Source organism: Notechis scutatus, chromosome Z (assembly GCF_049901735.1).
Source record: "Notechis scutatus isolate UNSWTSFEM ecotype Mainland chromosome Z, rNotScu1.2, whole genome shotgun sequence".
Classification (NCBI taxonomy): Eukaryota; Metazoa; Chordata; class Lepidosauria; order Squamata; family Elapidae; genus Notechis; species Notechis scutatus.
In genome coordinates this window covers 117,850,853-117,921,992 of record NC_142025.1, presented here as the reverse complement: position 1 = coordinate 117,921,992, position 71,140 = coordinate 117,850,853, and the positions used below count along the sequence as shown (strand labels likewise).

Sequence of the window (71,140 nt, the reverse complement as noted above, 5' to 3'; positions counted from 1 at the left end):
CTTTTGTTCTCAATCGTTCCCAGCATTAGGATCTTCTCCAGGGAGCCCTTCCTTCTCATGAGGTGGCCAAAGTATTTGAGTTTCATCTTCAAGATCTGGCCTTCTAAAGAGCAGTCAGGGTTGATCTCCTCTAGGACTGACCCAGGGATGGGATTCTACCGGTTAGGACTGGTTCAGGAGAACCGGATGTCAAATTTGCATCTGGTTCGCCAAACCAGTATTTGAAGCAACTGGCTGGCCCCGCCCACCTTGCCCCTTCCCCCCCGGGGGTCTCCATGTGGCCCATTTTCAACGGAGGTAAGTGGAGGGTCTGCGTGGAGGCTCTGGGAGGGGGGAAAACAGGACTTCCCCGGAAGTACGGAAACGGGCCTGTTTCCGGCTTCCAGAGGGCCTCGGGAGCCTGGGAGAGGCTGTTTTCGCCCTCCCAGAGGTCCGAGGGAAGCCTCCAGACTCTGGGGAAGGCAAGAAACAGCCTTCCCGGAAGTTCTGGTAGGCCACACGCACCATGGCCACACCCCACCGAGCAACTGGGCAGCAAACCGGTTGCTGGGACTTTTGAATCCCACCCCTGGGCTGACCAGTTTGGATTGCCTTGCAGTCCAAGGGTCTCACTGGAGTCTTCTCCAGCACCGTAGTTCAAAGGCCTCCATTCTTTGGCGCTCAGCCTTCCTTACAGTCCAACTTCCACAGCCACAGGTTGCAACTGGGAAAGCCCTTTATACCAGTGGTGGGATTCAAATATTTTTTACTACCGGTTCTGTGAGCGTGGCTTGATGGGCGTGGCAGGGGAAGGGATACTGTAAAATCTCCAGTCAGAGGTGGTATTTGCCGGTTCTCCAAACTACTACAAATTTCCACTACCGGTTCTCCAGAACTGGTCAGAACCTGCTGAAAACCACCTCTACTTTACACCAATGGTGTCATTTTGCCTGTCTTTTGGGGTGAGTCCATTGGCTTCTGCAAAATTGCTCTGAGACAGAATTTTGGTCAAGAGACTTCCGAGTCTTTGAGTTCTCTTCTGGGGAAACATTGCTTCTCCTCCGAGCATGCTGGGAAGGTTGGAAGATATATATATATATGTTTTTAGTTCCTTAAGGGGTGCTGCTCTCCAAGAGCCCCTGGGACCTGACCTTGATCGCCAACAGGCCTCCTCTTATCTCTGTTGGGTCTTCTTCTGGCGTTCGTAATGTTAGCTCCTGGAAGCTTTCCAGACCAGCAGAAAGGTTGCGCAAAGGCGTCCTGTTGCAGGACGCCTGAGAAGGTTGTGTGAGGAACGGGAAAAGGTGTACCTTCGCGGTCGAGAAACAGAGAAGTACCGCAACGATGATGAAAAGAAAAAGAAAAAAAAGTGGTGTGGTGAATGAATTTGGACCACTGATGGGGCCCTCTGCTCCAGGATCCAGCTGGAGAGCTGAAGGAGGATCGACCAACCCCTTTTTTCAGGGTCTGGGCTGGACTTTTTGTCTGTCCTTCTATTGGGATGCCTGGTTTCAAAGGTGGGTTCCGGGATGGGTCGGAAGAGTTTGCAGAGGGCAAGGAGAGAAGAGAAGGGCGCTTGTGGTTTGTGGTACACTTCTTTCTCCTTCCTGATGGTGTAACAGTCAGTTTCACAAGATGATGCAATAGGGGGTAGTGGCTTACCTTGAAGTTAGTTGGTTTCTACCTCTGTTTTGAAGAAGAAGGGAGAACCTCCAGACAACTGGGCCTTGATTGTCCAGGGAAGGCCAAGACCCAAAGCTGAGGACTCTGGTTTGGAGTGGAATATTCTCTTCGAGGCCTCTTGGTTGTGTCTGATGTGGTCACAAGATTTTGGGAGCACGGGAAAGGTTGGCCGCCTTCTCGCTTCACCACAACACCTCCATCCCTAAGTAGTTCTCCAGAGGTTGTCACATCAACCGCTGCCTTGCACAACTCGTGTGTGTGTGTGTGTGTGTGTGGTGGTGGTGGAGGGTCATGGAGAAAGTGACTAAGAATCTTTCAAGTTAGGGCTTCTGCTACTTGACCTTCTCTTTGATGGTTGGGTGGACATCCCTTAGGGCAGGCGTCTTCAAACTTGACAGCTTTAAGACTTGTGGACTTTTAACTCCCAGAATTCCTCCTCCAGTCATGATAGTTCAGGAATTCTGGGAGTTGAAGTCCACAAGTCTTAAACTTGCCAAGTTTGAAGACCCTTAGCTTATGGATTGCCTACCCAAACGTCTTTTGAATGATGAACCAGTCAACACAGACCCAAAAGATTGAGCTGGATCTTGGTGGAGGAACATCTGGAAGAACCCCATCCTGACGTCGGATGGCACCTATTCTATACACAGGTACAGAATAGGTGGCACCTGGCTCAACAGCAGGAACTGAGAGAGGGATCTTGGAGTCCTGGTGGACAATCGCTTAAATATGAGCCAGCTGTGTGCAGTAGCAGCCAAAAAAGCCAATGCAATCCTAGACTGCATTAACAGGGACAGTTTCAAGATCACGTGAAGTGTTAAGGCCATTTTATAAGGCCTTGGTAAGGCCACACGTGGAATATTGCATGCAGTTTTGGTCACCACGAGATGTTGAGAAAGAATGCAGAGAAGAGTTTAAGGGACTGGAGATGATTAAGGGACTGGAGGCTATGGGAAACGGGTATATCTAGTTTAACAAAAAGAAGGACTAGGGGTGACACGGGAGCAGTTTTTTAATATCTTAAGGGCTGCCCCGAAGAAGAAGGCAGGTCAAACTATTCTCCAAAGTACCTGAAGGCAGGACAAGAAACAATGGTTTGGAAACCAACCAAAGAGAGAAGCAACCTAGAACCAAGAAGAAATTTTCTGTCTGTGAGGGCAATTAACCAGTGGAATGCCTTTCCTTCAGAAGTTGTGGGTGTTCCATCACTGGAGTTTTTTAAGAAGGGCAGAGGTTAGACTAGAAAAAACCTCCAAAGTCCCTTCCCACTTTTCTGTTATTCTAAGACCTATGCAGATCGGGACATTGGGAAAACAAAACAGCCACTTCACAACCCACATGGCACAACGTAGGAGAACAAACCCTTCAGGACAAGATTCGGTGGTCCATCTGTGTTGGAAAGACGAAGGTCATATTCTGGATAGAGAAGATGTCTGGTTTGAAAGAGAGGTCAAAGAGGCCATCTATCTGAGCCTTCAACAGCCCTCCCTCAACAGAGGGGGAGGGGTAAGATGCCACGTTTATCTCCAGTTTACAAGGCAACCCTTTCAGCAGTTCCAAGAAAGTTTCACACCCATTTGCACAATTCATCTGACCCTGAGGGCACAGATTAAACCCCCAAGTGGCCTCAACGGCTCAAAGAGAGAATGCTAACAACCAGGTGGAACATAGAACAATAGAGTTGGAAGGGACCTCGGAGGTCTTCTAGTCCAACCCCCTGCTCAAGCAGGAGACCCTATAACATTTCAAACCTAATCCCACTTCCGGTTTGTCGGCTTCATGAGCGGCAGGGATTTATGGCTTCGCGATCCCTGCCGCGCTAGCCGCTTTTTGGGGCTCCACCCAGCCGGGTACGGAGCTAGGGCCACTTGCAGGGGCAGCTGAAGGTAGGGGGATCCGGAGAAGGGTTTGGGGGTGCTGCAGACCCTCCTGGCCGGCAGAACCCCTTTCCCAGGACGCAGCAGCGGTCCGTAATGGCCGCCACAAAGAAGCTGGCAGCCGGGTAAGAATGCGCAGGAGGAAGTGGAGAAAGTGATTGAGAGGAGAAAGTTTTTCTTGGTTCCTAGGACTCTAAGACATATTTAATAAAATTCCTGAAAAGTATGACTTTCTGAATAATACCTGCCAGAAGAGGAAAAAAAGCGGCTGCTGGAAGGTGCTGAAAGGATAGCTTTCCTCTTTTCCTACGGAATAAATAACTGGATATTAAGAAACCTATTTTTTTAGGTGGAAATTGGTTTTAAGCGATGAGTGGGAAGAGAGAGGATTAAAAAGAAAATATTTGTATGCTAAGATTTGTTGGAGCAGATGCCTTAAGGATTTGAAGACTAGAATATATTGTAACAAGACTTTAAACAGATTTGGACTTTCTTTCTCTTTGATTGATATCACCCCAGAAGGAGAAAGTGAGAACTCTGCCTTGGTTTGGACTGATTGATAACTTTGGGACTGTTTTATCTTTTTTATTTTCTTTGAATATTCTGGTTGTTGTAAGAAGAAAGAAGGAGAAAAGAAAAGAAAAGATTTATAATGGCTCTTTCTGTTGAGGAACTAAGAAATGGTGTGGAAGAAGCTTTCCTTTTCTTAGAAATGGCGCTTACTAATTATCAACAAAAAATTACAACAGATGAAGACAGCAGAGGAACAAGAAAGAAAGGAAGGAGCCATCTTTAATGAATCTCAGAATTTGATCCAGAAAAAAGGAAGAGAGAAAGAAAAGAAAAGAAGAGAAAAGAAGAAAACTAAAGGATTTAAGGACTTAAGATCTAAAAAAACATTTAAGAAAGGGAAAAATAAAGTGCAAAACCAATATGATGATTGTAAACAAAGGGGAAAAGAAATACGACAGAGAAGGGAAGCCGGTAAGGCAGAGGCTAGAAGAAGGGGGGGTAGAAAGGTTTGTTGGGAAAAGAAAGAAAGGGAAAAGGTGGAGAAAAGCTACAACGTTTTGAAATTAAATGGAAAAAAGGAATTTTTTATGGATAATGGATAAAGTATAATTTAAAAAAAAAAAAAAGATTTTGCAAGGTACATAAGATGAGATGGTAGTATTGCAATGGTTTAAGAGTTGATAAGAGATTAAAATGTTAAAATGTTTAAAAATGATTGGTTTTAAAACTTAATAATAGGAGAGGTTTAGAATATTGTTTTAATTAAAGAGTTTAATAAAATTATGGTATTGATGTTATTATAAAATTTTTATTATAGTATTTCTTTTTAATATTTGGATTTATTCTCTAATTATGCATTTAATTGTGTTGGATGTATTAGTTAGATAGAATGTACCAAGCAAAATCTGATTGGGTATTAGATATTATTTTAAAGATTAATTTGATTAACTTAGGGGGGGGAGATAGAAAGGCATCATACTCTGATTAATGATTTCAGGAGAAACTGATTTTCTTTTTTTTTCATAAGGGATGAGACAAAGGGATGATAAAAATGGACAAAAGATACAAATATAATGATTTAAACTAAGATGATTAATTAAGGTAGAATTAAGAAGTGTGAAATATGTGGAGAAGTTAATATAGAAGGCTTAGAATGGTAAATAAAATAAGTAATGATATGTAAGATGAGCATGAATATAATTGAAGTCCATGAAGAGAGAGACACCTGGGTCCAAGTTACTTTCCAAAAAGATATTTTTTTATGTTTTGTGTGTTGTGTGTATATGTCTTTTTTGGGGGAGAATTGGTAAAAACTTGTAGAAATATAGAATGAGAATAATGGTAACTAAGTCAGAAAGAAACAGATGAAATAATAATAATGATATTGAATAAGAGTAAAGAGAAGTAAAGAGAAATTGAATAAGAGGTTTTGGTATATTATATGGAAATGGTTTAAAACAGAATCATAATTTATCTGACTTGTTAAATTTACAAGGGAAAAAGGTTTAAACATGTAATGAATAATGATAATTTGTGTGTTTTAAAATTAATAAAACTTGTTTTAAAAAAAAAAAAAAAACATTTCAAACCTAATCCTACGTAGCTTTTTCTCTGGTAATATCACACTACTAACCAGAGCATACAAAACATTTGCTAGACCAATACTCGAATACAGTTCATCAGTCTGGAACCCACATTACGTATCTGATATTAGCACAATTGAGAAAGTCCAGAAATATTTCACAAGAAGAGTTCTCCACTCCTCTACTCGTTGTAGAATACCTTATGCCACCAGACTTGAAATTCTAGAACTAGAAAACCTTGAATTACGCTGCGTCTTCGGTCTGATTTAAGCATGGTATATAAAATCATACATTGCAATGTCCTACCTGTCAGTGAATACTTCAGCTTCAACCATAACAACACAAGAGCACACAATAGATACAAACTCAAAGTAAACCGCACCAAACTTGATTGCAGGAAATACGACTTCAGCAATAGAGTGGTCAATGTCTGGAATACTCTACCCGACTCTGTAGTTTCTTCCCCAAACCCCAAAAACTTTAACCTTAGACTGTCTACTATTGACCTCACCCCTTTCCTAAGAGGTCTGTAGGGGCGTGCATAAGCGCACCAACGTGCCTACCGTCCCTGTCCTATTGTTTCTCTTATTCTTCTTTTATTTTTCTTATATGTACCCATTTCATGTATTCATAACTATGTATACACTTATACTTATTATCTTGTAAACAATTGGCAAATCAAATAAATAAATAAATAAATAAATAAAATGATTGCCCAGTCTCTTTTTTGGAAGCCTTTAGTGGAGGCTGTGGAACCCACAGCTTCTGAAGGCAAGCTATTCCATGGGTTGATTGCTCTCAGTTAGGAAATTTCTCCTTAGTTCTACGTTGCTTCTCTCTTTGGTTAGTTTCCACCCGTTGCTCCTTGTCCTGCCTTCAGGAGCTTTGGAGAATAGTTTGATTCCCTCTTCTTTGTGGCAGCCCCTCAAATATTGGAAAATAGTTATTATGTCACCCCTATTCCGTCTCTTCATTAGATTAAAGATACCTACTTCTTGCAACCTTTCTTCATATGTTTTAGCCTCCAGTCTCCTAATCATCTTTGTGGCTCTTCTCTGCACTCTTTCTAGAGTCTCAACATTATTTTTATATTGTAGTGACCAAAACTGGATGTGATATATGTCTAAAAAAAGGCTTACAGATGAATAAAGATAATAGAATAACAATAGGAATGAATAAAAATAATGGAATAACAGAATTGGAAGGGACCTTGGAGGTCATTTAGTCCAACCCCCTATTCAAACTGAACACCTTATCCTTATACCATTTCAGACAAATGGTTCTCCAATCTCTTCTTAATTCTCCAGTGATGGAGCACCCACAACTTCCGAATTAAACACGGATTAATTGTTCTTTCATGAAATTTCTCCTTAGTTCTAGATTGAATCTCTCCTTGATCAGTTTCCAGCCATTGTTCCTTGTCTTGTTTTCTGGTGCTTTGGAAAATAGTTTGACCCCTTCCTCCTCTCTGGGGCAGCCCCTCAAATATTGGAAGGCTGCTATCATGTCTCCCCTGGTCCTTCTCTTCACTAGACTATCCAGGCCCAGTTCCTGCAACTGTTCATCGTATGTTTTAGCCTCCAGTCTCCTCATCATCCTGGTTGCTCTTCTCTACTTTTTCTAGAGACTCAACATCTCTTTTTATAGTGTGGTGACCAAAACTGGATGCAGTATTCTAGGTGTGGCCTTAATAAGGCTTTATAGAGTGGTATTAGTACCTCCCTTGATCTGGATTGTATCCCTCTGTTAACGCAATTTAGGATTGCGTCGGCTTTTTTTGACTGCAAGGAATATAAATCCTTCCATCCATCTCTCCCACCCTGCAGCTAGAGCTGATGAAGCTTCTTGAGTGAGAAATGAAACATCTTCAAGGAAAAACAAAGAAAGTCCAGTTGAGTTTTGGGGACGGGGGGAAGTACTTTGGAGATCTGTTATGTGAAGCTGTTTTCTGCCCCATGAATTGGACGCTGGCCATTTGTTTTGGATCAGTCCGTGTTTTGGTTCTCCAAGGACAGTAAAAATACTTCCCCTCTGCTTATCTTTCTTTTTTTCTTTCTCTTTATTTTTCTAAACAAGAGTAACTCGAAAGGCTTCAACTTGCTTTCAAGACTGCAGCCCAACCACTGGCTCAATTTTCTTAGAGTATAGGTAGTGTATAACTCAGCCCCACATTTTTGCCGCTGAGCGAGACATTTGGTTCAGGTGGATTTTGCCCCGTTTTTACGACCTCCATGGCTTCCGTTGTTAAGGGAATCACTGCAGTCGATAAGTTAGGGGCATGGTCGTTAAGTGAATCTGGCTTTCCCCGTTGACTTTGCTTGCCGGAAGGTCTCAAAAGGGGATCACGTGACCTTGGGGACGCTGCCACCGTCATAAATATGAGTCCGTTGCCAACCATCTGAATTTTGACCACGGGGATGCCGCAACGGTCATTAAGTGTGAAAAACGGCCATAAGACGCTTTTCTCGGTGCCGTTGTAACTTCGAATGGAATGGTTGTAAGTTGAGGACTGCCTGCACTTAAGATCCAGAATTCAACAGATTCCCTCGAGAGGAGATTGATTGACAAGTAGGTGATCTCAGTTCAAGAAGCTTTTAATGAATGAAAAGGATGGGGCCATGTTCCACTAGACGCCACCAGAAGGGACACGTGGATGAGATGGAAAAAATATATATTTATATTTGGCTTTCAGAAGGTAGATCCCGTTCCCTCATGAGCAGAGGTGGTATTCGGCCGGTTCAGACTGGTTCTGGCATACCGGTAGCTGAGATTTTGGCCAGTTTGGAGAACTAGAAAATACAACCTCGGGCTGGCCCCTCCCCCCCTCCCCCCCTTTCCTGTCCTATAGTCCAGTGGCCCCCAACCTTTTTTGAACCAGGGACCGGTTTCACGATTATTTATTCTTCCACGGACCGGTACCTGAGTAACGTGAGACTCCACCGCCATCTGGATGGCTCTTCGTTTGAAGCCGCCCCACCCTCTTCGACAAAACTAAGGCGCGAGCACCCAAACGCCGCTTTCCAACTGAAAACCCGCAAGCACTTTCCAACCGAAAACCCGGAAGCGCCGTCAAAACAAGATGGCGGCACCCAAGCTTTGCGGCCCGGTAAAAAATGATCCACGGACCGCTCCCGGTCCGGGGACCGGTGGTTGGGGACCCCTGCTATAGTCCCTTCTTTTTTACCTCACCTGATTTGCGCAGCAGAGCAGATCGCCGCACCTCAGCTGAGCTAAAAAAAAGCTCACCTGTTTTTTACAGCTCAACAGGGCGGTTTTTTAGTGTTGCGCGAGTGTGCAATGCGTTCTCTCATGATAGAACTGGTAGGACAAAATGTGGAATCCCAACACTGCTCATGAGAGTTGGGCTCACTGAAAATGGATTTTTTTACCTCCGCCAAATTGGCTTCAGATGTTGGAAGATGTGTCAGGAGAGTCATGTCCTGGGAAGATCTAAACCAGAATTTTTCAATTTGGAAGTGTGAAGAATTGTGGACTTCAACTCCCAGAATTCCCCAGCTGGCCATGGTGGCTGGGGAATTCTGGGAGTTGAAGTCCATAATTCTTCAAGCTACCAAGCTTGAGAAACGCAGACCTAAACCATCATTAGCTTGTTACAGCAATACCGTTTCCAGATCTGGTGATCAGCTGAGTCGAAAACCTTTAGGCTTTGTCTTGGCAAATGGGGAACATTCCCACCTTCTGGAAGTGTTTTTGTGTGTCTGTTTTCTGTCTACTTGTATGACTTGGTCCCTCGCAGATAGAAATCTACAGTGGAAACGAGAAAAGTTTGAATCTCTTTAGGACGGTGTTTCGCCAACTCAGTGACATTCGGATGTCTGGACTTCAACTCCCAGAATTCCCCAGTCTGTCCAGACATCTGAACATAGCCAAAATTGAGAAACGTAGAATCTGGAAATCAGGAGGAACTTCCTAATGGTGTGAGCCATCAGCTAAGGCAGGGGACTCCAACCGTGGCAACTTTAAGACTTGTGGACTTCAATTCCCAGAATTCCCCAGCCAGTCATGCTGGCTGTGGAATTCTTGGAGTTGAAGTCCACAAGTTGTCAACTTTGGAGATCTCTGGTTAGGGACAGGAGAGAAGAATGGTGCCCACCAAAGTAGGTCTGGGCCACAGATCTCACCAGAGCACTGTTGCCTCCTGCCCACACTCACACGCTCACAAACACACTTGCACACAATTTCCACACGGCCCCTGTGAGTTCCACACATCCTTTGCAACTCTCCACCTTACACCAATCCAGAGTGGAGCAAGGCGACCAAGGCTTAAAAAGAGGTCAGGGTTTGCCACCCAACTCACCCACTCACCCACAAGGGGACCCCCACATCCACCCAGATTTCAAATCCTTGCTTGCAAAATTCTGCAACATGGCTTGCAAGATCTTCCTGGGCGCGTTAAAATTCACCGCCATAAAATGTTTTACAGGTGGCACTTACCACCGGCAAGATTAGCAAGGCTGTTTAAAAATTTGTCTGCCAAATACTGGAAATGTAATCAGACACCAAGCACGTAGTATCATATGTAATGGACTTGTGTGAAAGCAAAGAATTACTGGATAAAAATGCATATATGGTTAGAAAAAAATGGTAAAGCTACATATAGATTATAAGCCAGAAATATTCCTGTTAGAGATAGTACCAGAAAAATACAGTATAATAAAGGGAATTTGTATTTAATATGGCATGTCTTGACAGCAGCAAGAATTGTATTTGCACAATATCGGAAAAATGAAAAAACTCAGAGAGAAGAAGATGTAATTAAAAAAATATTAGATTGCACAGAAATAAATAGACTGACATTAAAGATAAAAGAAAAGGAAGATACATAATATTTTCAAATATGGGATTTGTTTTATGACTGGTTGGATAATAGAAGTAGAAATTGGGAGCTGGGAACATATTATTATTATGTTGTTGTTATTATTATTTACTTTATTCATTAAACAGCGCCTGTAGGCCACACAAGGAATAATGGATAGAAACTGAACAAGGAGAGATTCAACCTGGAAATAAGGAGAAAACTTTCTGACAGTGAGAACAATCAACCAATGGAACAGAAGTTGCCCTCGGAAGTTGTGGGAGTGCCATCACTTGAGACTTTCAAGAAGAGATTGGGCTGCCATTTGTCAGAAATGGTGTAGGGTCTCCCGCTTGGGTGGAGGGTTGGACTAGATGACCTATAAGGTCCCTTCCAACTCTGATTATCTATTAACTGTTACATGAAACTCAGTCAACTGAGCATTTAAAATGTATCACAAATATTATTAACTGGCACTGATGGTTGATATGGGTTGCTGCCAACATCCTAGGTGTTGACCAGTGGTGGGATTCAAATTTTTTTACTACCGATTCTGTGGGTGTAGCTTAGTGGGCGTGACTTGGTGTGCATGGCAGGGGAAGGATACTGCAAAATCTCTATTCCTTCTCCCACCCACTAACCTGCTTTCCAGCTCCATTCTCCTGTGCAGGGCAACAAAAGAAGATACAATTGGTACACGGGAGGCGGAGAATAGATGGGGGCAGGGCTAGTCAGAGGTGGTATTTGCGGGTTCTCCAAACTACTCAAAATTTCCGCTACCAGTTCTTCAGAACTGGTCAGAACCTGCTGAATACCACCTCTGGTATCAACCAAGTATTTTCTTAAAATATGCAATGTTCTGAGTAGCACAGGTTTTTTTTTGCAGTTCTGCTGATGGTATTGCAGGAAGCTGCAATTTCTTGATGTACTGTGTAAAATTCTTGGACATGGTGCCAAGTGCCCCGGTGACAGTGGGTATCACTGTCACATGTTTCCTCCATAATCGGGTAGTTTCAATGGCCAGGTTGCATTATTTCATGATTTATTTTCCCTAGTTCTTTTTCTTCAACTCTGGTATCTCCTGCTACAGCGATATCAATAAATTGTACGCTTTGGTTCTTGATGACTGTGATATATGGTGTTTTGTGTTTTAAATGATGATCTGTCTGTATTCTATTATTATTATTATTATTATTATTATTATTATTATTATTATTATTATTATTATTATTATTATTATTAGTATTATTATTTGCACAGTCAGCCAGATGTTCAGACTGGGTTTGGCATTATTGTTCTACCTATCAAATCCTTACCAAGGACTTGGGATAGCAAATCTGGATGTTTGATGGTGTTACAGATATTGCCGCAGGATGGAAGCTGTTCCAAGTAAAGCTCCGTTCTGCAATTGACTGATGGCAAATTTGTCAATGCCTATGGTGTTCAAATGGTGCTCCACTTGTTTTGTGACTGCACCCAAAGCGCCTATTACTATTGGTACCACCCTTGCTTGCCTTTGCCCTTGTCGTTCTATTTTTATTTGTAGGTCTTCGCATTTTGTTATCTTCTCCAGTTCTTTCTCTTCTATTCTGCTGCCTCCAGGCACAGCCACATCCACTATCCAGACTTTTTTTGGTCTTTCTTATCAACAACTGGTAAGTTCAGGATGTTATGTGGCGGGTGCCTGTCTGGCTGGATTCTGAAGTCCCAGAGCAATTTAACTTTTTCATTTTCTATTACTTTTTCTATTTTATGGTCCCACCAGTTCTTGCTTACAGGCAAATGATATTTCTTGCAGATCTTCCGATGCACCATTGTTGCTATTTTGTCATGCCGCTGCTTGCAGTCAGCTTGTGCAATCCTCTTGCAGCAGCTTACCCGGTGGTCCACTGTTTCGTCAGATTATTATTATTATTATTTATTATTTATTATTTATTATTTATTATTATTATTATTATTATTATTATTATTATTATTATTATTATTATTATTATTATTATTATTATTATTGTCATTGTTGTCATCATTGTTATTATATGTTATATTATTATGTAAGGACATTACACTGTTCACAAAGCACATATGTACGTTCATTGAAAATGTATAAATAAACTAGTTTTTTAAAAAATTCACCACCAGAGATGGTTAAAGCCAAGCCAAAAAAAAAATCTTTTATTTACAAATTGCAAAAGCTTTGTCCTTCTAGATTGCAGTCACCCCACCCCTCCTTGGCACCTTGGACGCCAACTCCAGCCAGCTTCAGCTGCAACCCCCGAGGCCCTTGATCAAGCCAGCAGCTTCGGGCACCTGGCGGAAAATATCTCGCAGCGTCTCGGTTTCCTGCATCAGTTGTTCTACCCGGGTGCGCAGCCGCTCGTTCTCCCCCAGCAGTTCCACCATGCGCTGCTGCGTCTCCATCACTCTGCGCTTGGCCTTGTCGCGGCTCTTGCGCACCGCAATGTTGTTGCGTTCACGGCGCAGGCGGTACTCCAGGCTGTCCTTGTTCACCGATTTCTTTCCTTTGGGGTTGCCGCAAGGAGGGGACAGGCTGCAGGCCGGGCCCTGCGGGGGGGGGGGGAGAATAAGAGATTAGAGAAGTGTGGGTTGAACCCCACCTGAAGGCAGGGAGGAACAAGAAGCAAGGGATGGAAACTCATCAAGGAGAGGAGCAACCAGAAATGAATAGATTAACCCTCACAATAAAAGAGAAGGAACGAACGGAATATTATAAGATATGGGAACTATTTTATCAATGGCTAGAGAAGAAATATGAAAGCTAGAAATAGCTAATGGGTTAGTGAAATTTAGAAAATATGTTAATAGAATTAAACAAGCCAAGAAGAGGAGTATTGTAGTAATAGAGATATTATATGCATATCAATAAGATAAGAACAGAGAATTAATATTAAATGAACATGGATGTAAACTTTAGCTGTTATTGCACAAGATATTTGTACCCAGATGACACGCCGTTAAATGGAAGATGAATTGTATGTACTTTAAATAAAGTATATATATATATATATATATATATATATATATATATATATATATATATATATATATATATATATATATATATATAATTTTTTTAAAAAAGGAGATGAGCAACCGACAATGAATTTCCCAAGAGTTTGAACAATTAATCTGTGGAACGGCTCGCCACCAGCAATACGTGGGTGCTCCATCCCTGGAGATTTTAAAGACTTTTAAGAAGAGATTGGACAACGATTGGTCTGGATTGGTACAGGGGTTCCTGCCTGACCAGGGGGTTGGACTAGAAGACCTCCAAGGTCCCTTCCAACTTCGTTATTCAGGGAGGGGAAGTGAGGCTCCCTGTGAAGGAATGTACAGTTGATCCAACCACAAGAGATAGGAAAGGAACAAGAAAGCTGTTAAGGAGAGACGTGCAGAAAAGATTCCTCGTCCCGAGGAAGAAGAAGAGGTGAGAAGGAAACTCAAGAAAACCATACCTTGATTTTATTTAGCCTACAAAAATTGGAGAGGCTTTCAGATTCTTGCTTCTCTGCCTTCTTAGATTAAAATCTTCCTGAAATCCTCCCCTTGCCTGTTGTTGAGTTAGTTTAACTCAAAGGGCAGTTAGTTTAACTCAAATGCAGCTGAAAAAAAATGCAGCTGTCCAAGTTTCTGACCTGGCCTTTGCATTAAACATTAATGAATTAATTAATTAATTAAAAGTAAAATAAAAAAGTAAAAAAGGATGAAAGAAAAAAAAACCTAATAATTTAAATAAATAGATTAATTAATTAATAACAAAAACAAGCAATAACTTAAAGGACAGACTCAAAGGACCACTGGTTTTTTTTTTTCCTGCTATCAGGTTTCTATTTTTTCTTGTTCACCTACCTGTTACAGCCCCCGTTCCCCACCCCATCCCATTTAATTGTGGTTCCCAGCCCCCCCCCAGCAGATTTTCTCCCCCCATCCTCCGGGGGGGGGGTTAAATTAAAGAAAACAAAGCGTATGGAAAAGGAAACCGTCGCTTCTTCCAGAAATTTGGAGAGGAGAATTTGGGGCTCCACCAAATACTTTTTGTTCAAACGAACGTTTCAGGAATACAAAACCATTTCTTTTTTTCTTTTCTTTTTTTTTTAAAAAAAACTCAGTTGGAAAAAGTTAAAGTTTTTTTTTTTTTTAAAGGGTGGATTTCAGATTTGATCCAGGGCCCAAAGCTGACAGACGCGTTCTGTGTGAAAGATGTTTGAATGGTTTCATTTCAAACGATGGTTATGTAGTCAGTAAAACCACGAGGAAATTAATTGCACTTTTAACCCTCTCCTCTCCGAAATAAATAAACAAACAAACAAACAAATCAATCAATCAATCAATCCCGGATTTCTCCAAATTTAGGAGAAGAGCTAAAAGAGTGGAAAGGATGAGAACACAGAACCAAGAATTCTAAGGACCCCAGAGATGGTCTAGTCCACCCCGCTGCTCAAGGCAGGAGATCTTACGCCACCCTGCTCAAATGGTTGTTTGGTCCATTTCTCAAAACCTCCAGAGTTGAAATGAGAAAGAGTACAGATGTAAAAAAAATAAATAAGAATCTGTTGAAAGTACATCTCCTAAACAGCAACTCAACCTAAATGGGAAAAAATATCTTGGTTCCAGGACTTAGGGATGCCTAGTTTAAGGAAAAGGAAGGACCAGGGGTGACATGATAGCAGTCTTCATATATTTGAGGGGCTGCCCCAAAGAAGAGGGAGTCAAGCTATTCTCCAAAGCACCTGAAGGCAGGACAAGAAGCAACGGATGGAAACTAACCAAGGAGAGAAGCAACCTGGAATTAAGGAGGAATTTCTTTAACAGCAAGAACAATTCATCAGTGGAACTGCTTGCCACCAGAAGTTGTGGGCACCCCAACACTGAGGTTTTGAAGAAGAGATTGGACTACCATTTGCTGCGCCTATCATCCCTGTCATTGTATTTTTATTCTTTTATTCTTGTTCTCATTTTTTGTTTGATAAATTCTAATAAATAAATATTCGTTATATATTATTATCAATCAGAGGGGCATTTTCTTCCTCTGACAGTTGCTGAAATTATATTTATCTCAGGCCAGCATAAAAGTCCCCCTGGTCCGAAGGCCACAATTTCACGTATGTGGGACTGAACTTCTTAATTCCTGTGGGAATGGTCGAGTTTCCTTCTATTGTCCTGGATTTTAGCGAGGGCCAATCGCCCTGCTCAGCCTTTTGGATGAAAAGCAGCCCTGCAAAACTTCCTATAAATATTTTCATAAGGTCTTTAGATCTTCTGCAAAAGGGTTTTGAATATTTTTCCTGAACACGAGCTCTCTCTCTCGCCTTGAAGCTTCACCGAGTTTGCAGCCCACTGTTTCCCCCCTTCCATCTGTATAAAATCACATCCGAAACTGCATCCTTCTGTGTGTTTGATCTACACAATCATTGCCTTTAGACTACGGCACAAAATATTTGACGGGTTTATTTATCTTCCGTCCTTGTGAGCACCTCCCGTGGCTCATTCCCAGGTTCCCAAAATGGAAAATCGTAACCACGGCTGAAGTAATAATTAATCCAGAAAAAAAGGGGAGGGGGAGGAATTGTGTTGGAAAATCCCATAATTGACCAACTTTTCCCTGCTGAAGGACCGATTCCACCTTTACAAACTTCAAAGCGCTTGCAGAAACAGCTCAGTTTGGGGGCTATACAAGGAGGGTTCTTCAAGTTGGGGTGCATTAGGGACCCTAACTCTAATTCCCCTTGGTCCCCCTATTTCCACAATTATATATACCCCATGTCTCATCTCATCTATAAGGTGGCCCTCAAAATAAATGAGAAAATCCCTCTTTTCATGGTTTTATCAGATGAGATTGGGTAAAGCTGTGTTCTTGAAGTTCTTGAGAAATTATAGAGAAGTTCCTGAGAATTTCATCTAAGACCTGAAGTTGGAGATATCCTTTTGATATCAGCCATCATGGGTCTCTTCACCTGCCATGATAAGCCATGATTGAGGTAATTATGGATTGTTAGACGCCACTGTCATGTCAAGCTTTGATCTACGGTGATCAAGACAAACTGTTGAGGTTCCACCATGATGCCAAAGTCCACCATCACGCCAAGCCACGAACAAGCCATCTTTGTGTGAGTGTTGTCAAGATTTGCTTCTAGGAGTTCTTCCTAGCATTTACCTGATCTTGTAAACTTAATGACTTGCACACACCACACCTCCAGTTTTCTTAATAGGTCTTCGTGTTACGTTTTTCTGCTTAATTTTGGCATGGCTGACCTATCTTTAGAAACCATAACAGAGCCGTGATGGTTTTATCTCAGTCATGGTTTCTGGGGCTCCTTTGATGAAGGGGAGAAAGACTGGGGAGCCCCACACAGAGAGAGAGAGCAGTGGGCAAATATTAAAAATAAGAATTTTGCAGGGTTGGAAGTCAAACCCAGGTTAAAATGAGACTGGATTTCTAAAATGGGGACATTACAAAATCTGGATTGTTAGGGAAAGAAATTAAAAACAGGGATTCTGAAAAAATAACCCAGACAGGTCAGGACTCAGGTCTCCTCAAAATGCCCTTTTTCTATTAAATATTTGCTTTTGCTACCCATTCTAGAAAAAGCTATCTCCTCTAAATTAACTCTTTAATCCGGTGTTTCTCAACCTTGAAAACTTTAAGATGGGTGGACTTCAATTCCCAGAATTCTGGGCGTTGAAGTCCACCTGTCTTAAAGTTTCCAGCATTGGTAAACACGAGTTTAATCTTTCTTGCCTCCATTCTTCCTTCTTCTCATGTCCAGTTATGGATCGTCAACAGCTTAGGATATAAGGTCTTCTTTCAATCCTTCTCCATGAAACCAGTGGTGTTGGGATATCAGTGGGTCAAACTTTGCAAGTGCAGAGAAGAGCAACCAAGATGATTAGGAGGCTGGAGGCTGAAGCACATGAAGAACGGTTGTTGGAATTGGGAATGTCTAGTTTAATGAAAATCAAAGACTAGAGGTGACACCATAGCAGTCTTCCCATATTTGAGGGGCTGCCACAAAGAAGAGGGAATTAAACTATTCTCCAAAGCTCCTGAAGGCAGGACAAGAAGCAACGGGTGGAAACTAATCAAGGAGAGAAGCAACTTAGAACTAAGGAGAAATTTCCTGACTGTTAGAGCAATTAACCAGTGGAATGGCTTGTCTTCAGAAATTATGGGTGCTCCAACCCTGGAGGTTTTTAAGAAGAGACTGGACAACGGTTTAGGGTCTCCTGCTTGAGCAAGGGGTTGGACTAGAAGACCTCCAAGGTCCCATCCAACTCTGTGTTTCTGTTCTGTTCTCCAGGGTAAAGAGGACCGTGGCTGTATAACTGAGTTTTAGACACTTTCTACTTGCAGTGATAATATTCTAGGTAGGAGGTCAACGGTAGGAACCAACATCAATCAGAATAGAGCTGGAAGGGATCTTGGAGGTCTTCTAGTCCAACCCCCTGCTCAAGCAGGAGACCCTATCCCATTTTGGACCAGTGACTGTCCAGTCTCTTCTTAAAAACCTCCAGTGATGAAGGGCCCACGACTTCTGGTGACAAGCTGTTCCACAGGTTAATTGTCCTCTCTGTTAGGGAGTTTCTCCTTAATTCTAGGTTGCTTCTCTCCTTGATGAGCTTCCATCCGTTGCTTCTCGTCCTCCTTTCAGGTGCTTTGGAGAATAACTTGACTGCCTCTTCTTTGGGGCAGCGCCTCAAATATTGGAACACTGGCAATCATGTCTCCCCTGCTCCATCCGCTGTTTCTTGTTGGTGGGTAGAATTCGGAGGTTTCCAGGCTAGAGGAGGGTAACAGGAAAGGTCTTCTCCATCCTTACCTTGAGCACTCTCAGAGCTTGTCCAGTCCGTAGTCCCGGTTGGGTGAGGGTCACCTGAGCACAGTGGGCAGCTGGCAAGTGCACCGCGCTGTAGGGGTGACGTGCGGCCCCTCGCCCAGCCTCTCCACCTCGTGGTTCTTCCTTGACAGCCACCGATCGTGGGTCAAAGGCAGGCAGGCCCTTGCGCTCCCCTCCGAAAGAGAGGAAGGGGTACGGGTCGGTGGGGAAGTAGCTTGGGAAGGAGGTCCCCTTGGCCAGCCTCTGCTGGTTGCCTTGCAGCAGCTCCGTAAGCAGCTGCTCATCCCCGATGTAGGAGGCCAACTCCGCTTCGCACAAAGGGGCCAAGTCACTGCCGGTGGGCCTGGCGGGAGCCATCTCTAGAGCTTGGTAGTGCCTCTCACCCTCAAAGTATCCTCCTTGGGACATCGTGGAATACCTAACACCAGTTCCTCTTTCTCCCCGACCTTATGAAGGCTGCAACCCACGTCTTTACGGGCGCCTTATCTCGAATGGACTTCTCCTCTTTCGAAGTCTCCTTGATTATCTGCCTCCTTCGTTGGAGGTCGTTATTTCTCTCTCTTCCTCCCGGATGAGTCTTCTTCTGGACCACGGAGGGCGGGATTGTCTCGTCTTTGTTCTCGTCTCAGTGGTCGCCAAGTCTCCAGGTGTCCAAGTGGGTGTTTTGGGGGATCTTCTTCTCCCAGTCTCTGCTGAATTCCTCTCTTCCTTTGCTTTTTACCTATCTCGCCTTGGTTCCCTCTTTTTTTTTTTTTCTCTCTCTCTCTACCCTGTTCCTCTCCTTGCCTGCCCCTTCCTTCCTCTTTCTACGTTGCTCGTAAAAAATAAAAAAATAAAAAGACCAATGCACCCAACAATGTCTCCTTCTCAACCTGGCCCACTGGAGGTTCTTCTCTTCCCAACCCGTCACCCAGAGAAGGCCCTGACACCTACCTTCGCCATCCCTGCTGCTCTTCCAGCACGAGGTGGCCCGTCCGGCTTCTTTCACCCACCCACCGACCCATTTCAGAACCGGCAGGTTCCCGTTTGTGTGGAGACCTCCAGATATTTCTCAACCTCCTTTCCCCCCCACCCCCAATCCTACCTTGGTTGAGTTGTGATCTCCGCAGTCGGCCCCGAAGGCACAATTTGCAAGACGTAAAGAAGCGGCCTACCCCAAAATAATGGCCTCTTTTTTGCTTTCATCCCAATGGCTGACAAATTCTCATTTTTGTCACGGAAAAGAGAGAGGTCCTTATTATTATTATTATAATTATAATTATAATTATTATAATTATTATAATTATTATAATTATTATTATAATTATTATAATTATTATAATTATTATAATTATAATTATTATTATTATTATTATTATTATTATTATTATTATTATTATTATTATTATTATTATTATTATTATTATTATTATTATTATTATTATTATTATTATTTAAAGGCCTGCCTGTGGTTATCTTGGTTTTCTCTTAAATTAGGAGCCCCCCAAAGTTTCCTAGAGGTGGAGGTCTCGCCTCACAATCAGGAGGCTGTGAGTTTGATCCTAGGTAGAGGCTCCTGCTCGAGCAAGGGGGTTGGACTAGATGTTCTCCAGGGTCCCCTCCAACTCTTGTTATTCTATGATTCTATGTTGAGACTCTAGAAAGAGTGCAGAGAAGAGCAACAAAGATGATTAGGGAACTGGAGGCTAAAACATACACTGAACGGTTGCAGGAACTGGGCCTGGCTAGTCTAGGGAAGAGAAGGACCAGGGGAGACATGATAGCAGTCTTCCAGTATTTGAGGGGCTGCCCCAGAGAGAAGGAAGGGGTCAAGCTATTCTCTGAAGCACCTGAGGGCAGGACAAGAAGCAACGGGTGGAAACTAATCAAGGAGAGAAGCAACTTAGAACTAAGGAGAAATTTCCTGATAGTTAGAACAATTAATCAGTGAAACAACTTTCCTCCAGAAGTTGTGAATGCTCCAACACTGGAAGTTTTAAAGAAGAGATTGGATAACCCACTATCTGAAGTGGTGTAGTTTCCTGTCTAAGCAGGGGGTTGGACTAGAAGACCTCCAAGGTCCCTTCCAACTCCATTATTGTATTTCTATTTCTAAATGATAATTAGCCTTTTTCCTGGAAAGGGTGGATATTTAGACCCAAAAGTCAGTAAGAAACAAGCTAAAAAGACCAGAAAACATGCAGAATTAGAATATACTAGTGTTTTTCAACTTGGCAAAGTTAAAATGGGTGGACTTCAACTCCCAGGATTCCCCAGCCTGCATAGGGAATTCTGGGAGTTGAAGTCCACCCATCTTAAAGTTGTTGATAAATGCTGTCATATGAAATTTGCAGAATGCAAAATTGGGAAAGGCACCCAAGTGTACATTTAGAAGAAAAGGAACAATGTAACAGTTTTTGTTTTATTGATTGATTATATATTTTTTTGTTTTTTTTTTAACCATTTAATAATTCTAGGTTATTGTTGCACAGAAGTATAACGCGGTTTCGTTTTGACAACACCTATTGTGGCTGGTAAATGATGGCTAGTGTGGTCTGGCTTATTCAAGAGATCCTGATTAAATGGTGGTTTAAGAGGATGGGGGAATGTAGTACCTTTGAGTCCCTGTAGAGGGCGCTACAAAGCCAAAAATACAGCTGTACGGCATCTTTTCCTGCCCCATAATAAAAAAAAGGAACATACCAGTATTGGAGAAGTGAGTCCTCAGCTTATGAACCACAACTGAGTCCCAATTGCTGAGACCGTTGTTAAGTGAGTTTTGCCCCATTTTACAGCCTTTCTTGCCACAGTTTCTAGTTGAATCACTTCAGTCATTAAATTAGTCAAGTGGTCGTGTGAAAACTATCTTGAGTTATTTTTTTCTGTGCCATTGTTACTCCGATCAGTCACTAAACAAATGGTTATAATTCAAGGGCTGCCTGTATTTCAGACAAACGCAAGCTCAGACTTTTTTTAAGTTCTCAATAGGGAGTTGGAGGTCTTGTTTGGTCCTTTAAGAGCTGGCAACAACCTCTATACAAAAGTACACTGGGTTGTGTGAAGAAGATAAGTAGGTAGTATCTTAGCACTTAGGGTCTTATGGGGATGAGGGAGTCTGAGGGAAGTGGAACTGATTAGAACCAAGTGACTTTAGAATGGAATGGAATGAGACGGGACGGAACAGAACAGAACAGAACAGAACAGAACAGAACAGAACATAGAGTGGAGTAGAATAAAGAATAGAATAAAGAATAGAATAAAGAATAGAATAGAATAGAATAGAATAGAATAGAATAGAATAGAATAGAATAGAATAGAATAGAATAGAATAGACAATTGAATAAAATAAAATAGAATAGGAGAATAGAATAGACAATAGAGAATAGAATAGAATAGAATAGAATAGAATAGAATAGAATAGAATAGGACAGTAAATAGAATAGAATAGACAATAGACCAGACTAGAGAATAGAGTTGAAAATAGAAAATAGAATAGAAAAATAGATAGTGAGAATAGAGAATAGAATAGAATAGAATAGAATAGAATAGAATAGAATAGAATAGAATAGGACAGTAAATAGAATAGAATAGACAATAGACCAGACTAGAGAATAGAGTTGAAAATAGAAAATAGAATAGAAAAATAGATAGTGAGAATAGAGAATAGAATAGAATAGAATAGAATAGAATAGGACAGTAAATAGAATAGAATAGACAATAGACCAGACTAGAGAATAGAGTTGAAAATAGAAAATAGAATAGAAAAATAGATAGTGAGAATAGAGAATAGAATAGAATAGAATAGAATAGAATAGAATAGAATAGAATAGAATAGAATAGAATAGGACAGTAAATAGAATAGAATAGACAATAGACCAGACTAGAGAATAGAGTTGAAAATAGAAAATAGAATAGAAAAATAGATAGTGGTAAATAGAATAGAGAATAGAATAGAATAATAGAATAGAATAGAATAGAATAGAATAGAATAGAATAGAATAGAATAGAATAGAATCTTTACTGTCACTTTAAATGTACACTAATCAGCATACATTAAAATGAAATTTTGTTGCATTGAGCTCTTAAAGATAGCTATTATGCATATTATACCCACATACACATACATACATGACACAGAGAAACATCACAGTCTAGCTCAAATGTATACACATACATGTGGGGGAGGGGAGAGAATCCTGTGAATTTAGAAGATGGATGGCCTAAGGAACTGAAGCTGTTAAAGAATCTGGTAGTCCTGCTATGGATACTTCGAAACCCCCTCCCACAGTGGAGCTACAGAAACAGACCGTGAAGTGGGTGTGTGGGGTCTCTAACGATGCTTTGAGCTCTAAGCAGATAAGCAGCATCGTGAGTAATGGGAAGCCATCTTCCTATAATCTTTTCAGCTGTCACATTCAGACTTCACGAACATCTGTAAGCGATTTTCTGGGTAAAGTTTGACATTCTTTAAAAATAAAAATTTCCCAGTCACTCCGAGTGGTCCTTGACGTACGACTACCATTGAGCCCCCAAATTTCTGTTGAGACATCCGATAAGTGAGTTTTGCCAAGTTTTACGACCTTTTTCGCCACGGTCGTTCAGTGGAGCCCTGCTGTTGTGAAGTGAGTCACACGGTTGTTGAGTGAATCTGGCTCCCCCCTCCCCCCCCGACATCAGAAGGTTGCAAAAGAGGATCGCGTGACCCCGGGGACCCTGCATCGTCATAAATGCGAGTCAGCTGCCGGGCATCCAAATTTTGATTGTGTGGCCGTTTGGACATAAATGTGGAAAAAAAGTGGTTATAAGCCACTTTTTTCAGTGCCATTGTAACTTCGGTCACTAAACGAATGGTTGTAAGTCAGGGATGTTCCCCACCCACCCAAGCCTGCAATTCTGGGTTGTTGTTTTTTAAAGGCCTCCCATCCAGGTGTCAGCCAGGCCTAACCCTGCTTAGCTGTCCTCAGGGCCAGTTCAGTGCTGCCCCCTGCTGTCGAGAAAAACAGGGCTCAATTCATGATATATCAAGGCTGGAGGTGAAAATAGTTTGCCCACACCTGAAATGTAACCCTGCTCAGAAGCTGCCCTTTCCCAAAGACCTCCCCCCCAAAAAGCCCCTTTGATGCTCACACACACACACCCCAGTGTGCTGAACCAGAGTGCCCTGTTCCATCCTACAAAATTGGTGATCTCTTGGTGATCTCCTTTTCAAATTCCAGCCAGGTTCCATTTGGCTTCCAATTCAGCCAGTTGAATGAACCTGAATCGAACTTGATGTCTGGGGTGTTCCAGAGAGGGGGCCAATCACTCAAGATGGTCAATTGTTTGAGAACTGAAGGATTTAATTAATCCTTTCTGGCTACCAGTTGGGGAACTAACCCATTCGATTTACCATTCTCTGTGTCTCTGTCTCTGTGTCTCTGTCTGTCTCTTTCTGTCTCTCTGTGTCTCTGTCTGTCTCTTTGTGTGTGTGTGTGTGTCTGTCTGTCTGTCTCTCTCTGTGTGTTTTTCTCTCTCTGTTTCTCTCTGTCTGTTTCTCACTCTCCCTCTGTCTCGATCTCTCTGTCTGTGTCTGTGTCTCTCTCTGTGTGTCTCTCCATCTCTCTCTCTCTTTGTTTCTTCTCTCTCTCTGTCTCTCTCTCTGCCTCTCTTTCTCTCTCTCTGATATTCTAACTCAAGGCTTCTCAACCATGACAACTTTTGAGATAGGTGGACTTCAACTCTCAGAATTAAACTTCAATTAACTTATGTTTCTTTCCGCGTGCCATCACCTGCTTAACATATAATTCTCACAGCTGACAAAATATAATAACTATATAATAAGTTATTGTTGACTAATGAGGATTCATATTAACAACCAAGGTGTGGCTGCAGTATTATTATTTATCCCTTTTATTACTTGATAGTTCCCCATTCTATTGGCTGAACACTTTATTATTGTTATTATTATATTATGTTGTTTTACCGGAGATCAGTTCCTTGGGTGTCTAACCACACTTGGCCAAATAAATAAAATATAATTCCTCAGCCAGCCTTGCATTTCTCCACAATGATAGCTTTCTGATAGGCAGACTTCAATCCCCAGAATTTTTCATCTGGCCTTGTGTTTCTCAAATATGACAGTTTTCTGATAAGTGGACTTCGACTCCCAGAATTCCCCAGCCAGGCCTGTGTTTCTCAATCATGGAAGCTTTCTGATGGGTGGACTTCAACTCCCAGAATTCCCAAGCCAGCATAGCATGTCTCAATTACAGCAGCTTTTTGATACAATTCTCCATCCAGCCTCGTATTTCTCAACCATGGCCGTTTTCTGATAGGTGGACTTCAACTCCCAGAATTCCCAAGCCAGCCTTGTGTTTCTCAATTCTGGGAATTGAACTCCACCCATTTTAAAGCCGCTAACGTTGGGAATAACACTGTTCTAACCTAACCCCAGTCCCGTCTCAACGCAACACAAGATCCTGTTATTTTCATCTCCACTTCCAGGGCACCCTGAGAGCTTGCGCTCTGCATCGTTGCCAAGGTGGCACGGAGCCCGAACTCAACTGCAGTTTCTCAACCCTGGCTGACTCGTCCCGGTGGGAACTTGGGCTATCTCCAGGGGTAGGCGCTTAGCTAGATGAGATGATGTTTCATCACCATAATAATAATAATAATTTAAAAAAAAAAAACACAGCCAGGAAGCCATCCGGATGGCGAGTGGCGTTCAATTTATTACATCAAAAAAAAAAACACCCCACCCCAGGAGGGGATGCCCCCCAAAAAAAACATAGGAGAGAAAAATGAAGAAAATACGAGGGCACCAACGGCACGAGAGAATTCTCCCAGGATAGCTGAGGTTCCACCACCAACCCCTTAAAATATTTATCCCCCTCCAAAAAAATAATAAAATATATATATATAAGGCAGCAACAAAAGATACTTTCCCAAAGTGTGGGACGAGAGGCAGGAATTGGGGCTCCAGCACTTAAGGGTGGCCCCATCCTCCTCCACCCTACCGGGAGGCACTGCAGGCAGGGATTGGAGAGGGGTATGTGTGTGGACCCCAGACCCTGCAGGAAGCTGAGGAAAGGAGTGTGTATATTGAGGGGGGTTGACCCCCAATGGGCCCAGCTCCGTCCAACGGGAGCAGGCGATCCATTTCTAGTGGCTAAAACCCAAAGGAGTCAATGTTTTGGCTATATATTCCTTCTGTTTGCTCAATTCTGGGACGTGGCGAGCTTCTCTGTACCACACATGGGCTCCAGCTGTTCTTTGGTCTCTTTGCTGAGGTCGTTCTCCACTTCCCCGGCGTCCATCTTGGGGTACACGACCACGCAGAGCTTCTGCCCCACCCGAGTGATCCCATCTGGAAGAGAGAAGAAGAACACGCCACGGGTAAGGAAAACAGCGGGAGTGCTTCCGGGGGGTGGGGGGGTGTCTCTGAGCTGGGTGGTTTTTCTGGCAGACGTTTCATGACCCAACTAGGGAACATCATCAGTGCTAGAAGGGAGGGAGGTTTGTGGAGTGAAAGGGAGGGAGGGAGGGAGGGAGGGAGGGAGGATGGGGTCCTGGGTGCTCTCTGAGCTTGGTAGTTTTTCTTGCAGACGTTTCATGACCCAGCTAGGGAACTTCATCAGTGCTAGAAAGAGAGGTTGTGGAGAGGAAGAGGAGAAAGGGGAGGAGGAGGAGGAGGAGGAGGAGGAGGAGGAGGACTGTGGGATCTTTGGTGCTCTCTTGAGCTTGGTTGTTTTCCTTGCAGACGTCTCATGACCCAACTATCTAACATCATCAGTGCTAGAAGGAAGTGAGGGGTTTGGCGAGAGGAGGAAAAGGAGGAGGGGAACTACGGGGTCCTTGGTGCTCTCTGAGCCTTGGTGGTTTCCTTGCAGACGTTTCATGACCCAATTAGAGAACATCATCAGTCTAGAAGGGAGGAAATTTTGAAGAGTGGAGGGAGAAGGAGGAAGACTGTAAGGTCTTTGGTGCTATCTCTCAGACCTTGGTTAATTTCTTATGACCCAACTAGGTAACCTCATCAGTGCTAAAAGGGAATGGGGCTTGCTTTTTGTTTATATTCTAGTGCCTCGCGTCCTGTCAATGTTGGTGGCCAAGCCACTGGAATAAACTGTTACCTAGTTGGGTCATGAGACGTCTGCAAGAAAGCTAGCAAGCTCGGAGGGCACCAAGGACACCCCCCCTCCCCCCATTCAACCCTGAGCAACAAATATTCTCGGCTAAAGGGAAAAGCCCCATCTTTGGCCTATCCCAGCCCCCCAAGACTCACCGACCAGGGTATTGAAGGACGGGGGCTTGTTCTCCCAATGGACACCCAGGAAGTAGACGGGTACCCCTGTCAACATGATGGCCAGGCCAATGCCGCAAACCAGTGGTTCCGACCACAAGCTAAAGACCAACAGAAAGGCCCAGAAGAGCAGGTAGATGATAGGGAAGAACAGGCTCACCTGTGGAGGAAGAGAAATGGGTTGAACCTAGACCGTAACATCATCATCACCTTCATTATTAACAACCCCATAATCCCTTGCGGGATAGAATCTGGGCAACTGAACGGAGCTAGCAGAGTGTTTTACTGGCCGGATGCCCTTCCTGTCGCCAATGCGGAGGTTTTTTTTTGTTCAGCATATATATTCTCATTATGCCCAGACAGAGTAATGTCTGCCTCTACCTGGGATCGAATTCACAGCCTCCTGAACCTCCTAGACCGTAATGCTAGGGGGGGAAAAAAAACTACTTCCTTAGGAAGGAGAGCACGAGCTCTCGACTAGCACTGCTGAGAGGAACAGATCCCCTATCCCAAATCTCACTTTCTCTGTGCAGGTAGTCCTCGACTTATGACCACAACAGAGCCCAAAACTTCTGTGGCTAAGCGAGGCAGGGGTTAGAGTGAGTTCCGCCCCATTTTGTGACCTTCCTTGCTCCCGTCCTGAAGTGATTCCGCTGCCATTGTTAAGCTAGTCGCACGGTTGTGGGTGTGTGTGTGAGTCTTGGCTTCCCCCTTGATTTGGCTTGTCAGAAAAAGGGGACACTGCAACCGTCCTGAGTACATGCCAGTTTCCAAGCATCTGAATTTGGATCACGTGACCATGTGAAAAATGGTCATAAGTCATTTTTTTTTGTTGCCGTGATAACTTCAATCAGTCACTAAATTAAAGATTGTAAATTGAGGACTGTATTCCACGGGTTTCCAGCATGCTCACCAGTATTCTGTGCAAGCCAAGACTTCTAATCTAGAGATGACCTTGAAAGCTCATGTAGCAGGAGAGAGAAACTGTCAGCCTTCAAGATTTTCTCCCTTTGCTTTGCATCTTTCGGCTGTCATAAGTAAGGGGGGGAGGAGGGGGAAATTATGGGAAGTGAGCTGGAGGTGTTACAAACTGAATTGTATAAACTGGGGGTGGGGGAGAATACATTCTTGCTTAGGTTTCTATTCCTTGGTTTCTCTTCTATGCTAGGCGCAGCTGCAAACCTTTATCAAAATATGCCAAGGTCAACGGACAGAAGCCTCAACACCACCTGGAGATGTCCACATGATGATATTCACAACTTTTAATTGGAAGAACCATTTGAACTATTGGGGGTGGGAACGTTGCCATCACTTTGTATATGTGATTTACGCGCCCATTTTCTCAGATTCAGAATTCTTTTGTTGCTACCACTTGACTTCCAATAAAAGATATCTTTTCTCTAATTAAAAGAGTCTAAGTATTTCTTTCTTGGATTTTGAATGGAGCACCAGCTGACAGAAACTTGGATAGGTAACAATCAGTGTGTTAAAATTAAAAATCCGATGTTTAGATTCTTTTACAATGCCGCTGTATGTCTATTTAGAAATATATTTCATGGCCTGCAATAAACCTTGTTTCCAGGTTACTGTTCTGGAGGGCTAAATCCTTTTTTAGTCCTTAGGCTTCAAAGGTTTTCTGAATTACAAAAATAATAATAAATTAAATTTTAAACCCCACCCTCCAAGCTAAACCTCACAATTTTGGTCTGAAGTCCACTTTTTCATACAAAACAAAGGCTGTCAAAACAAATTGGGAACATTTGAGGTCAACCCTTATCAATATGGCTCTGAAAAATCCTAAAATGTTTTCTGCTGCAGGGTATAAATGATTAACTTTTAGGTTTCCGCCTGACACTATAATAAGGAGGAGTTTTGATTTTCCATGTTTTGAGGAAATACAGCTTGAACTTACTGGCTTCCTTGTTTCTTAGGAATTATGGGTGGGGATTGTTTGTGGTTGTGATCTGGTTTAACATTTTTTGCATGCGAATTAAAGGAAAAATCCAAATTTGGTTTTATAATTTCGAGTGGAAGCAGATAGAAATTCTCTCAGGTGGTAGGAAGGGCGGTTGGTGGTGGTGGTGGAAATGAAGGAGCGGGATGTTTCAAAGGTTTTGTTGAGCTGGAAACAGTTAAGTTTCATTTCCCGTCAACAATTCTTGGTCTGCATGCGGATTCAGGCAATAAGGTGGGGAATGATCACACACATAAAGCAGTGAAACTGACCGGATTCGACACGGTGAAATTGACGGCATTTCAAACAGAGAAATTGACTGCACTTAAGACAGAGGAATTGACGGCACCCGAAGCGGAGAAAATAGCCACACAAATGAAGGCAAATGCACCTTTTAAGTTTCTGGGTGTTATCCTAAAAGAGGACCTGACCTGGGGTGCTCACATTGAAGCACTGGTCAAAAGGGCCCAGCAAAGATTTTATTTATATTTATATTTATATTTATATTTATATTATTTATTATTTTGTCAAGCATGCATTTGATAATATATATAAGTATAAACATGATTATTAATACATGAAATAGATACGAATAAAAGGGAACATTGAGGCAGGGATGGTAGGCATGCCAGTGCACTTATGCATGGCCCTTACAGACCTCTTAGGAATGGGGTGAGGTCAACAGTAGACAGTCTGAGGTTAAAGTGTTTGGGGTTAGTGGAAGAAACCACAGAGTCAGGTAGAGTATTCCAAACATTGACCATTCTGTTGCTGAAGTCGTATTTCCTGGAAATGTGTTTTGTGCAGTTTACTCTGAGTTTGTATCTATGGTGTGCCCATGTATTGTTGGGGTTGAAGCTGATGTAGGACATTGTACCTACCTGAAGCTTCTCGGGAAACCACAACTGAATGAAAAACTGCTGGTGATCTTCTACCACTGCACCATAGAGAATATCTTAACATATTGCACCTCTGTATGATTTGCCAATTGCACAGGGGCAGATAGGAAAGCACTCCAGAGGGTTAACGTCATTGCCCAGAAGATCATGGGTTGCCCTCTCCCCTCTTTGGAAGAGCTTTATAGTGCCTTTCTAATGATTGATTGGTGTATTGATGGCCAGCGATTGGCTGTTGTTTCCTTGTGCTGTCGGACTCCTCAGCTCCTAAGGACTTGATAAATGGCAGGGGATTGCCCCTGTGACTATGTAGGATGGGTGGGGAAGCTAACTAGATTGTAAGAACACAAAACTCATTGGTAGCCTCACATTGCAGGGAACAAGGACATACATTCAATTTCATAGCTACTAAGATTGTTGGCTGAGCAGGTCCAAAAATAGCCAGGGAAATAATTGAAGCCTGGGAAACAGTCAACAGGAGTGCTGATTTACTACCAGCTTATCAAGAACTTAGGAGTTGACAACACAAGGAAAACAACAGCCAATCGCCATCCATCCACACACCAATCAACCAATAGGAAGGCACCACCTAAATACGAAGCATAGAGTAGCTCAAAGCACATATTCCAGTAGAGATGGGCTTTATCATGAGTCCGAAAGCTAAAGACTAAAGGAAGACTAAATCTCCGATTCTGGTGACTGACCCAGATCTTGCAACATAGCCAGACGTGAAACGGAGAAATTGACTGCACTTAAAGTGGAGAAGTTGACTTTGCTCAAAGTGGAGAAGTTGACCATGCTCATAGTGGAGAAATGACCACTTTCGAAGCAAAGAACTTGACTGCGTTGGAAGCAGAGAAACTGACCGTGCTCAAAGCGGAGAAATTGACTACACTAGAAGCACTGAAGCATGCTAGAAAGCACCGTACTCAGCCTGCGTGGCAGGTGCCCATGCCAAAGAAATTAAGTGCAAAAATGATGACTGATCGAGAGATCAAAAACAGAGTCACGTCTCGGCTGGGTTCTTACCTTGATCGGGTATGAGCGATGGGGTTCGCGCCAGCGGAGCACGATCTGCCCGGCCACTGTCACTCCATAGAAGAGGTAGTTGATGAAACCAACATAATTGATCAGTGTATATATGTCACTTGTAACCAGCATAAGCAAGGTGGACAGGCACTGCCAGAGACAACATAAAAGAAAATGAGCCGACGGGTTTGCACTATTGACAACGTTGGACAATTCTCCCACAACAGCCAACCACATCTGTGTGTTTGTCAACCTCGGCAGCTTGAAGAGAGATGGACTTCAACTCCCAGAATCTCCCAGGCAGCTTGATCAGAGGCAGGGGGTTTGCCCCTGTGACTATGTAGGACAGGTGGGGAGGAAGCCGCCCGCCAGATTGCAAGGACACCAGTGAGTGATCAGGTGAGGAGACCCAAAATTCATTGGTAGCTTCACATGGCAATGAACAAAGGACATACATTCAATTTCGCAGCTATTCAGATTGTTGGCTGAGCAGGTACAAAAACAGCCTGGGAAATTATTGAAACCTGGGAAACGGAACCTTTGTCAGTCAACGGGAGTGCTGATTTACCACCAGCTTAACAAGTACTTGGGAACTTGACCAGGGGTGGGATTCAAAAATCCCAGCAACTGGTTCGCTGCCCGGTTGCTAGTTGGGCATGGCCATGGTGGGTGTGGCCTACCAGAACTTCCAGTTCAGCCATTTTTCATTTTCCCCAGGGTCTGGAGGCCCTCCGGAAGCCAGAAACAGGTCTGTTTCCTGACTTCCGGAACTTCCGGTTTGGCTGTTTTCCCCCCTCCCAGAGCCTCTGCGTGGATCCTGCACTTACCTGCATTCAAAATGGGTTGCGTGGGGAGTCCTGGGAGGGGAGGGGCGGGGCGGGCAGGGCCAGATGTAAATTTAACATCCAGTTCTCCCAAACCGGTCTGAGCCGGTAGAATCCCACCCCTGAATTTTACTGTCTGATGAATTCTGGGAGTTGAAGTCCACTCATCTTCAAGCCATCGAGGTAGACAAACACGGCATGTTCTCCTTGGATCCTACCCGCGCGGGATTTCCCCAAATCTCCCTGCCTTTATTTCTCCACTGATGACTCACAGTGAAAAGTAGAGCAGGTATCGGAGTGCACCTTCGGACGTGAATCATGGCCAAGACGCTGGGAAGATGCCCTTCGCGGGCGCCAGCGAAAAACAGCCTAGGGGAAGAAAGGAAAATAATATTGCAAAAGAAAACAATAGCAAGTGGAGACAGATATTATTGGTGTATTCTATAATCAGCACCGGAGATGCTCTGTTTTGAACACAGCTTACTCATGCCCTTCTTGGGTTGATATAATTTAAAGAAAACTGTCTTCCCTAGGCAGATCGAGGAGATAAAAATTACCCGAACAGCCAACATCAACAATTAAAGCATCGCCTCGGGGTGCTAAAATCAGAGATCCGATTCTCTTTCGTAACGCTGCTCTGAGCAATAAATCTCATTAGGGGAAAAAAGAATGAATACAGATAGTCCCTGACTTATGACCACAAGAGGAAAATTTGGTCGAAAAGCAGTGCAGTCATTAAGCAGATCAGCAGGGGACCAGATCTAATTTTACAATCATTTTTTTTATTGTGGTTATTAAGCAAATGGTTATATGAGTGACACTCGGGCTGGTTTTTAGGGAGTATCCTTGGATCCCAGGGCATCTCCAAAGGTCGTTCTAGATTAGATTAACAGAGTTGGAAGGGACCTTGTAGGTCATCTAGTCCAACCCCCCCCCCCCAAGCAGAGACCCTACACCATTTATGGCAAATGGTAGTCCAATATCGTCTTGAAAGCCTCCAGGGATGTAGCTCCCACAACTTCTGAAGGTAACTTCTGTTCCATGGGTTGATTGTTCTCACTGTCAGAAAATTTCTCCTGATTTCCAGATTGAATCAGTTTCCATCCATTATTCCTTGTCTGGCCTTCAGGTGCCTTGGAAAACAGCTTGACCACCTCCTCTCTGGGGCAGCCCCTCAAATATTGGAAGACTGCTATCCTGTCTCCCCTGGTCCTTCTCTTCCCTAGATTAGCCAGGCCCAGTTCCTGCTATTGTTCTTCATATGTTTTATCCTCCAGTCTCCTCATCGTCCTGGTTGCTCTTCTCTGCACTTTTTCTAGAGTCTCAACATTTTTTTATAGTGTGGTGACGAAAACTGGATGCAGTATTCTAGGTGTGGCCTTACTAAAGCTTTATAGAGTGGTATTAGTACCTCCCTTGAACTGGATTGTATCCCTCTGTTAATGCAATTTAGGATTGCACTTTTTTGGCTGCCGCCACAGCCTGCTAGCTCCTATTGGTTATCCACTAAGACTCCAAAATTCCTCTCCTAGTTACTGCTATTAAGTCTGGTTTCACCCAGTCTATATGTGTACTTTGGGTTTTTCTTGCCTAAGTGTATACTTGACTTTTCCCTACGTTGAATTTCAGTTTCTTAGAGAGGGCCCAGGGTTCTAGTCTGTGAGCCTATCTTCTAGGGCAGAGGTCTCCAAATTTGGCTGGTGGGAGAATTCTGGGAGTTGAAGTCCATAAGTCCTAAAATTGCCCAGCTTGGGGACCCCTGTTCTAGGTGTTAGCTATTCCTGCCAGCTTAGCATCGTCTGCAAATTGAACTGTGATCAAGGTTGGGAAATCCACCCTGTTGGTTGGGAGGCCAGGTCTACTCACCTGGAGGAAGTAAAGAGGGAGCCATTGACGCCTCCAAAGGTAGAGAGGGCAACAGAAATGGGCATGATCCAAGCCATCACTCCTAAGAGTTTCTCTCCAAACGTCTGCGGAGACAAAAATAACAAGGAGACGTTGGGGGATCAATTCACCAGGAACCAAAGAGGGATCTGAACGTTGTTTATGGAGACTCACCACCGCAACAGCGTTGGAGGCCAGAAGCTCCTGGGGAGACATGGCGGTGACGTAAGCCACGTTGGCGAAGACATAGACAAAGGTCACCAGGGGAATGGAGATAAAAATGGCTCGAGGCAGGTTCCTGTGGAGGACGGAAAAAGTTGAGGTGGCGGAAGGTGGAACGGAGACCCAGGCGGGCCTTCTCCATCTCTCACACCACCAGGAGAGGCTCTCACTCACTTGTAAGGGTCCACCAATTCTTCGGTGACGTAGTTGAGGAAGTTCCAGCCCCCGTAAGCGAATGACCCTTGTAAGAAGGCCAGAGCGACCCGCCCCACTTCTGGAGCTTGAAAGAACTCGAAGGCATTTTTGGGTTCCAGCCAAAAGTACTCTCCTACATCAAAGGACAAAAAACATCCTCAGCCATTATTGGGGTCTCTTCTGTTTAATCTCCCTTCCCAAAGCAGCTATATCTCCCACTCTCCTCCTTCCCTGTGGGCAGGAAATCAGCCCACCTTATAAATCAAGCCACCCCAAAATGGCGTCCATGATCCCCTGTTTACACCTTTGCGACCTCTTCACCCCCAATATGGCAGGAGAAATGCAGAATACAAGAGCTGGAAGGGACCTCGGAGGTCTTCTAGTCCAGCCCGCTGCTCAAGGAAGAGACTATACCAGAGGTCTCCAACCTTGGCCCCTTTATGACTTGTGGACTTCAACTCCCAGGATTCCTCAGCCAGTATTCTGGGAGTTGAAGTCCACAAGTCATAAAATGGCCAAGTTTGGAAACCGCCATTTTATAACCTGTGGACTTCAATGCCCAAGATTCCTCAGCCAGTATTCTTGGGAGTTGAAGTCCACAAGTCATAAAACTGCCAAGTTTGGAAACTGCCATTTTATAACCTGTGGACTTCAACACCCAAGATTCCTCAGCCAGCATTCTGGGAGTTGAAGTCCACAAGTTGTAAAGGGGTCAAGGTTGGGGACCCCTGCCCTGTACCATTCCAGATCAACTTCTGTTCAATCTCTTCAAAAAACCTCCATAAAAGCACACACAAAGTTTGGAAATAATACGTCCAGTTGGATCCGACTCGTCTCACCTTTGCAAATTTGCACAATTCCCATGATAATGATCAAGCCCAGAGCCAGCAGCTTCCCAGCGGTGAAGATATCCTGGACACGGGTTGCCCAGCGCACGCTGGCACAATTCACCCAGGTCAGCAGCACTGTGGAAAAGCAAGGAAGACCATGAAGAAGGAACCATCAATGACCTCATCTTCTCCCAACCCAACGTTTTTCAACCCAAACTATTTCCTATCCGTGAGTAAAACCAGGTCAGGAACAATGGGGAAATGTTCCTGATAACACTTTATTGAAATAAGATGCTGGCCTCTCTTGTAGACATTACAGATTAACAGAGTCGGAAGGGACCTTGCAGGTCATCTAGCCCAACCCCCGCCCAAGCAGGGGACCCTACGACATTTCTGACAGATGGCCGTCCTGTCTCTTCTTGAAAGCATCCAGGGATGAAGCTCCCACAACATCCGAAGGCAACTTCTGTTCCTATTTACTTTTGCTCTATTTACTTTTGTCCTATTTACTTTTGTATTGAATTTTGTTCTATTTCCTTTTGTACTTTCTGTTTCATGGGTTGATGGTTCTCACTGTCGGAAAATTTCTCCTTATTTCCAGGTTGAATTTCTCCTGGATCAGTTTCCATCCATTATTCCTTGTCTGGCCTTTGGGTGTTTTGGAAAACAGCTTGATCCCTTCCTCTCTGTGGCAGCCCCTCAAATATTGGAAGACTGCTATCCTGTCTCCCCTGGTCCTTCCCTTCCCTTGGCTAGCCATGCCCAGTTCCTGCAACCAACCGTTCATTGACCGTGGCAGCCTCTTGACTGACATTTGGATGCTTGACAACTGACTCGCATTTATGATGCTTTGCAGTGTCCCGGGGTCCCCTTTTGTGACTTTCCCATAAACAAACCATGTTGTTAATTTAACCACTGTAATGATTCACTTCACAAATTGTGGCAAGAAAGGCCTGAGGCTCATGATTGAATTAGGCGATCGCTGGAAGCCTGCCACGAGTTTTGTTCCATTTTACGATCTTTCTTTGCCACTGTTGTTAAGCGAATTGCCATGGTCGGTAAGTTAGTCACACGGTTGTTAAGTGAATCTGTCTCTCTCATGGACATCGCTCGTTAGAAGGTCGCAAAAGGGGATGACGTGACCCGGGACACTGCGGGCCGTCATAAATAGGAACCAGCGGCCAAACATCTGAATTTTGATCCCGTGATCATCAGAAAGGTCGTAACTGTGAAAAATGGCCCTATGTTTAACTTTGAACGCACACTAAACCAACTATCGTAAGTCAAGGACTACCTGTATAGTATACCATCCTGGCGAAATAGCTGTCCAATTGTCTTCTTAAAAAACCACAACTTCTTTTTATCTATCTATCTATCTATCTATCTATCTATCTATCTATCTATCTATCTATCTATCTATCTATTTTTAATTATTTTCATCAACATAGGTGCTTAATGAACACTGTGTCATCTGAGTCATTTTACTTATACAGTCTAATATTAATCATAATAAAGCTAATAATGCTAATGCTAATAATTGTAATGATACTATATTGTTTGCTTATATAATAATAATAATCTTTCATTATTTCCTTATACATAATAATAATATTTTGCCTTCTAATTTCTACTTGTTATCTAACCGCTGGTAAAACACAACCCATGTTAAAAATGATTCTGCTCCTTCCTTGCCATTTATTAGTGTCAATCTATCCATCTTTGCCCAGTCTAATATATTTTGGATTATCTTCTTGTCTGTAGGAGTATCCTCATTCTTCCAATGTTGTGCAAATATAATTCGCGCCACTGTATTTTCCCCAAAAATACAACCTACCCTGAAAGTCAGTCCTAGCTTGATTTTTACACCTGTGCTCGATATAAGCCCTACCTCCCAAAATAAGCCCTAATTAAGACTCCACCCACTCCAGAGTACACGGGTAAAAATTAAGCTAGGGTGGGGATGGATGGTGGTGGAGCTGCCCTGCTACTTACCTTTGGACAGTTGTAGCCAGGCCTCGCACATCCCGACACCTGCCTTGCCGTCCCGCTTCTTCTGCAGCCAGCAAGGCCGGCAAGTCTTTCCTGAAGGCCTCTGTAGCTGATAAGAAAGTTCTGGAACGATCCGGAGCTCTGTTATCAGCTGCAGAGGCCTTCAGGAAAGCCTTGCTGTCCACAGAAGAAGTTCCTAAAGGCTTCTGACAGCGAAAAGGAGGCCAGGGGTGACACACACAAGTGAGGTTAGTCAGTGGATGACATCCCCCGAAAATAAGACCTGGTGCCTTTTTGGGTGGCAAAAAATATATAAGACAGGGTCTTATTTTCGGGGAAACATGGGTAATATTAAATATGTATTCCCTTTGTTATAGTTTTCTGGTGTTATACCTAACCCACAACTTCTGGTAGCAGCCAGTTCCACGGGCCAATTTCGGGGAACAATTTCCCCTGAGGTCTAGCTGGCTTCACTCCTTGATGAGTTTCCACGTGTTTGCTTGGAGTTTAGTGACCCGCCGTTAAGGCTAGTAACCTGAGATTAAATCTCACCGTCAGCGGGACAAGGGAAGGAAAAATACAAGGCGCTTCAAAGGTGGCTGGGTGTCCCCGTTTTCTTCTGAGGGAACGAAAACTGAGAAAGCAGTGACCTATTTGGCCCAAGGCCACCAGCATGGAAAACACCCCATCCGCAGACAGGCTGACCTCTGGGTCCTGTTGTGCGCAAACAGGGACAGATCAACAGAAACTCGAACCTCTTGCGCCACCCCAGGGAACAAGGAAGACCAAGCAACAAACCACAGCTTGTTCTTTCTTGTCGCCTACCGACTACGCACAGAAGGGAGAGATTAGCCAGAGGTGGAATGCAGCAGCAGTTTCCCCATCTTTGGCAACCGCCGTTTTGGGGGCGTGAAGCTCAGCGTATAATTTTGGGGCTCCCAAACTGCCTCATGGGAATCTGACGTTCAGGCTGTCCTCAACTTACAGAGATTTGTTTAGTGACCGTCAGCACGGGACAGCGGCACTGGGAAGAAGGGACCGATGTCCGTTTTTCACACGGATCCCCATGGTCACATGATCAAAATTTGGAGGACGCTTGGGAGCTAACTCATATTTATGATGGGTGGTCATGGGATTGCCCCTTTTGCGACCTTCTGACAAGCACAGTCCATGGGGAAGCCAGATTCACTGAACAATTAGTTGTTACTGCAGAGATTCACTTAACAACTGTGGGAAGAAAGGTGGTAAAATTCGCTTAACGACTGTCTCGCTTAGCAACATAAATTTGGGGCTCAGTTGGGGTTGGAAGTCGAGAACTACTTGTATGCTCCCATATTTGGAAAACTAGTATTGTTCACATTTAGATACCTGAAGAGGGTAGACTTCAACTCCCAGAATCCCCTAGCCAACAAGTTTGGCTGAAGGATTCTGGGAGTTGAAGTCCACCCCTCTTCTGCCTTCATCCTATCCCAGCGATTAGAGGAAATCCAGAATATCTCAATGTTTCTCAATCTTAGCCCTTGAACAGGGGTCGACTTCAACTCCCAGAATCTTTAGGCCAGCCTGGGGGTATTTTGGGAGTTAAAGTCTATCCCTCTTCAAGGGCTGCAGGATTCTGGGAGTTGAAGTCCATCCCTCTTCAAGGGTTAAGATTGAGAAACACTGAGGGATAGGACGAAGGCAGAAGAGGTGTGGGCTTCAACGCCCAGAATCCCTCAGCAAGCCTGGTTGGTTAGGGGATTCTGGGAGTTGAAGTCCATCCCTCTTCAAGGGTTAAGATTGAGAAACACTGAGGGATAGGACGAAGGCAGAAGAGGTGTGGACTTCAACTCCCAGAATCCCTCAGCAAGCCTGGCTTGCTAGGGGATTCTGGGAGTTGAAGTCCATCCCTCTTCAAGGGCTAAGAGATTGAAAAACACTGAGATATTCTGGACTTCCTCCTAGCGCTGGGTCAGGATGAAGATGAAGCTCAATCGGTTGCATTGCCAAGTTTTTGTTTCTGCTTCTCTCGTTTTGCGAGGTTGGGCTTTATAAAACGTATGATGAGCTGCCCCAGAATTGTGTTTATAAGAAGGGCAGTTACCCGAGTCTCATAAATCAATCAACTTCTCTCTTCCTTGATTTTGTAACCGCCCCAGTTCACGGCAGGCAAAGGAAAATGGGGGTTGAAATCCACACATTCGAACCCCTTCTGCGAAGAGAGAAGCTATGATGTCATTGAGCGAATGATATCATTGGACTTGGTGACATCACTTCCTCTCCCTTTCTAAGCGGTAGAACTATAGCAATTTTAATAGTGGTGATTTTTCAGGCTTTTAAATCAAGATAATCATAATCAATGATAGGAATGGAACAGCTTGCCTTCATCCTCTTTCAAGAAGAGACTGGACTGCCATCTGTCAGAAATGGTGGAGGGTCTCCTGCTTGGGCAGAGGGTTGGACTAGATGACCTACAAGACCCCTTCCATCTCTGTTACTCTAAATGAATTTCTAATATACGGAAATACTCGGAAACTAGCCTCTAAGACGAGTATAAGTAATCCTCGACTTAGGGCTACAATTTCCACTGCGAAGCAAGAGAGTTGCTAATTGAGCTTTGTCCTGTTTTACGACCTCCTTGCTGCCGTTGTTAAGTAAATCCCTGAGTTGTTCAGCCGGTAACAAGGCTGTTAAGAAAATCTGTCTCTCCCATGGACTTCACTGGTCAGAAGGGTGCAAAAGGGGATCCCAGCTCTCTGGGATGCTGAAACCGTCGTAAGTCCAAGTCAGTTGCTAAGCATCCAAATTCTGATGACGTGACCATGGGGAGGCAACAATGGTCCTAAGTATGAAAAATGATCTTTTTTTGTTTTAAGGCCATTATAACTGTATCCTTTTTTTATCCCCTTCTTTTGTGCCTTTTTGCTTTTTGTCTTTATTTATTTTCTCTGAAGGCCCTAATAAAAAAAATAATATTTACTTTTAAAGCAGGAGCTCATAAATACGGTATCCTCTGAGCACAATATTGCAAAATGAAACAATTGCCAGAGGAGGAAACAAAACTACGTCTGAGCCAGCAGCCTTGGATCATATTGTTTCGCCAGAAAAAAAAAATATGTTATTTTTTTCTGGCTTCTAAGACCAAACAATTAATTCCTGCCACAAGCTGATGTCCGTATTAAAACAGGAAGCTTTGCTAAAGGGATAGAAGTAATCCTCGGCTTACGACCACAATGGAGCCCCAACGTTTCCGTTGTTAGGGGAGACAGTTATTAAGTGAGGTTTGTCCCAGGTTACGACCTTTCTCGCCATGATTGTTAAGTGAATCAGTGCAGTTGTGAAGTTATTGACACACTTGTGAAGTGAATTTCGCCATAAATTTTATCCGATCAGAGAAGGTCGCAAAAGGCGAACACACAATCCTGGGACGCTGCAACCGTCATACATATAAGTCAGTTGCCAAGCATCTGAATTTTGATCCTGTGACCAGGTAAATAAATCACTTTTTTTCCAATGGTTGTTGCAACTTCAAACCGTCACTAAATGAAGGGTTGCAAGTTGAGGATGGCCTGCTTCTCTCTTCAGAGCTAAGCTGTGGACAGAATGTGTCACTCAACTGTTAAGCCGGGTTTACTTAGTTTCCATTCAAGGTCTCAGGGGAAATCCTGGCGGCTGACAAACCACCATTTATGGTTTGGTGTGTTGACAAGCCTAACACAGCAGCACACCCTGCAGAAAGTGGCACCAGAAAACGGCCATAAAATCAGCCAAAAAACATGCCATTTTCAGGCTTTTTTCAGGCCATTTTTGCGCCGTTTTCAAGGCCATTTTGGGCCATTCTTCAGGCTGATTTTTGGGTGTTTTCACGCCATCTTTAAAATAGACCATTTTTTGGGTGTTTTCAGGCCATTTTCCAGGTTGTTTTTGGCCAAAAATGGAAAGCAGACTGAAAATGGCCAAAAACACACACCCCAACGGCCAAAAAACAGGCCGTGTTTGGGCCTTTTCAGGCCATTTTTGCACCATTTCAGGCTGTTTTTCCGGGCCATTTGGGGGCATTTTGGGGGTGTTTTTAGGCCATTTTTGCACCATTTCAGGCTGTTTTCCAGGCCATTTTGGGGGCATTTTTCGGGGCATTTTTGGGGAGTTTTCAGACCATTTTTCCGGCCATTTTTGGCTTGAAAAATGGCCTGAAAATGGACCACAACGGAACAAAACAGTCTGTTTTTTGGGCCATTTTCAGGCCATTTTCGAGCCAAAAACGGCCTGAAAACGGTCTGAAAACAGCCCCAAAACAGGCCAAAAAACAGGCATGTGTGCACCGGCCAGTTGGTCTTTGGTTTTCCAGTGCTCCAGCACATACACATGGACACACATGCATGCGCATTCCAGTTTGAGCAGTTGGTTGCTAGTAAGGTGTGTCACCATCACTGCTCTAAGGGGACCAATCTGCAAGTAAATCTTTACAGATTTACAGATAATCTGAGTTGGAAGGGACCTTGTAGGTCATCTAGTTCAACCCACTTCCTAAGCAGGAGACCCTACACCATTTCTGACAAATGGCAGTCCAGTCTCTTCTTGAAAGTCTCAAGTGAACGCGCTCAAGTGAATCTTTGTAAGATTTATTAGTCTGTGAGAAATGTACCCGCTGGAGACTCTTTAAAGGCTTTGCATTTCAAGTTTAATTTTAAATTTAAATTTAATCTCTCCCTCTTGCATTTTCCTCCTTGCATGGGGGGTGGAAGGGCTGGAAGGGGTGAACCAACACCAAGCTTTGCAGATAGAGGAAATGGGAACTCTCCCTGCTGAGTTGGCGTCCCGTTTCTGGCATTATCTGGCCCAAATCAGCAAGGTTCAAAACAGGAAACGCAGAGCTTAACAGAAAAGCTGTGGGGAGAGGCAGATTGGGAAGTGAAAAAGCACCAGAGCAAAATCCTTCCGATTACAACATAGAATAATAGAGTTGGAAGGGACCATCTCCACCTTGGCAACTTTTAAGATGGGTGGACTTCAACTCCCAGAATTCCCCTTGAGAAACGCAAGGCTGACTAGGTAGAGAATTCTGGGAGTTGAAGTCCACCTGTTGGAAAGTCATCATGATTGAGCTATGCAAGGTTGACTGGGGAATTCTGGGAGTTGAAGTCCACCCATCTTAAACTTGGCAAGGTTAAGAAACACAAGGTTTGTTGGGGAATTCTGGGAGTTGGAGTCCACCCATCTTAAAGTTGGCAAGGTTAAGAAACACAAGGTTTGTTGGGGAATTCTGGGAGTTGGAGTCCACCCATCTTAAAGTTGGCAAGGTTAAGAAACACAAGGTTTGTTGGGGAATTCTGGGAGTTGGAGTCCACCCATCTTAAAGTTGGCAAGGTTAAGAAACACAAGGCTTGTTGGGGAATTCTGGGAGTTGGAGTCCATACATCTTAAAGTTGCCAAAATGGAGAAACTCTTGCTAGAGGCCAGTGGTGGCTAACCTTTTCGGTACCGAGTGCCCAAAGCGTGCATGTACGCAAACCCCCAAAATGTAATGTGCGTGCATCCCCCCACATGCGCCCCGCTCCCCCACGCATGCACAGCAGAGGCCCGAAGAGCAGCTGCCTGGTGGGAGGCACACACGCGTGCGCAACAATCCTGAGCTGGAGCTTTGGCTCGCATGCACCTCTGGCACAAGTGCCATAGGTTCACCATCACGGCTATCAGGTTTCAATGATCTCCTTCTCCAGGGGCAAAACCACAGGGTGGGAAAGAGAACAGGGGAAGTTCGAGCAGGGTTTGCGTTAAGCCACCTCTGGCACAGGTGGAGCTCTGGGTGGTAGATTAAAATCTCCTTTCGAAGATCAGAAAAACCAAGAGGGGAGAATGTTGACTTGAATAGATCCTGCCGGTGGGTTTAAGCACCTCTAGGATCAAGGGCTGATCTAGGAAATCCAAAAACAGATGGGCAAAACTGACCATTTGCAACGAAACCCTAGGAAGAGCTGGAAATAGTTTTCCAGAAATCAGCCAGTTAGAATCTAGAAAGCTTCTCCAGATCCCAGCAAGAGCCCAGTGGATTAGTTCTCCCCCCCCAAAAAAACCCAGGCTGATCTCCTAGAAGGAGATTGTCTTTCTCAGTATCCTTGGCAGTCATAAGGTTGGAGCCCAGCCCGGCCAGGCTCTGAATTTTGGATCTGACCCTGGAAGAGAAGGTAGGGCTACAAAAAAAATCTTGCAAAATTTTCTAGCACAGCCTGTCCCGGAGAGAGATCCAGGCTGGGCGTCCCCTCCCAACCTCAAAATAGACCCAGCCTTCGGTTCAGCGCAGTCACCGCCCAAAATGCCAACTTTTCTTGGGCACGCCTCGTTTGAGGTGCCCACAACCTTTGTCCAGGCCAGCTTGTGGTGACTACCAAGCAAGGGTTGGTACCGGGAAAAAACAACCTTGGAAGTGACCCGGGGTAGAGATACGGAGCAGAAACTGACCAGGAGGCAGGCCAGATAAAGAGAGATTTAAAAAACCACCTTCAGAAAATTTCCAGGGACACCGACTTGTTTTGGCGTGCCGGGCTGGAATCACCCAATCTGGTCAACGTGTCCTGCTTGCCTCCTGCTCTGCTTCCATCCTCCCCAGCAGTCAAGGATTATGGGCCTTGAAGCCCATCAGACCCAGAAGGACACCAAGTTGAGAAAAGCAGCCCGACCACATGGTATATAAAGCTGTTGGAAAGGACCTCGGAGATCCAACACCCTGCTCAGGCAGGAAACCCTAGGCCCGTGATGGTGAACTGTGGCAGAGCCCTCTCTGGAGGCACACACACCGTCGCCAGCTGATCTTCTGGTTTCTGGCGCACCAGCCAGCTGATCTTCGCGGGGGGCCAGGGTGCTGAAAACAGGCCAAAAAACCAGGGTGTTTACAGGGCCGTTTCAGACTGTTTTGGCCCCAAAATGGCCTGAAATAGCCCCCAAAACAGCCTGAAATGGTCCAAAAAACAGCCTGAACCACCCCAAAACCAGCCTGAAAACAGCCCCAAATGGCCCGGAATAGCCCAAAAACAGCCTGAGATGGTCCAGAAAACAGCCTGAAACACCCCAAAACAGCCTGAAAACAGCCCTAAGTGGCCTGGAATAGCCCCCAAAACAGCCTGAAAACAGTCCAAAACCAGCCTGAGATGGTCCAAAAACAGCCTGAAACACCCCCAAAACAGCCTAAAAACAGCTGCAAAATGGCCTGAAAATACCCCCAAAACAGTCTGAAAATGGCCCCAAAACAGCCTGAAACACCCCCAAAAAAACAGCCTGAAAACGCCCGAAAAAAGGCCTGAAATGGCCCAAAAATCAGCCTGAAAACGCCCCCAAAACAGCCTGAAAACAGTCCGGAAACAGCCCCCAAATGCCCCCAAAACAGACACGCGTGCACTGGCCAGCTGGTCTTCGGGTTTTCAGTGCTCTGGCACACGTACATGCCTGCACATATAGCTCGCGCATCCTGGTTTGGGCACTTGGTGCCGAAACGGTTCACCATCATTGCCCGAGACCATTCCGGACAAATCTCATCTTGAAAACTTCCAGTATTGGATCATTCACAATTTCTAGCCTGGTGATTCTCACCCTGGATTAGTTCAAAAATGGGTGGACCCCAGATACCCAGAATTCCCCAGGCTGGGGGGGAATTCTGGGAGTTGAAGTCCACCACCCATCTTAAACTCGCCCCAGGCTGAGAATGGCTTGCATCTATCTTTTCCCCCCTCAAACTCTGCCCGCCTGTCCTAAATTCCTGCTCCCGTTGATATTTTTCTTCCCCCTGTTTTATCTCTCTTCCTAATCTCCCCTTCTGGGTCACCTCCGATCTGTCCTATTTAAGCTGCTTATTGTGGTTTATTTTATTATTATTCTTTTTCTCATTCCAACTCTGCAATCGGAGGGTTTGGGCACCGAGCCCAGCCCGTTGGTGGGTTGTGAGAGGTTCCTTCTTGCGGTGAGATTTGAGGGGGGGAGGGGTATATAGATTTCTGCCCTCCCTTCCTCCTCCTCCTCCTTTTGTTTTCCTAAGCTTGTCTCTTGTCTCTGTTGGTCCACCCCACCCCCCCCTCCGCTGACTCAGCACGGAGTAACTGGCTTTGACCTGATTAATAAAGTTTCGCTGATTTGCAGCGGAGGCCTTGCCCAAGCATCCCCAGCCGAATCCAATCTCAGCCTCCCTTTCTTATCCGGCCTCCCCGCCTCTCCTGCCCTGCTGAGAAGCTGGATACCGGAGGAAGAAAAGAAAAAAAAAGGAGCAAAACCAGTTTGTGCCTGATCTTCCCAGCCTTACAATGTCCTAAAGTGGCCTCAGGCAGGATATTTTATCCAACTCCCCTTGGAAATACTTTTTTCGGTTTCAGGGCCTGAGAAGGGATCCCCTCCCCACGAGCTCACCCAGCGCAAAAGAAGGGTTTTGTAGGATAGGATGGGATAATAAAGCATAGAGCAGAATCGGAATAGAATAGAATAAAAAATGTGGGATGGGATGGGATAGAGTAGAGTAGAGTAGAGTAGAGTAGAGTAGAGTAGAGTAGAGTAGAGTAGAATATAGAAATAGAATAAAAATAGCATAGAATAGAGAATAGAATAGAATAAGGAAAGAATAGAATAGAGAACAGAACAGAACAGAACAGAACAGAACAGAATAGAATAGAATAGAATAGAATAGAATAGAATAGAATAGAATAGAAAAAAGAAAAGAAAAGAAAAGAAAAGAAAATATGGAATGGAATGCAATAGAATTGAATTGAAAATATGGAATGGACTACACTAGACTATGGAACAGAAGGGAACAGAACAGAATAGAAAATATGGAATGGAATGGAATGGAATGGCACGTGCTTATGACGGTTACAATGTCCTGAGATCACGTGATCCCCTTTTGCATCCTTCCCAGCTGGCTTCTGACCAACGAAGTCAATGGAGAAAGACGGATTTACTTAATGACCACATGATTCATTTAAAAATTGAAGTGAATCACTCAAGGATGGAAATTCCGGTCTCAATTGTGGTCATAAGTCGAGAACTAGTCGTGTGGGGTTAACTTCAAATGCCAGAGATCTCCAGTATCAAATCGCAAAATAGGGTATTGCGGTGATTTATTTGGCCTTATTGGGTAGTCCTCGACTTATGACAACCCTTGGGAAGGGAACTTCCATTGCTAAGCAATGCTAAGTGATTTTGCAACCTTCCAGCTGAAGTCATGGAATGACTAAGGGAGTCATTAAGTGAACCATATGGTTGTTAAGTGAATCGGGCTTCCCATATTGATTTTGCTTGCTGGAAGCCAGCTGGGACGGTCGCAAAGGGCGGTCACATGACACCCCCTCCACAACACTGCGACAGTCATATAAACTTACAACGACTTACAACAATGGTTCATTTAGTGACCATTTGAAGCTAGTAAAAAAAAGTGAACGTTTTTCACACTTACGACCGCTGCAGCATCCCGTGATCAAAATTGAGACACCTGGCCACTGACTCTTATTTATGACGGTTGCGGCATCTCCTGGGGTCACGGTGATTCCCCTTTTGCGACCTTCTGACGAGCAAAGTCAACAGAGAAGTCTGACTTGCTGAGCAACCGTGTGTCTCACTTAACGACTGCAACAATGGACTTGACCGCTATGGCAAGAAAGGTTGTTAAAGCCGGGCAAAACTCAAATTAACCATGGTCTCGCTTAGCAACAGGAATGTTGGGCTCAGTTCTGGTCGTAACTCGAGGAATACGTGTAATTTGCAGATAGCCAAGCATCTAACTCTTGATCGTGTCCCTTTAAGGACACTGGAATGATTATTATTGCGACAATCGGTCATAAATGCAAGAATTGGTCATAAGTCTTTTTTTTTTCAGCACCGTCGTAACTTGAAACAAGTGGTCATATGTCGAGGATTACCTGTTTATCCTCTTGGCATTAGCGACCAGCACAGCTAAAAACCATCCATATATCTTTTTCTCTCTTTCAAACGAAATTATTCCATTTTCCATCTCTTTTTTGGGTTGGATGTCGGTTAGCCCTTTTAATCGCACAACACCCCTGCGAGGTAGACCGGAGGGTAAGAAAAAGGAGCTGAACTCAAAGTCACTCAGCAGCTTGGAAAAGCCAAAAAAAAAAAAAAAGGCAAATCAGCAATTTGGACAAAGCCTCTGTACGAAGACGAAGCAAGCGACTTTTCCCACAAAGTTTGTATAAGCAAATTCCCTCTAAAAGACAAAATAGCTGAGCAATGTTGTGATAAGAATTAATTGTGCTGGTGAATTAACCTCTTTTGAACTGCCCTGTTTTGATGGGAGTTTGTTAGAATTGAATTATTTTAAAGCTACAGAGGAGCCTAATTCAAATGCAAAACTTTGATTTTATTTTTGGGGAAAGACAAAAAGGAAAATCAATCAATCTGTCTGTCTCGTGGTCTGTCTCTCTATCTCTGTCTGTCTGTCTATCTACCTCCCTCCCTCCCTACCTGTCTATCTACTTACCTACCTACATATCTAATCTATTTATCTATCATCTACCTACCTACCTACTTATCTACTTACCTACTTACCTAATCTATCTATCACTTATCTACCTAGTACCTACCTACCTACTTATCCATCATCTACCTACCTACCTAATCTATCTATCTTCTACCTACCTATCTGTTTACCTACCTACCTACCTATCTACCTACCTACCTACTTATCTAGTTACCTACTTTTCTATCTATCTACCTACCTACCTAATCTATCTATCACTTATCTGCCTAGTATCTATCTATCTATCTATCTATCTATCTATCTATCTATCTATCTATCTATTTATCTATCTATCTATCTATCTTACCTACCTAATCTATCTATCTTCTACCTACTTATCTAGTTACCTACTTATCTATCTACCTACCTACCTACCTATCTGTGGTACATGTAGTCCACGACATACGACTACAATAGAGTCCAACATTTCCGCCACTAAGCGAGACATTTGTTAAGTGAATTTGCCTCATTTTACAGCCTTTCTTGCCACAGTTCTTAAGTGAACCAGAGGGCAGGACAAAAAAAAAACATGAATGGAAACTCACCAAAGAGAGAAGCAACCTGGAATTGTGGAAAAACTTCCTAACAGTGAGAACAATTAACCAGTGGAACAGCTTGTCGTCAGAGACTGGACAGTTACTTGTCTAAAATAGTATGGGGGTTGGACTAGAAGACCTCCTAGGTCCCTTCCAGCTCTATACTAATGACGAATCATGGCAGTTAAACTAGGAGCAGGGTTATGAAGTGAATCTGGTTTCCCCCCCTTGAGATGACTTGTCACAAAAGGGGATCACGTGACTCCAGGACACTGCGACCGTCGTAAATATGAATCCGTTGCCAAGCGTCCGAATTTTACTCATGCGGCCACGGGGATGCTGCAATGGTGGTAAGTGTGAAAAACGGTCATAAGTCACATTTTTTTCAGTGCCTTTGTAACTTTGGTTGCTAAAAGAACTTGTTGTAAGTCGAGAACTAACTGTATTCATAAGCAATTCCTTTAAGGTGTCTTAAAGGGTATTGACGCTTCTGACAATATCAGCTTTATAGCACTCTTTAAACTACGGTTCTAATAATCTTAATTAGAATTCTTGATGCATATGGCAAATTAACTAGTATAGGTTTATTCACCCTGGAAAATCGTGTGCACCCTAAAGCTAAATTCACTGCCTCTGATCCAGCCAGACCCTGGAGGAGGAAGGGAGAGTGATTATTCACCAGACTGAGTGTGAGATGAGGGGATTAAATCCTCTTTACAGTTCGTTTCCCATGGAATTTTAAGACAGGGAATTAAAAAAAAAAGTCCAATTAGCTATAAATGGCATCGCAATCGCAATGGTGACTGAATCGCCATAGGAAGAATCACACAATACATTAATTTAAGAATATAGAGGCTGCAAAACCCCTGACAGCCAGTAGGGGCCAATAGAAAATCCTAACTCTTGGCTGCCACCTGGTAGTCATTCAAAGTTTTGCAACCCAGATCTGGTTGGTGGTTCACCCCTTTAGCCTGACCCACGTGGATTTGGTTAGGTTAGAATAACCAGATCTGGGCCACAAAGTTTCAACTGGTTCATATTTGTGCCTTGTGGAACCAAGGTTTGTTCATCGAATTAACCTTGGCTGGGCAAATCACCCAACATATAAAGAAGCATCCTTCATGAACTTTGCTTTTTGCTTTGTTCCAAGGTGCGGTTGTCTGTTTTTCAAAACACATGCATCTCTTGAAGCATCCTTACCACATTTAAAAGACACACAACTTGGTGTAACACTATCGCCGTCAGATTCACTCGCCTACTTACAAAGACAGACCCCTGCGAGGAGACGCAACCCGATTTCTGGAGGCAGGCAGGTAGGGAAGATGGGTTGGAGGACGTAGTTGGCAAAAGTCAGCGCGATCACTGCCTGATTCGTGGGGTAGATCACCAGCACCGCAATCCACAGTCTGAGAAACCTGGAGAGAAACAGACGGGTTAGGAGGCACATCAAGGTTTCTTGGTCCTTACTCCCTTTTCGTTACGAAGACCTATAGAGAAGAACAGCAAGAATTCTGACAACTGAATGAGATCCTTTCCAAACCAATATATCCCCCAGTATATTGAAGTGGCTGTTTCTTGGTCTTCTTTCTAATTGTCACCTGGTAAATGGGGAAATAACAGAAGAGAACAACATAATTGCAAAGGACCTTAGAGGTCCTCTAGTCCATCAAGTGGTTGTCTAATCTTTTCTTTAAAAACCTCCACTGTTGGAGCAACCACAGCTTCTTGAGGCAAGTTGTTTCATTGTTATTTGTTCTCACTGTCACAAATTGTTTCCTTAGTGCTAGGTTGCTTCTTTCCTTGATTCGTTTTCTTCATCCGTTGCTTCTTGTCCCGCTTTCAGGAGCTTTGGAGAATAGCTTGACTCCCTCTTCTTTGTGGCCGCCCCTTAAATATGGGAAGACTGCTGTCATATCACCCTGAGTCCTTTTTTCCCTTAAACTAGACTTTATCCAATTCCTGCAACCATTATTGTTCTTGTTTGTTATTTAATGACCCCTTGCGTGGTGGAGTCAGAGCAACTGAATGGAGCTGAGTGTTTACTGCCCGAATGCCTTTCCTGTCGCCAATGCAGTTTTGTTCAGCAGATATATTCCAATTGCTTCCAGAGAGAGAAATATTGGAAGACTGCTATCATGTCACCCTGAGTCCTTTTTCCCTTAAACTGGATACACCTGCAAACGCTCTTCGTATCTTTTATCCTCCAGTTGTCCCCTAGTTATCTTTGTTGCTCTTCTCTGCATTCTTTCCAGAGTCTCAACATCTGTTTTATATTTTGGCGACCAAAACTGGATGATATATTCCAAGTGCGGCTTTACCAAGGCCTTATAAAGCAGTATTAACACTTCACGTGATCTTGAATCCCTTGGTTAATGCTGCCTAGGATTGGGTTGGCTCTTTCGCTTCAGCTGCTACTTACACAATGAACTCCTGAAACCTTAAATCAGGGGTGGGATTCTACCGGTTCGGATTGGTTTGAGCGAACCAGATGTTAAATTTGCACCTAGTTCACCGAACTGGTATTGGAACCTACTGGCTGGCCCCGCCCACCCCTCCCAGGAGTCTTAGCAGACTCTGCTAAGTCTATCCGTTTCTTCTCTTCACCCAACCCAGTTCTGTAACCTACTCAAGTTCTGGCGGACAAACCAAATTCCTTATTCCCTTCCAGAACATTCCCTCTTACCCAGCCAGTCCTCCGAAGATGTCCTTGACGTAGGAGTAGTCTCCTCCAGATTTGGGGATGGTGACCCCCAGTTCTGCATAGCACAAGGCACCCACAGCGGTGATGAGGCCTGTGACGATCCACACGATTAAGGCCAGCCCTACGGAGCCCGCATTTTCCAAGACACCCTTTGGCGATACAAAAATTCCAGATCCAATGATGTTACCTGCAGAGGAAGACAAGAGGAGATCACAATGGAGGACGACAACAACAAAGCAACAAACTTTGGTGTAGCTCAAAGGTGGTATTCCGCAGGTTCTGACCAGTTCTGGAGAACCGGTAGCAGAAATTATGAGTAGTTCGGAGAACCGGCAAATCCCACCTCTGACTAGAGATTTTACAGGATCCTTCCCCTGGCACAACCACCAAGCCACAAGAACCAGTAGTAATAAAAATAAAATTTATATAAAAAAAATTGAATTCCACCACTGGTGTAGCTCCTTCAAGTTTGCAAAGATTTGTTGCTTCGTGTGCCTTGCCTCCTGAAGTTCTGGGTGCTCCAACAACTGGAGGTTTTTAGGAGGAGATTAGACGACTATTTGTCTGAAATGGAAGACAGTTTCCTGCCTGAGCAGAGGGTTGGACTAGCAGACCTCCAAGGTCTCTTCCAACTCTATTATTCTGTTATTCCTGCTCTGGAGCGGGTTTGGTCTCGATTACGTTTCTCAGGCTGTTACTTTAAGATATTTGGACTTCGACTCCCAGAATTCCTCAGCCAGAAAGTCACCAAGATTGAGATATGCAAGGCTGACTGGGGAATTCTGGGAGTCGAAGTCCACACAACTTGAAGTGGCCAAGTTTAAGGAATAGTGCTTTAGATTATCCATATGGGATACCTGCAATCCTTTCGTTCTGAAGTCAGTGACCTCCAAAGAGAGTTACTAGTTCCTGTTAGTACAGAAAAACTTCCTCAGAGACGACATTTAAGGTCATATAAGCTTTTATCCCGATCAAATTGTGGGCCTGCCTTCTGTTAAAATCCAAAAATATTCATGCTGGCATTACGACACTTTTTAAAAAGATACTGCCATCTTGGTTATGTAATCTTAAAACATACTGGGTAAATTATTTATGCCTTGCCTAAATGTGTCCCAAGTATGTCCACAAACCTACGCACAATTATACAGATGATAGGTTATATACTGTAAAGAGTAGAAATAAGATGTTGCTTCCAGAACAATTTTGCATGGATATGTTGATGTAAAGATACCGTTTAACCTTCGCAATGCTTATTAAAAAGTTTATTAAGGAATCACCTTGAAAACAACAGGATTTACTGGCTAAGTAAACTTGCTGAAGTTTTTCTCACGTGCAAAAAATAATAAAGCTTTTTCTATCAGCTGGGGGATTTAAAAATAAAATAAAAAAACCAGGCTCACCAAAGTGACCGACTTAAAATCCCACTCTTCTTCTTAAGCCAAGCAGATTTTTTTCCCCCCCCTGAGGCTGTTCCAAGATCTCAGTCTGGAATCTGGTGAGTGCCAGACTTCCCACTTTGTTGGAAATTGAACCAGGTCAATTTTAACCCCAAAGAAGGAAGAACTCAGCAAACAAGAATAGGGAAATCATCGCCGGTTTTCCCAACGCAATTCCCCAATGCAAATATGTGCCAAGCCTTTGGCATCTTATCAATCCTTGCATCTGGAAAGATTAAGGCTGCAAGTTCAGCAAAGGGTGTGATTTGGTTTTCAAGTGAGGTACACTTGCTTTGATATACAGAAACAGCCCTACATTTATATTTATATATATATAAATGTGAAGGAAAAGAATATTTTAAAGCCAGGATTTTCTGCAAAACTCTAGGGTTCCAGGAGATTTGAAGACTAAGCAAAAAGTGTTTACAGAAAGCCGCCAGTTATCTGTCACTTTGTTCCTTGATCAAGGGCTTCTGGGAAAAATTAAAATGCTCTTGACACACACCACACTTTAAGCAGTAAAACATTTTCACTGGCAAAAGGGCGGTTTTGAGCTTGTTTCTCCCCCCCCCCCCACTTTCCATCTTCTGAACTCCTTTTTTCTGCTGGCTTGTCATCCAAGAATAGAACATAGAATGATGGGGTTGGAAGGGACCTTTGGAGGTCATCTAGGCCAGCCCCTTGTCCGGGGCAGGAGATCCTCACCCATTCCAATATGGGTGACGTGATAGCAGCGTTCCAATATCTGAGGGGCTGCCATAAAGAAGATGGGGTCCACCTATTTTCCAAAGCACCAGAAGGCAGGACAAGAAGGAAAGGATGAAAACTAATCCTTTCAACATAGAACCAAGGAGAAATTTCCTAACAGTGGGAACAATCAATCAGAGGAACTGCTTGCCACCAGAAGTGGGTGCTCCAACACTGGAAGATTTTAAGAAGAGATTGGACAACTATTTAGAGTTTCCTGCTCGAGCAGGGGGCTGGACTAGAAGACCTCCAAGATCCCTTCGAACTCTGTCATTCTGTCACTGTTATTAATCAGTGGAATAACTTTTCTCCAAAAGTTGTGGGTGCGCCAACAACCAGAGTCTTTTAAGAGATCGGAGAGCCATTGGTCTGAAATTGTATATAGCAGAGGTCTCCAAACCTGGCAACTTTAAGATTTGTGGGAGTTGAAGTCCACAAGTCTTAAAGTTTCCAAGTTTGGGGACCCCTGGATATATAGAGCCTCCTGCCTGAGCAGGGGGTTGGACTAGAAGGCCTCCAGGGTCCCTTCCAACTCTCTGATTCTGTTCAATGGCTGTCCGGTCAAGGAGGAGATTTAGAACACGGGGAACCTGAGGTCGCTTTTGGATCGGCCCAATTTCTGGACAGATCCTACTTTTGAGAAGCAAGAAAGGGCCTCCTGGCTCCGAATATCAGCCAGGAGAACACCTGGGCGAGAGCCATCGATATCTTTGGGACGCTGGCAGAAATCCGTGGGGAGGGGGGAGGGCAGGCGAAGGGTTGGCGAAACTGGAGTGCCTGTGGGGAGGGGGGAACAAGGGTGCTTCAGTGATCACTCCCCACGTACTTCCGAACGCCACTTCTGCCTCTGTCTGTCGGTGTTTGTTTAGTGGTCTCCTGGCACCTGCTGAAACGAAGCCATGTGGAAAGAGACGGAGCTGGAACAAACATGCTTGAACAGCTGGCTTCACCGTGGCGGAAAGCAAACTCCCGGACGGACGGACGGGCGGGTGGGCGGGCAGGGGAATCTGTTCCTCAGGGCCTCGGCTGGCCAGAGCTTCCCCTTTCAGATCCCTGAGCTTTGCAGGATAATTTTTTTCCTGCCCCCACCCCCACCCCCAGTTGTATTAAATTTGCACCTCCTCTCTGGGAGGCCAGAGGAGAGGAATTGCACCATGTTGTGGTCTGTTTTCCAGCAGGGAAAACAGGGAGCTGGCCAAGTTTGGCAACGGGGCAGCAGCGTTTTTCGGAGAAATTTCGTCAAGCTGGGATATGCGATCTCCTCCTACGCAGCTGTTTGGCTTGTTTGTTGCTTGAGGGGATCTTTCCCAGGGGGTTGGGGCTGTGGTCCTGGCCAAGCAGCCCTCAGGGCCCACGATAAACAGCAATCCCGTCTAGGGTATGTCTCCCGCTAAGCCCCAGTTCAGTGGATCTCAAACTAAGGTGCCCGGGGAAAGATGGTTGGGCAGTAAGGCAGAATCCAGGTCTCTCTCTCCCCCACTCCCTGTCCCCCTCTCTCTCTTTCTCTCTCCTTCCTTCCCTCTCTCTCTCTTCCTCTCCCTCTCCCTCTCTCTGTCTCCCTTCCTCCCCCTCTTTCCCTCCCTCTGTCATTCTCTCTCATCCCTCTTTCTTTCCCTCCCTCTCCCTTTCTCTCCCCCTCTCCCCTCCCTCTCCCTCCCTTCCTCTTTCCTCCCTCTCCTTCCCTCTCCCACCCCCTTCCTCCTTCTCCCCCTCTCTCCCTTCCCCTCCCCTCCTCTCTCCCCCTCTCCTTCCCTCTCTCCCCTCCCTCTCCCTCCCTCTCCCCCTCCTTCTCTCTTCCTCCCTCTTCCTCCTCTCCCCCTCCTCCTCTCTCTCCCTCCCCCTCCCTTCCTCCCCTCTCCCCCTCTCCTTCCCTCTTCCTCCCTCTCCCTCCTCCTCTCTTCCTCTCTCTCCCCTCCCTCTCTCCTTCCCTCTTCCTCCCTCTCCCTCTCTCTTCCTCTCCCTCTCCAAAGCAGAAGAAAGCCAGTAGATTACCAGGCAAGGGGAGGTGAGTTTGGAAGGAAAAAGCTGGCTTTGGATGGATCAATGCTGGGAACGAGAAGATATTAATAAAAGGAAGAGGGAGAGAATCTCAGAGGCCAAAACTGAGAAGCCAAAAAAAATTATAAAAAAATAAATAAAGCAGAATTGGAGATTTCACCCAAATCAAAAAAACCTAAGAACATAAGGAAGAAAAATTGGTCATTTGATCCTAGATGATCCCCTTGACCCCCTGCAAGGGCTAAGATCAGGAAATAAAGCAGTCCAATTCAGAGCCAGCAAGTGGGGGGCTGGCCAGAAGACCCCCTTCCTCCCGAGATACCCCCCACTCACCCACAATAATGCCACAGGCACTCAGCAAGCCAATTTCCTTCTTGAGCGCCACTCCGCCGCCTCCTTCCGTTTTTTCGGGCGCCTTCTCAGGGCCACCTCGGCGACGGGCACCATCCTCCATCCTGCCTTAAGCCAGGTGACCTAGCTGGAGATCTGCAAGAATTCTTGGATTCCACAGGAGGGCTTTCCTAGGATCGCGGCGGGAGCGATCACGGATCGATCCCGAGTTCAAAGCTCAGAGGTCAGTCTAGGCAAGCTCTGAGGGGCTCAAACCCAGACAATTCCCCCCTTACTCCAGTTGGAACGCCTTGTCTAAAAGAGGGGTTGTTGTTGTTTTTTTGTGGGGTCAGGCTGCTATCAATTTCAGCATCCAAAACTGGGTCGGTGGCTTTTTGTTATTTCTTCCAGAATCCAGCCAAGGGTCTCGTCCGGGGCTCAGGTCAGTTCCCAAGCCAAAGTTACTTTAAAATATTAATAATAATAACTCTCTGTTCCGGCACTGTCCGGAGAGCCCGTTTGCTTCGATAGCAAGCTAGCAGCCCAGACAGTTCCCACCTGCGAGACGCCCCGGTTGCACCCCGTTTAGTTGGCTCAAGTTTTCCCGCGGAGCCTCCAGGTTAATTCCGCGATCTCCGGAGCGGGTTTTTTTTTTTTTGCAAGGAAGAGCTCCGCCGAGGTGGGCCCTGGGTGCAAATCCAAATCGGGCTCGGTTAAGGGGCTGCGAGGCTTCTGGCAAGGATTTTGGGTGGTGGTGGTGGTGGGGTCTCTCCTGCTGAGGCGGCCCGGCTAAGCTCGGGCTCCCTCCTGGCTCGGCGGCGCCGGACTCACTCTGCCCTTCGCGCCTGGTTGCGATGTTTTTCCTCCCGGGCGGCGCTCCGCTGCCAGAACCGGCTGCCGCCGGCCAGGGCGGTGGCCAAGCCTCGCTCCTCCTCTCGCCTTACCTCCGGCACCGGCTTTCAGTTCGGATTAGACTCCCTTCGCCCTCCCCCACGCGGGAGGGCTGGCAGGAGGGGACCCGGGTGGGGGATAGGGGGTGGGGATGAAAACACCCGTGAGTGGGGGCGGGTCCCTGATCCGAGTCAAATGCAACCCTCTCTGCTGCAAATCGCGCACGCGCTGACTCTCGTGGCGGGCAGTTCCTCGGGTTAACCTGCCCCGGGATAAGAATCCGGCGTGTTCTCGCGTGGGTTGGTCCCAGCATAACACACACACCAGTCACCCCCACTCTCCACAATTCTGTGCCACGATCCGAATCGCGGCATAGGGCTGATGGGAGCCAAAGGCTCTCTGCTCCGATCCTGCCGCGACGGTTCTTGTGGCGGGGAGTTCCTCGAGTTAACCGACGCGTCTTTGTTTTTGTTTCCTTTGCCCAGGACAAGAACAGAGACTATTCTCCCTGTTCGCATCCTGATGGTAGTAATAGAACGGAATAACCTTATGATCGTGTATAATCCATACTTTGTGTTAGGGGAAAGGAGCAAAACAAAAAGGGATTTTTTTGAAATTTTCCCTCTTAGGACGAGTCCAGCCTTCGTTTCACCCACCCCCGCCGTGCCCCAGTTTTTTTTTTTTTCTCTCTCTCTCTCTCCTCCCGCGAGAACCCAAAAATAGCCCCGGAGATATTGTTGACATTTTGCACGGCTCGCGTCCAAACCAGATTTCTTTACTTCCTTCTCTCCCTTCCTTCTTTTTCCTTCCTTCTTTCTTCCTCTTTTCCTTCAAAACCTCTCCTCTAAACGGCTGGGTTGTTTGTTTGTTTTTCCTCCAGAGATTGGGGGTGTCCCCCTTTCCCGACCCCTTCCCAGCTCCTCCGTCCCAATCCTCTCACCCACCCACCCCCAATTCTGTCCTGCGGGTCTCTGGCACAAGTAGGATGGGAGGACCCTGAAAACACGCGTGGGTGGATCCACAGAAAGCACGCGTGTGGGGGACAGCCCCTGAAAACACGCGTGGGGTGGGAGTACCCTGACAACAAGCGTGGGGATAGGGGTCCGCCTCCTGCCACGATCCGCATCTCTGCATTGGGCTGATCAGAGCCAAAATCGCTCCTCTCTGCTCCGATCCTGACGCGCTGGCTCTCGTGGCGGGGAGTTCCTTGGTTAACCTGCCCGGGATAAGAATCCGGCGTATTCTCGCCTGGTTTGGTCCCAGCATAAGACCACCCCCACCAGTCACCCCCACTCCCCATAATTCTGTCCCGCGGGTCTCTGGCAAACCGGGGGCGAGTATGGACGGGGGGCATGAACCCAGCCTCCAGCTGCTGATTTGGTTTGATTATTTTAACGTTTTCAGCCCTGGCTTAGGGCAGGGATCCTTTCTTTCTTTCTTTCTTTCTTTCTTTCTTTCTTTCTTTCTTTCTTTCTTTCTTCTTTCGTTCTTTCGTTCTTTCTTTCTTTCTTTCTTTCTTTCTTTCTTTCTTTCTTTCTTTCTTTCTTTCTTTCTTTCTTTCTTTCTTTCCCCTTCTCTCTCTCTCTCGCCTCCCACCCCTCCCCTCCCTCTTCCTTCCTTCTTTCTTTTTCTTTCTTTCCTCTTTCTTTCTTTTTCTTTCTTTCTTTCTTTTTTTCTTTCTTTCTTTCTTTCTTTCTTTCTCTCTCTCTCTCTCTCCTTCTCTTCCCCTTCCTCTTCCTTCCTTCTTTCTTTCCTTCCTTCCTTTCTCTATCTCTCTCCTCTCCCTCTCTCTTCCTTCCTACTTTCTTTTTTCTTTCTTTCCTCTTTCTCTCTCTCTCTCTCACTCTCTTCCCCTCCCTCTTCCTTCCTTCCTTCCTTCCTTCTTTCCTTCCTTCTTTTCTCTATCTCTCTCCGCTCCCTTTCTCTTCCTTCCTTCTTTCTTTTTCTTTTTTTCCCCTTTCTTTCTCTCTCTCTCTCTCTCTCCTTCTCTTCCCTCCCTCCCCTCCCTCTTCCTTCCTTCTTTCTTTCCTTCCTTTCTTTCTCTATCTCTCTCCTCTCCCTCTCTCTTCCTTCCTACTTTCTTTTTTCTTTCTTTCCTCTTTCTCTCTCACTCTCTCTCACTCTCTTCCCCTCCCTCTTCCTTCCTTCCTTCCTTCCTTCTTTCCTTCCTTCCTTTCTCTATCTCTCTCCTCTCCCTTTCTCTTCCTTCCTTCTTTCTTTTTCTTTTTCCCCCTTTCTTTCTCTCTCTCTCTCCCTCTCTTCCCCTCCCTCCCCTCCCTCTTCCTTCCTTCCTTCTTCCTTCCTTCCGTTCTTTACCTCTCTCTCTCCCCTCCCTCTCTCTCCCTTCCTTCTTTCTCTCTTTTCCTTCCTTCCTTCTTTCCTTCCTTCCCCCGCACCCGATTGCACCCCCTTCTCCCTCCCTCTCCACCTTGTCCCCAGATTGCCTGGTTTGGCACGTCCCCTTTGCTGATCTGATGGGGGTGAAGTCCAGGGCTCTCCCCTTATCGTCCGATCAGCCGAAGTAGGCAGGAACAAAGGTCAGGGGTGTGTGGCTCGGGGTTTAAGAGATAAAGCTGTCGCGAACCAGACCCTAGAAGGAGCCGCGCGCTTGCTCCTGCAGCGGAAGGCTCTATTATCTTTTAAGGAACAGGGGGAAGGGGAGGGCTGGGGAAGGGCCCCAAAGAGAACCGGGGAGGAAAAAAAACAAAAACAAACCAGGATTAACAGGGACGCCGCTTTCTTCTCCCGCCCGTAAAATTTTGCACTCCCCCCCCCCCTGCAAAAATTATAAATCATAATTTTGTCCCTTATCCTGCAAACATTTTAAATAATCATTTTTGTCCCTTGGAGACCAATCCTGCTTTAGCGGGGCATGAGAGTTGCCCTGCCCCCTGCTGGTAGTAAGGTAAAATTGTCAGCTGGACCTATATACAGGTAGCCCTCGATTTATGACCACAGCTGAAACCAAAATGTATGTCCATAAAGTGAAACGTTTGTTAATGGAACTTTGCCCCGTTTTTTACCACCTTTCTTGCCACAGTCGTTAAGTGAATCACTGCTGATGTTAAGTCAGAAATCCTTAGTGAAGCATGCAAAGCAGGGTCTACATTTCCTGCGTCGGATGAGGAGAGCACATCTTTCTCCTTCTCTCCTGGCCGCTTTTTACAGAAGCAGGATTGATTGTTTGGTTTGGTGGCCACAGGGCCTCAGATAGAAAGCCCCTACAGAGAGTGGTGTGGGCAGTGGAGATTATAAGAAGCTCACTTATTATTATTCAGGATGCTCTTATAAATGCTATGTGGTTAGAGCTCAAAGTATTGTTAGAGACCACACACCCACTTCACGGTCTGTTTCTGTAGCTCCACTGTGGGAGGGGGTTTCGAAGTATCTATAGCAGGACTACCAGATTCTTTAACAGCTTCGTTCCTTAGGCCATCCATCTTCTAAATTCACAGGATTCTCTCCCCTCCCCCCCCCACATGTATGTGTATGCATTTGAGCTAGACTGTGATGTTTCTCTGCATCATATAGAATAGAATATAATAGAATTCTTTATTGGCCAACTGTGATTGGACAAACAAGGAATTTGTCTTGATGCAAATGCTCTCAGTGTACATAAAAGAAAAGATACATTCATTAAGAATCAGGAATCATAAGGTACAACACTTAATGATAGTCACAGGCTACAATAAGCAATCAAATCATACCAGGAAACAGTCAATATAAATCTTAAGGATACAAGCAACAAAGTTACAGTCATAAAGTCATAAGTGGGAGGGGATGGGTGATAAGGAGCGATGAGAAGATTAATAGCAATAGTAGTGCAGATTTTGTAAATAGTTGGACAGTGTTGAGGGAATTATTTGTTTAGCAGAGTGATGGCTTTCAGGAAAAAACTGTCCTTGTGTCTAGTTGTTCTGGTGTGCAGTACTCTATAGTGTTGTTTTGAGGGAAGGAGTTGAAACAGTTTATGTCCGGGATGTGAGGGGTCTATAAATATTTTCACAGCCCTCTTTTTGACTCGTGCAGTATACAGATCCTCGATTGAAGGCAGCTGGGTAGTAATTGTTTTTTCTGCAGTCCTAATTACTCTCTGAAGTCTGTGTCTGTCCTGTTGGGTTGCAGAACCTAACCAGACAGTTATAGAGGTGCAAGAAACAGACTCAATAATTCCTCTGTAGAGTTGTATCAGCAGCTCCTTGGGCAGTTGGAGCTTTCCGAGTTGGCGCAGAAGGAACATTCTTTGTTGTTCTTTTTGATGACATTTTGGATGTTAGGTGTCCATTTTAGGTCATGTGATATAGTAGAACCTAGAAATTTGAAGGTCTCTACTGTTGATACTGTGTTGTCTGGTATTGTAAGAGGTGGTAGTACGGGAGGGTTTCTTCTGAAGTCTACCACCATATATGTGTGTGTGTATATGTGGGTATATACATAATGGTTATCTTTTGAGAGCTCAATGCAACAAAATTTCATTTTAATGTGTGCTGATTAGTGTACATTTAAAGTGGCAATAATGTTTTTATTCTATTGTTCTGTTCAATTCCAATCTATTCCATTCTATTCTTTCCTGATTTTCTTCTCTTCTCTTCCCTACCCAACCCTATTATTCTACTCTTATTCTATTCTACTTCTATTCCATTCCATTCCATTCCATTCCATTCCATTCCATTCCATTCCATTCCATATTTTCTATTCTATTCTATTCTATTCTATTCTATTCTATTCTATTCTATTCTATTCTATTCTATTCTATTCTATTCCATTCCATTCCATTCCATTCCATTCCATTCCATTTTTATTCAATTCTTATTTTAGCCTATTCTTATTCTAATCTACTCTTATTCTATTCTCATTCTATTCTATTATTTTATTCTATTATTCTATCCTATCCTATCCTATATTCAACAGCTAAATTGGTTTTACGTTCTGTAAGATGCCTTGAGTCACCAAGGGCGAATAGGTGGCAATATAAATTCAATAAATAAAAAATGGCCATCTGTAAGTTAAGCAAACTTGGTGTATGAAGTGACAGTGGGACAAGTTTTCTATTTAGGTAGTCTTTGACTTACAACTATTCATTTAGTAACCGTTCAAAGTAACAATTGCAGAGAAAAAGTGGCTTATGACCGGTTTTCACACTTATAACCATGGCAACATCCCTACAGTCACATGATCAAAATTCAGACGCTTGGCAGCTGGCCTGTATTTGTGACAGTTGCAATCCCCTTTTGTAACGTGCCCAGACAGCTTCTGACAAACAAAGTCAATGTGGGAAGCCAGATTCGCTTAAGGACCCCCTGATTCACTTAAGAACGGCCATGATTTGCTTAACCAAGCAAGTGGCAACCAAGGTTGTAAAATGGGGCAAAACTCACTTAACAATTGCCTTGCATAGCAACAGAAGTTTTCAGGCTCCATTGTGGTCGTAAGTCGAGGACTAACTACAGAAAAAGTGCAAAACTCTAGATTCAGGTCTGGTGCTCAAGGCAATGCTTGGTTTTGAAGCTCTGGCTGGCTGGGGCCAATGGGCATCGGAGTATGACATGTCTGGAGAACCCAGATGAGTGGCAGTTGCCTGGAGGCAAATTTCTCTTGCGCCAGGCTGCAGTAGGCAGGTTTAGATAGATAGGTAGATAGATTTTTTTTTTCATGGAAATCTGTAAATCTTTGCAAGCTTAAATTCTGCCCATCCGGTTTTCATCTTTGCCGGTTGTCATGTGAATTCCTATGCTCCATCCAAGCTTCCCACGCATGTACTTTACTGTCTTGAAGCCATCTTCAGTGTTTTTCCACCCACGCACCCATCCTAATAATTCCCTTGCCATCTTAACACACACACACACACACACACACACACACACCTTATATCAGGTCTGAACTGCAAAATGCTCAGGATCCCCCAGATGGCAGCAAAGGGCCATGGTTTTCTGTATCTCTATGCTGCCATCTAGTGGCAATCTGGATTTCTGCACCCTGGATTGGATCGTACTGCAATTTGCTTCCACCCAAATCGCTCCTCCGTTCGATTGCCCACCAGTGAATCTGGTAGGATCATAGTTCCCAGCCATCTCCTTAGGATTTTTTTTTCTTGGAATTCTGGGAGTTTTTGCTCTAACGTTGTGGAAGGCGCCCAGTTGGAGATGGAGCAACATGGGCTTTCAAAGGAAAGCTGTTGGAAGCCTTGGAGATCTGGATACAAAAATCTGGCATCCCGCAGACCTGTGAGACTACAATTTCCAGCACCCTCTTGGGAATTCTGGGAATTGTGGCTCCAATATCTGGAGGGCACCTAGTTGGAGATGGAGTCGAACAGGAATTCAGGGGAAACCTAGATCCATACTACAACAACATACTATGTACAAGACTATAACTCCCAGCACCCCCTTAGCATTCTTCTCAGAACTGCAGGAGTTTGTTGCTTCCCAGTCAGGAGGGTGCCCAGTTGAAGATGGACTGTGGCAGGAATTGTGAGAAAACTTTTGGAAGCCTTGCAAAAACCTGCCAGCACACAAAACTACAACTCCCAGACCCCCTTGGGATTCCCTTGGAATTCTGGGAGCTGCCGCTCTACACTTTCGGAAGACGCCCGAAGGGTAGCCTTTGCTTGCTCCCGCCCAGTTTTCTAAGCCCCGCCTCCCGCGCTCTCGCGACCAATCCTTTAATTTCCCGCCACTTTCTCAAGCGGGGGGAGGGATGGTTGAAAAGTGTCGCGCATGCGCGCTACGGCGAGTCCTCTGAGGGAGGTGTTTCTCCGCTGTTCAGTTACGTTACAAACCCGCACTATAAACGCACACGCACACAAAAATACGGATCGATGCGGCGTTGTAGCAACGCAAAGAGGCGGCCTGCTTGGTCTCTCACCCTTGTGTTCCCACCCCCACACCTCAGAATGAGTTGGAGTTAATTCCCATCATCCTGAGGGCCACGCTGAGGACGAAGATGTCTGTAGTCCAGCAATGAAGGGAAAAAAATTATTTATTGATTTGGGAGGGGGAGGTTTCCCCTCAAAATTAACCACCTGCCTTCCCTGTCACTTGACTTCGATGGCAGCTGAGGTGAACGAACCTCATTTATAGGCTGGCCTAGGCAGGGAATTCTCAAAGGGTTAAAAAAGCCATTAAACTGGGTTATATAACCTTGTTAGAATCATGGTTTCCATCTGGGTGGAGTGACTCACTGAACTGAGGGGGATTTGAGGCTGAATAACTAGGAGCCTTTTTATTTTCTAAGACTTCCTCAGTGTTTCATTAATTCCCTTTCCCTTTTTCCCTCTTTTTTCTCTAATCCTTTCCCTTCCCCTCTTCTATTTTCCTTTTGTTTTATGCCCATTTTCCTTCCTTTTTTCTCTTCCCTCCCTCCCTCTTATTTATATAGTATGTAAATATATACTGTCAAATCAATACAGATACATCAAATAAGCAATTAAATATCCATAATGGTTAAGCCATCCCTTAAAAAATGTAAATAATTCTAAAGCAACGCAGCTGCTTTTCAAGTGACAGCCATGGAAGGAGAAATTATAATGAAAGTGAATTTAAAAAAAGAATCGCACCAAAACCAAACAATATAATAATTAAATCAACATTGTTCAAAGAAAAATAATTTAAAGATGGCAGTAACTATTCAGAAACTTGTTTGGACAAGTTTCATCTTCATTATTATCTTGGATCTATAAGAAATTCTTTCCGTGTCCAACGTGATCTTAAATAGATGTTCATCCTCTTGTTCAGAGATTCCCCCCATTCAAAGCACAAATCCAGTGTAGTCTTAAGAGAAACCCCTATAAATCCTCGTTATTTTCATGCTGCTTCTGCCCTCAAATCAGATTTGAAATGTGAAAGTCATCCTGGAGTCACAAGATGGTAAAAAAAAACCCACATAAATCCTTGACCTACTGCTTGAATCCATGATTAAATCACATATAAATTGATTAGATTATAATTTATCATACTTTTAACAATAGTGGGAATGTCGTGATAATGAAGAAAGATTTGAGCTGCAGTTTTCATGATTTTTACGTTAAAGAACCTCCTGCCTTAATCTTGCATCAGTGTCTTTATATCGAGCAGCCCAAACTCAGATTCACCATGCCCTGGGTGCAAATACCTGGCTCTCCAGTTGAGACCCCATAAACCCCCTAATTAATTCCTAAAAGTCTTTAAAAGTATTGCTTCACTACAGTTGGCAACCAAATTTAAAGACTACAGTTTTCTTTCTCAGCCTGATTTCCAGATAAACTGGATTTCAGTTCTCCTAATCCCTAACCACCATAGCCAAAGGATTAGATTCAGAGATTATATACTACCAAGCCAACCCCCCAAAAAAGTACCTGGTTTGGCAAAAATAGAATGTCTTTGTTTTATACAGTAATGTCAAAAAAAGTGAAGATCACTGATGGTCATCAATCTCTAGTCAGAACTGGCAGTAAAAGGAAGAAAATAAATTAAAATAAAATGGGAGAAACCCAGAGTGACTAGAAGAAGCAATGGTTGGGGCATAAAACAGGATTTCATGATAAAAGTGATGCATTCTGCTGCCTGGGACATGTTGGTGTTATGAAACCATTATTATGATGCCATAGCTTTGATATATGGCAATTCATCTTAATATCTATATCTCTGTTCTTTTCCTTCCCTGCTATGGGTCCAAGCCAAGAAATGAAGCAAGACCCGCCTCCCTTCATACTTAGATTTTTTTTTTCTTCTCATTTTCTTTCTCCTTTTCACGTTTCTGAAGTCCACAATATTTTGATGGAATAATATTTTATTTATTTGTTGAACTCAGTGAATATTCATTAATAGTGAGTATGCAGTGGGAAAGTATAAGTCAATCAGAATAGAGCTGGAAGGCACCTTTGAGGTCATTTAGTCCAAGCAGGAGAACCTGTTCTATACCATTTCAGACAAGTGACTGTCCAATCTCTTCTTTAAAACCTCCAGTGATGAAGCACCCACAACTTCTGACAACAAGCTGTTCTACTGGTTAATTGTTCTCACTGTTAGGAAATTTATCCTTAATTCCAGGTTGTTTCTCTCCTTGATTAGTTTCCATCCATCCACTGCATCTATTGGCCTAATATAGTTGCAATCATCCTTTTTCAGTCCGTATAAGACCAGTCCGTACAGTAATACTCAGATAAAGATGGTGATGATACTTTACTTTCTGCCTCCCTTAAAGAAAGGATTATTTTTTAAAGAAAGGATTATTTTTTAAAGAAAGGATTATGTGGGTAAAGAAAGGGTAAAGAAACTAACATAGTCAACATTTAACCAATTTAGTAACACTAACACAATCTTTGATATAAATGTATCCTTCAGTTGCTTATATTTTCTCTGCCAGTCCCTTGGTATTTCACCTTTGTTTCCAATCCAATATATCTATCCAACCTTGTCTAAATGCCTGCTTCCCACCCACCCCTTTCTCTTCCTCTATTTTTATAATTCATTTGCTTATTTTAATTTAACTTTCTACTTTTCCATCCATCCAATTCTTTTTATAACATCTTTTTAAAAATTTCAATACAGAATATAAACTGACAACCAATATTTAGAAGAAGAAAAAGAGGAGCAAAGACCAAAAGGCAGAAATAAAAAAGTCAGTTTCAATTTTCTTTTACTGCAGTTAAAAGTATAAAATAACCTCTTATTCTGTTACAGCATTATTGATATTTTTAATAATATTGTATTTTTATTCTAATCCTCAAAAACATATATTTTTCTGTTTCCCGCAAAAATTCAAATTCAATTACAATTCTTTCTAGAAAACCATCTGACACATCCTTATTCACAATAAAAGCTGAGAAAAATCTACCTTACCTTTCTGCCTTGCAGCATGGATTGGTTTCATTGCAATCAGTGCTTCAGCCAAGAGAAATCTGACTTTTTGGTTACTAGTTGTAGACACATATTTTGCAAAGAATGTGCTGGTACAGGTAAGTATGAAGTGGATTTTTCTACTTTACAGGCTTTTTTGTGTGTGTGCCACACAGCACAAAAGGGGAGTAAAAGTCAAAGAAATAAAAATGACGTCTCCTTCAAATGTGCCTGACTTCTGATGACCTATTGGACACTTGTGTGTCATTTCCTTGATAACAGTACAGATGTTTTTGCCACATTCTAGATTGATCTACAACTCTGAGATTTCTGATGGCTTCCTATCAAAATGCCATCCAGCCCCAAACCTCCTTCACATATAGAGATCAGCCAAAATCTTTTTACAGAGAATATAAACAAAAATTGGCTTGCTAATTTTAGAAAAATCATTCATTTTGCTATTTCAGACATTATTATATATGAAACGTTTCAATGTTATAGTAACATTTTACGTTTTAATCTTGTTAGATAAATGCCCTTCTTGTGGAACAAGCTGCAAATATTTGTCTCTTAAGGATAATGTAAGTTCTGGTTTCTGTAAGAAATATTATTTATTTTCTTTTCAGTGTCTCTGAACTCAGACTTTGTATTCCAACTTATTGGATGAATGTGTCAAATATTTAATTTTAACCAAATACCAGTAGTGAGCAGGATTTAAAAAAAAAACGAGTGTTAAACAATGAGTTTAATAGAGCTCTGACATTAGTAGAAAGTGGATAAATATTAATTTATAAGAAGCCAAACAAAAGATATTTCTTGAAAACTTGAGAATGATTTATTATGTACTTTTAATTTGTAAAAATAATTTCAGCTACCTGGCAATCGGGATCTCATTATGTATCCCAATTATGGAGAAAAGTACAGTATTCAAATACTGCCCATCAATGCTGTGTACTGAATTACATGGAATCAGTCACTATAATGTATTTTAGAAGGCTTCTATAAAGTTAGGTGAGAGAAGAAAATTTTTTTTTTAAAATTACTTATTTCAGAATATTTTTCCTGCTCTTTTTCAATACTCCAAAAGTGGTATTCTTCATACTACATTACTTTCAGTTCCTTAGAAGAAAGGCAGTTTTTATATAATTTTTTATTTTTATATAAATAAAAAATGAAAAAAATAATCAAAATCATACGCACAAGAATTCAGAATGACCGAGTAGCAGCTAGACATATTTCAATTGGTGAAATGATATTGGAAAGGTATTTCAGATATACAACCAATTAAATAAACTCTGAAAAATTCAATATGTTTCTCCTTTTAGATTATAAACGATTTAACTCTTATCTACCCTTTGTTTGCTTTTCTGTCTTCAGATAAAACAAGAAGAAAAGAAGTTTGTCAAAAACCCTGTTGAAACAGCACTCAACTATATTGCTCATATCTCTCAGGTAAGAAACCATTTGGGGTTATATTCCCATAAATTTTAGTTGTGAAAAAGGGGAACAGTGATTAAAACAGGTATGTAATACTTAAGTTATTCTGACCCACTTAAAGTGTTTGGAGGCATGCCCACCCTGTAGAAAACATGAATGAATCACTTCCCTAGTCAAACATGTTCCCTAAAATTAAGGTACATTTTATTCCATTTTTAATAGCTGTTACATGATAGATGAATGATCCAAGGTCCGCTAGGATTGGTTAATAACCAATCTGGGGAAAGGTTAATTCTGTAGTAATGGTGATCCCAGGTTTGCCAAGTAAGCTAATTAATTACAACAATAAATCTAGATAAAAGAGCCAGATAAATATTGTGACGAGCTAGTTAATCAGCAGAAGAAATTTCAGCAGAATCAGCGATACCTGAGCATTAAAATCCACCATGATAATCCTCATCCTAATCCCATCTCTTAAACTAGATAGCCTAGTGCTCAGATGAAGAGGAGGGGAGGAACCTTTAAAGATGAAATGGATCTGTATTTTATTCTACCTCCATTAAAAATGTTTTTATTTATTTTCTTACAATTATATCACTTAATTGAACTTAACAAAGTTTGCAACTATTCTTCATTAGATCCAGAAAATGGGCAAAACTGTTACCTTGTGTTCAATATTCTGCATAGGAGCCTCTGGCAGAAGTATCCTGCAGTTCTAAAATCCTTGGATAACAGACAGATCATCCTTACTCAGCCAGTGACAAAAGGCTTTCTTTTCTATGTTTGTTTGTGCTAGACTGAGAAATACTATATAATCTTGATTTTCATAACGAAAGTTTGGCCTCCTGGGGGTTAAAAAGAAAGGATGATTGAGAACAGCAATCCATGTAATTTCCATATAATCACATAAATCTCCTTGTCATCTCAATAACTTGATCTGCGAGAAGAGAAACAAACTTGAAAAAACATCAGAAGTTCAGTCCTGAGAATGATGCAGACACACATATGTGCAGATACCGGTTTAGATAACATTGCCTTATTTTCATTCATTAATATGAATGCTTATACATCACATTTTAAAATAGAAATTTCCTAGTACAGTTTACAAAAGAAGTAAGTATTATATATAATTAATTACAATAGTGATAAAACAGCCTCTGCATCCCTTATGTTTTAAACCAGTGGTTCCCAAACTTTTTCAGTCCACCGCCCCCCTGGTGCTAGAAACTCATCCTTGGTGCCTCCCACCCAGGGGTGGGATTCAAATTTCTGTGGGTGTGGCCTAATTTGAGGGTGTGGTTTACTGGTCATGTGACTGGGTGGGCGTTGCTGGTCATGTGACTGGGTGGGCATGGCTTGGTGGTCACATGACTGGCTGGCATGGCTTGCTGGCTGGGCGTGGCTTGGTGGTCACATGATCAGGTAGGTGTGGTTTAGTGGTCATGTGACTGGGTGGGCATGACCAGGTGGCTAGCAAACCAAATACAAATGGTCCTCACTTAATGGCCAGTTCCTTAGCAAGTGTTCTAATTTATGACTGGCCTCCCCAGAGCTACTTGACCTATTTTTGGAGTTTTTTTTTTAAATAAAGTTTTATTTGGGTTTTCACACACAAAATACAAGTAAATCATCTTTTTTGAAAATAGCATGGTCCCGGGTTGAACTTCTTTATACAGACACAAAACTCAATTTCATGCTCCTTTTTGTATTCTATTCTATATCTTATACTATTTTACACTTTCTATATAGTTTTCCCCCTCGTTTAATTTTCTCAATTTTATTTTGATTATCTCATCTCAATTCAAATCATTATATTTATACTTTTGTCTGTTCTGTTTCAATTTCATATTATCTTTTCTCATTAAACAAATTTTCTCCTGTAGTTACTATTTGGAGTATGACACCTTTATATCTTTTAATTACATCCATTCAACTCTTATTTAAACTTCAATATATACCTTAAGTTTATGACCTTCAATATAATACATAATACATAACTTCCAATCGAATTCTGCTTGGCACATTCTTATAATACACACTATATTCTTTTAAAAAAAGAAAGATTGTAAATATATGTAATTATAAACCCTCATTCCATTCCAGTTCAGTTCTATCATTAATAATCATTAAAATCTTAACATCTTTAACACTTCTTTTCAATTAAATATCATACTTCCTTAAAAACACATATAATCTCCATAATTAATTTTTCCCTTATATCTCTTTACATGTGTTTTATAAATCATTAAATATACCTTTTGCTACATTTATTTATTGACAAGCATTCCACTGAATTACGATAGCTATTTTATCAGACATTTTAATCATACATTGTTTCATATTTTCTAAAATTATTTCTCCTTCTAATATAACCATACTATCTTATGTACCTTTGCAGAATCCCTTTTTCCATTAAGTTTTCACCCATTATCTCTAAATAGGCCCTGTTTCTCTATATTTTGCTTCTGTCCTTTATAACTTCTTTTCCTTTCTTCCCTCTCATCTTCTCCCTCCCCTTTTTACCCCCTTGTCTCTCTAGTTCTAATTCTCTCTTCTGCATTTCCCTCTTCTGTTGCTTTCTGGTTTTATACTTATTTTTCACTCTGTTTTTTTTTTTTTTGGAGTTGTTTTTCCCAATCTTAAACTTTCCATTCTCTTTCCCCCCTTTCCTTTTTTCCCCCATCTAAGATTACTTGTTCATTAAAGATGGCTTCTTCTTTGTTGCAATCTTCTTGTCTGCAGGCATTTCTTGTTGTTTCTCATAATTCCAAATCTCCATTTCTAAAAACTGAAATACGAAGCCAAAAGAACCTCTCCCTTCTTGTGCATCTTCTTTGTACTTTTTTAAGTTCCATTTTCAGTTCTTCTAAAAGTGGAGCCATTTTAAACAGTTTTAAACAACCACCCGATTGATTTTAGTCATTCAAAACAATAACCAAGAATCCAGAAATCATCAAGTAATCCAGATAGTCCCGAGTTATATCTTCTTATTTCTTTTTCGACTTTCTCTTCCTGGGGTTTTGGTTGCAATATTTCAGTTAGAATGTATCTTTTGGAAGTCTTGTTGAGATTTTGCTGTAAGTGCTTTTTAATTCCAGGCAGTCTCCTCCCTTCCAGATCCTGCCCTTTTATTCTTTTTCTCTCCTTTCCTGTTTTCAAAAGCTTTTAATTATCCAGAAATCTTTATTATCCCTTTGACTTTTTATTTTCAGCATTAAATGCCTATTGATGTCAAAGTGGATTTTTTTCCAATTTCTTGCTTAAGTCTCTCAGCTGTCAGTATAGGAAAAGGAGAAAACCAAATCTTTTCCCTTTTCTCTCTCCTTCGCAGCTTAAAAATCTTCTTAGGAAACAATGTTATTGTTTTTTAACAGTTTCAATTCCAGGGTACCTTATCTGTTGCTTTTGCTGTTTGACCCGATAAACCAAAACTTTCTCTTCTTATCTTCCTCCTGCACATTCTTTTCCAGTCGAGTTCTTCTTTGTGGTGGCCATTTCTGACCACCGCTGCAACCGCCTTTCGGGAAAGTGAGTAATGGCCAGCTGGGGAGGAGAGATGCGGCTCTCCTCAACCCTGCTGGCAGTCTCCCCCCTCTTTACCACCTCTACGAGGGTGGCTTAGCCCCGAAACCAGCCGGCTCGGGGCACTCCAGTGGCGAGCACGGATCGAAGCCTCGCAGAGACGAGGTTTTGATCTGTCGCTGAAGAAGCTGAAACCGGAAGTCCAACCTGTTTTTGGAGTTTTGACAGCCATGCATTCACATACACACACGCTCCCTTCTAACCCTGCTGAAGCAGGTCATTAGACTAGAATTGGCAAAACATCTATGATTCGATTCTAGAAGTGAATAGAATCTAATCAGAGATGCTTTGCTGATTCTTGTTGATTTGTTTTATTTGTATTTATTTATTTTATGTTGCTGAATTGCATTGACATGTGTGTCCCTTCTTGTGCACAGCCCAGAAGCTTTTGTGATTCTTTGCAGCAAAAATTACCAACCTCTGGCTTTGCGCTACTTTTCAAATATGTTGCCACTGCTGAGTTCTAGGTGCCACCCCCACAGGTGCACCCCATTGAGCCCGCTGCACTGGAGAGACCTGCCCAAGCAAGTACGAGTGGAACGGTGTACCAAGTCAATTGGGTGAGCCTGAGAGAGGGAAAGAGAGAGAAAAGAAAGAGAGAGAGAAAGAGAAGGAAGAAAAGGAAAAGGGAAAGAAAGAAAAAGGGACAAAGAAAGAGGGGGGATGGAAGGAAGGGGCAGAAAGAAAAAGAAATAAAGAAGGGAGGGAGGAGAAAGATGATATCTATTCTAGTCCAATCACCTGCTCCAGCAGGGTTAGAAGGGAGTGTGTGTGCATGTGTTCTCCTT

The 71,140-nt window shown here is 43.5% G+C and overlaps 3 protein-coding genes across 4 annotated transcripts in view; 1 reads left to right on the top strand and 2 right to left on the bottom strand.

The window, feature by feature from the left end:
• Nucleotides 1-12,673: 12,673 nt before the first annotated feature.
• CEBPE (CCAAT enhancer binding protein epsilon) lies at nt 12,674-19,006 on the bottom strand. The gene is made up of 2 exons (XM_087946361.1): nt 18,287-19,006; nt 12,674-13,013 (listed from the first exon to the last, which is right to left on the bottom strand). The coding sequence occupies exons 1-2, from the start codon at nt 18,710-18,712 to the stop codon at nt 12,711-12,713; spliced, it is 729 nt and encodes a 242-aa protein (XP_087802487.1). The 5' UTR covers nt 18,713-19,006; the 3' UTR covers nt 12,674-12,710.
• A 5,965-nt stretch (nt 19,007-24,971) lies between these two features.
• SLC7A8 (solute carrier family 7 member 8) lies at nt 24,972-55,700 on the bottom strand. The gene is made up of 11 exons (XM_026683068.2): nt 54,631-55,700; nt 50,099-50,303; nt 48,679-48,830; nt 34,408-34,533; nt 33,548-33,701; nt 33,326-33,449; nt 33,134-33,237; nt 31,540-31,636; nt 30,444-30,593; nt 26,547-26,724; nt 24,972-25,628 (listed from the first exon to the last, which is right to left on the bottom strand). Exons 1-11 carry the CDS (start codon nt 54,749-54,751, stop codon nt 25,480-25,482), a joined length of 1,560 nt encoding a protein of 519 aa, XP_026538853.1. The 5' UTR covers nt 54,752-55,700; the 3' UTR covers nt 24,972-25,479.
• A 9,421-nt stretch (nt 55,701-65,121) lies between these two features.
• The window catches only part of RNF212B (ring finger protein 212B), an 18,932-nt gene continuing 12,913 nt past the window's right edge, over nt 65,122-71,140 (top strand). For both annotated transcript variants that reach the window (XM_087947196.1, XM_087947197.1), the window contains exons 1-3: nt 65,122-65,452; nt 65,862-65,914; nt 66,711-66,785. In XM_087947196.1, coding sequence (XP_087803322.1) covers nt 65,353-65,452; nt 65,862-65,914; nt 66,711-66,785 — 228 coding nt within the window. In that variant the 5' untranslated portion in view covers nt 65,122-65,352. The remainder of the gene's footprint in view (nt 65,453-65,861; nt 65,915-66,710; nt 66,786-71,140) is intronic.

Excerpts from the sequence above, each read along its gene's own strand:
- CEBPE (XM_087946361.1), bottom strand. The coding sequence starts at position 18,712 with ATGTCCCAAGGAGGATACTTTGAGGGTGAGAGGCACTACCAAGCTCTA. Across the intron at positions 13,014-18,286 it reads AAGCTCTGAGAGTGCTCAAG|GGCCCGGCCTGCAGCCTGTC; the intron begins GTAAGGATGGAG and ends CCCCCCCCGCAG.
- SLC7A8 (XM_026683068.2), bottom strand. The coding sequence starts at position 54,751 with ATGGAGGATGGTGCCCGTCGCCGAGGTGGCCCTGAGAAGGCGCCCGAA. Across the intron at positions 31,637-33,133 it reads TCCCTCTTTACTTCCTCCAG|GCTGTTTTTCGCTGGCGCCC; the intron begins GTGAGTAGACCT and ends TTCTTCCCCTAG. Across the intron at positions 26,725-30,443 it reads ATCGCTCATACCCGATCAAG|GTGAGCCTGTTCTTCCCTAT; the intron begins GTAAGAACCCAG and ends CTTCCTCCACAG.